Source organism: Neolamprologus brichardi, chromosome 14 (assembly GCF_056152115.1).
Source record: "Neolamprologus brichardi isolate AB-2024 chromosome 14, ASM5615211v1, whole genome shotgun sequence".
NCBI lineage: Eukaryota > Metazoa > Chordata > Actinopteri > Cichliformes > Cichlidae > Neolamprologus > Neolamprologus brichardi.
Genome location: NC_142117.1, coordinates 23,196,397 through 23,267,556, shown reverse-complemented (window position 1 = coordinate 23,267,556; position 71,160 = coordinate 23,196,397). Strand labels below are relative to the sequence as shown.

General features: G+C 39.8%; 5 protein-coding genes across 6 annotated transcripts in view; 3 read left to right on the top strand and 2 right to left on the bottom strand.

The window, feature by feature from the left end:
• Positions 1-10,581, top strand: part of calm3a (calmodulin 3a (phosphorylase kinase, delta)) — an 11,091-nt gene extending 510 nt beyond the window's left edge. Inside the window, exons 2-6 of the mRNA XM_006795388.3 lie at positions 6,480-6,510; positions 6,936-7,079; positions 8,044-8,150; positions 8,505-8,640; positions 8,807-10,581. Of these exons, the coding sequence (XP_006795451.1) occupies positions 6,480-6,510; positions 6,936-7,079; positions 8,044-8,150; positions 8,505-8,640; positions 8,807-8,835 (447 nt within the window). The 3' untranslated portion in view covers positions 8,836-10,581. The remainder of the gene's footprint in view (positions 1-6,479; positions 6,511-6,935; positions 7,080-8,043; positions 8,151-8,504; positions 8,641-8,806) is intronic.
• Positions 10,582-19,164: 8,583 nt separating this feature from the next.
• On the top strand, positions 19,165-43,943 carry ptgir (prostaglandin I2 receptor). Its single transcript, XM_006795389.3, has 3 exons — positions 19,165-19,358; positions 19,557-20,600; positions 40,793-43,943. The coding sequence occupies exons 2-3, from the start codon at positions 19,770-19,772 to the stop codon at positions 41,078-41,080; spliced, it is 1,119 nt and encodes a 372-aa protein (XP_006795452.2). The 5' UTR covers positions 19,165-19,358; positions 19,557-19,769; the 3' UTR covers positions 41,081-43,943.
• A 181-nt stretch (positions 43,944-44,124) lies between these two features.
• Positions 44,125-49,993, bottom strand: LOC102798841 (amino acid transporter heavy chain SLC3A2). Its single transcript, XM_087850990.1, has 8 exons — positions 49,393-49,993; positions 48,102-48,266; positions 47,912-47,994; positions 47,763-47,840; positions 47,621-47,676; positions 47,340-47,535; positions 46,105-46,212; positions 44,125-45,796 (listed from the first exon to the last, which is right to left on the bottom strand). The coding sequence occupies exons 1-8, from the start codon at positions 49,727-49,729 to the stop codon at positions 45,407-45,409; spliced, it is 1,413 nt and encodes a 470-aa protein (XP_087707116.1). The 5' UTR covers positions 49,730-49,993; the 3' UTR covers positions 44,125-45,406.
• A 4,385-nt stretch (positions 49,994-54,378) lies between these two features.
• ppm1na (protein phosphatase, Mg2+/Mn2+ dependent, 1Na (putative)) lies at positions 54,379-59,976 on the bottom strand. The gene is made up of 6 exons (XM_006795391.3): positions 59,280-59,976; positions 57,979-58,550; positions 56,679-56,796; positions 56,471-56,585; positions 56,313-56,376; positions 54,379-54,585 (listed from the first exon to the last, which is right to left on the bottom strand). The coding sequence occupies exons 1-6, from the start codon at positions 59,683-59,685 to the stop codon at positions 54,553-54,555; spliced, it is 1,308 nt and encodes a 435-aa protein (XP_006795454.1). The 5' UTR covers positions 59,686-59,976; the 3' UTR covers positions 54,379-54,552.
• A 4,058-nt stretch (positions 59,977-64,034) lies between these two features.
• rtn2a (reticulon 2a) overlaps positions 64,035-71,160 on the top strand; it is a 14,394-nt gene continuing 7,268 nt past the window's right edge. The window contains exons 1-4 of one of the 2 annotated variants that reach the window (XM_087850989.1): positions 64,035-64,167; positions 65,072-65,125; positions 65,603-66,196; positions 67,254-67,442. In XM_087850989.1, the coding sequence (XP_087707115.1) occupies positions 64,137-64,167; positions 65,072-65,125; positions 65,603-66,196; positions 67,254-67,442 (868 nt within the window). In that variant the 5' untranslated portion in view covers positions 64,035-64,136. Of the gene's footprint in view, positions 64,168-65,071; positions 65,126-65,602; positions 66,197-67,250; positions 67,443-71,160 lie in introns of both variants that reach the window. The other variant, XM_006795392.3, reaches the window with a different exon arrangement.

The following is a 71,160-nucleotide window of genomic DNA, read 5'->3' as shown; positions in this document are numbered from 1 at the left end:
AGAGAAGAGAAACGTTTTATTTATTAGTGTCTGCCAAATGCGCAGCACATACGCCGTATTGTGAGAGGACACAAACGGCCTGTTTAATGCTCAAATGTAACACCATTCATTCGGTTGATTAGCAGAGTTGTTGATGATGTGGTGGCAGTCTCCGTGCTTGGACAGATATTTGTGGCATTTGTTTTTTGGGTTGTTGTTTTTTTGGGGGTTTTTGCCCACTTATTCATTTATTTATTGGTTCGCTTGGACTCGAGAGTGGGCGTGGTGCCGGTGAAGGTGCTGTGTAAAAATAGACCGTCCAGTGTGAATGTGATCTTTACCCATCTCGTTAATCTTGCGAGAAAGACATCGGGACTCTGGGTAACTGTCATTTTCGACATGCCACATAAGGTGCTGCAGCACGGACAGTATCTGTGTTAGCCACATCAGCAGGGTGTTTTGAACGGACTCGGACATGCGCAACAAGCAAGAAAAGGGGTCGTATTCAACCACCGATTGGGGTTACATAAGAATACGGCTCACAGGTAGCAACACTTGTTTGTCATATTGCAAAGCTTTCAGCAAGGCGCTGCAACAATTTGGGAATAGATTCAATACCACCATGACACCATGTCCTGCGTTACGTATTGCGCCATAACGTTGAACCGCATTCTGCTTCTGCTGAATGATCCTCTTTTCCACCCCTCCTTTCTCGCCTCCCTTCCCCCCGCATTGAACCAAGCATCCCTGGTGCAGTCGGCTGTCAGGACCCGCAGTGCACCCTCCAAGATGGGATCTAACTATTTTAAATACTTCTAATATAGACTTGCATGTGAATATCTGTATCTTTGTCTTATCATGTATCGTCTGTTGTTCATCTGCATACTGTAAGAGAGCAGACGAATGGAGTCCCTTGCGGTCTTTGCCAAGTAAGGAAACTTGGACAGCTACAAAATCCAATTTATTCACATGCTGCTCAAACACCATTTGCAAATATGATTAACTGGCTGCACTTCAGAAAAATATTGTCAACATAAGAATATATGACATGCTCTGTGGGGTACTGATGAGTTGAAAGCAAGCAGTACTTTTTACAGCAACTGTATAAATCCCCCAGCTGTGCTCTGATCCAGACACTGCTTGCTTCAGCAACACTGAATTGGTTGGCAGTGAGCAGACTGGATACTCTGCAGTCTGCCATGCTCCCTTCTGCCTACCCCCCTTCCCCTTAAATGGGTGACTCATTGAAATTGACTTGAATGCATGGCATTACCACCACCACCGCAGAAATTTTGCTACAGAAATGTTGGCTTTAATCTGTTTGGTTTTGAAAAAGCAAGTTCATTTGTCCATTATCTGTGGTGCAAGAGCATGTGGATACAGTGAAAACATGTTTATTCGAGGCATTAGCTCAACAGCAAATGCACAGTGAGTCCTTAGGCAGTATTACATATAGCATTATCAGCTTATCCCCATCAACGAATTAGTGTCAGTGCTAAATTGTTGCAACTCTAATGGTCTGTTTTATGCAGCAGGTATTTCCCAGTTTTCCAACAAACACCCTGAAGGAGTATGCAAAGCAGAAGGCACATTCAAAGGGTTTAATCAGTTTTTTGTTTTGTTTTGTTTTTTTAACCAAGCCTTAACATAATGTATTTTTTTTATTTTATTTTAATTTATTTTTATTTTTTTTAAAGACTCAAGGAGGTGGTTAGTTGCGGTGATATTCAGTGTGCTACATTGGCGACCCTGTTCGTGTCTCACTAATTATAGCAGGCGTGTGTATTTCGGGCTGTGGAGTATTTATACCAGTCCCTCATCGCACTTTCTCAGCCTGAAGTGAGCATGTTGACTGACTTGGACAGGCCTGATAAGGCTTCACATGGAGCGCACAATTATGTCTCAGATGAACTTGAAGAATGAATTTGTGTTACATGAGTTTAAATTCCTTGTTAGATTAATTAATTTATTGTGTGTGTGTGTGTGTGTGTGTGTGTGTGTGTGTGTGTGTGTGTGAATGTGAATGTGGTAAAAAAAAATATTGAACACTGTATGAATCAGCAGACACCCCACAATAAGAAATCACAATAATTCAGTCATGATACAATATTATTGTGATTTTTAACCATTTGCAACTTTGCATTACTGCAATTTTTCTTCTTTTTTCAAATTAGTATTTTTTCCTCAAAGTTATTATTATTTTTTTTTTTTATCCAATAAAAAAGTTATCTCACTTCAGTTTTTTTTTTCTGTTGGGGGTGGGGGCACTGTTATAGTTAGACATTCCTATTTAACTATTAAATGTACTCTCAGTAACCTTCTTGTTCTGTTGGAATATAACTAGAATACAGCCGGCAGGCAGCCAGTCGAGTCCCCTCGAGTTGTGCTCGTTGACAAAGGCTCATTCAGACTGATAGCAACTTGTTGGCAATCTGTCTTCATTTACAAATTAAATAAGTCATTTACAAACCTTAAGTAATTTTTATGAGTACTGAATACTGGCCAAGTCAGACTGAGACTGCAGAAACTCCAGTGTTGGATTTTAGGTTGAGCTGATTTAATGCAAGTTTGCTCGGCTAACAATATCTCAAGATGGTGGAGCTCTCTTGTTTCTAGTATTCCCAGAATATTTTCATTTAGTTATTAACAATTATTATTACATGAGTTCAAACAATGTGTGTAAAATAATCATGTGTATTTCTTTAATTTACATACATTTGTATGTGAAAATGTGAACACATCTACAGTTTAAGTTTATTGTAAAGCTTTTTATGCTGTATTAACATAGTTGTATCTAGGTCATAGGTAATGGCTGGGTCCAGCTGCCAGAAAATACTGCAGTCTGTTTTGAATTAGTTTGTCTAAATTGCATTTGCATTGGAAGAGCCTGTGTACACAGTGGAGCCTGATGCACGTGTTCCCCATTTTGCCTGCTGGAAATTCTTTGTAATTATTGTTTTCAGGGTTTTTATATCAATCCAGAAGTGATTTAATTTGTTACTGCTTAGTCATTTCTTTTCCAAAAAATATGAGAAACTGCTGTTTCATTTGTCTTTCTTTTCGTTTCTTGTTTATGAAATTTTGCTATTTTCCCCATCAAGTTTAAGACTAGTTGAAAAATGGCAAAAAAAATCATATTTTGCATGGTTGGATCTTAACAAGGTTCCAAGTAGAGTTTCAGTGTGCAACAAGAAGAAATAGGAGTGAGACAAAACAATTTTTTGAGCATGCAATTTATTGAAAACCACGCTTAAACTGAAACAGGCTGTTTTACAGCTCATCAAAAGTTTAGCCTTAAAAAGGCCAAATCTGTGCAAAAATGTGGATTCAATGTCATTTTCTGTCAGGTAGAAAATGTCACACCACCCTTCCAAAAGAACCCCAAAACTACCCCAAAACAGAAATCGAAGTTCCAGACATGAACTCCGTAATGAGTAGGTCCACCATTATTGTTGATCTCTTCAAAAATTCTTTGTGGCATGCTTAATGCAAGCGTTTCCATGAGTTGAGTGGGAACATTTCTTCAAGTGGTGAAGACAGCCTTATGACGGGCATCTACTGTCTGGAACTGTTGTCCATTTTTGTACATTTCCTTTGCCATCCGTCCCCAAAGGTTCTCAATTGAATTTAGATCAGGGGAACACGCAGGATGGTCCAACAGAGTGATGTTATTGTCCTGGAAGAAGTCCCTTGTCCTGCAGGCATTGTGTGCTATAGCGTTGTCCTGTTTAAAAACCCAGTCGTTACCACACAGATGTGTTCCCTCAGTCATGAGGGAAGCTCTCTGTAACATCTGGACATAGGCGGCAGCCATTTGATGCCCCTGCACCTCCTGTGCTCTAGGGCTGTGCGATAGGACCAAAATCTCATATCCCAATATAAAACATCTATCGTCCGATAACGATATAAATCACAAAAAATGTAATATTTTCTGTAAATTCTGTGAATCTTGGGTAGGTGAAGTGTTTCCAGCTGGGCGTCTTGTACCTGTAGTTGAGTGTTTTAACCGATGCATGAAACTACACATTTTTAGACATAGGTTGTAACGGCCGCCGTTTTCTTTGAGAGTATTTATTACACGGCGTGCTGCGGGGAAAGCCTGTTCTAACGTTTGAGTCTAAGGTTTATTTTTTTAGCACCTGACGACTCTTTTTTTGCTTCTCATCCGTCAATACTCTGCATACTTTTTCACGTGATTCCGTTTATTTTGAAAATTCTCAACAGGATCTTGAGCTTTATTGTGAAAGGTTTATGTGGAAAATAAACAAGCGGACATGCGATGGGTTTACCGACAACCCATAAAAACAGGTGCTTGTCCGTCCGTAGTGTGGTTATATTAAATATAAGAGAAAGAGAGAACTTTAAGAAATTAATATAGCCACTACAGTCACCATCAAACGATGAAGAAAATATTTTCGTAAACAGTTTTATTTTGCGACACCACGAAACAAACAATAGCGTAAAATGAAACGATAGACGTTTTTATATTGTCATCCAATATATATCGTTATATCGAATAGCCCTACTGTGCTCCATATTTCCACTGAAGGAAAAAGCACCCCAGACCATTATGGCCCCCCCCCTCCACTGTGGCGTGTAGAAAACATCTCAGGTGGGATCTGCTTGTCATGCCAGTAATGTTGGAAACCATCAGGACCATCAAGGTTAACTTTTTTCTCATCAAAGAAGAAAACTTTCTTCCACCTTTCAATGTCCCATGTTTGGTGCTTTCTTGCAAAGTCCAAACGGTCAGTTTTGTGGCATTCAAGGAGTAGGGATGGGTATCGTTTAGGTTTTATCCGATACCAGTACCAAACCGGTACTTTTGAAACGGTGCCGGTGCTTAAACGGTGCTCGAACCAGTGCTTAAAGAATCAAGAACACAGACTTTGTCCAAAAACCTCTCATGTTTAGCTGTTTTTTGTAAAAAGATAACCATGTTAGCCTTTTCTGCAGCTATGGGGCATATATGGTGTCACTCTTGGCTGGAAGCAGTGCTTAAACAATGGGAAAAAAACACCAACTTTGTCCAAAAACCTCTCATGTTTAGCTGTTTCCCACTTTTTTTTTGGTCATTTTAGCCTTTTTGGCCAGGGTATAGGGAGTATCTGCCATCAAACAAGAAGACAGCCGCATGTAACTACGACGGTGTTTGCTAGTTCACCTTACATGCATTAATTTAATAACGTGGTTAGCCTACTCAACGTAAATTACACACGAACAACATTAAGCTACTCACCCAGAGAAGAACGGCTGCTGCTGCCATCATCATCCGTCATCATTTCTGCTACACTGGCAGGGCTAGGGGCCAGGACTCTCCTCTTCGGGTTCATGTTGCTGACTCCGGGTTGATAACAGGCACCACACCCGCAGTAGATGTGCTCTGTGTGAGGTCTCGCAGCAAGCTATCAAATAGGGTGCATTTCTCGGCTTTTAAAAAAACGCTATGCGCCACCATGTGTTTCATCAGATTTGAGGAGTTACCTCCTTTGCACAGTATCACAGTATCAGCATAATAGCACTTGTTGCAGGCTGCTGAGTTTGCAACCTTTGCTGTGAAGTACAGCCAGACTTTTGACCGTTTCGCCTTGGGCATTTTTAATCTGTAGCCATAATGGCACTGGATACCGGTACCCATCCCTATCAAGGAGACGAGGCCTTTGAAGACATTTTTTGTTTTTGTGGCCCTTCAGTCTCAGATGCTGTCTGATGGCTATGGGGCTGCAGTCAGCACCAGCATTGGCCTTAATTTGGATCGTCCAGTGTCTTGACAGACAGCCAGTTGGGTCCTCCGGCTCAGTGCTGGTGAAATTCTTTTGGGTCCTTTCACTTGACTTTTTTGTTTCATAACCATCAGGATCATTTAAGAAATTCCAAATGACTGTCTTACTGCGTCCCAGCTCAGCAGCAATGATGTGTTGCGAGAGATGCTGTTTATGCAGTTCAACAACCTGACCAGGGTTATTTGCATTGCCATTAGAACGTCATGACAGTGTGACATTTTCTACCTGACAGAAAATGACAATGAATCCACATGTTGAAGCTCTACTTGAAACCTTGTTAAGATGCCAAATATGATTTTTATTTTTATTTTTTATTATTATTTTTTTTGCCATTTTTCAAGTGGTCTTAAACTTTTGACCAGGACTGTATATGTACATATATTTATGTCTAAAGTATATTTCCTCTACCTTGTATAATGTATATTTTCTTCAGTTTTTTGCATAGTATTGTTGTTCTTAGGCATGACGCAGCTATGTATTTATAACTGCCCTCTCTACTGTGCTGTTGTAACAATGTGAATTTCCCGTCTCTGGGATTTAAATGCTATCTTATCTTATTTGCCTAGTCCTATTATAAGTTGAACTTGCCATTAAAAACTGTATTTCTTGAATACAATGCATGATTTAATAATTGTAAATGGTGGCAGGGTTGATAAAGAGGTTATTTCCACGCTGAAGCATCAGTGTTTTATCAGTGTCTTTTTCCCTTTTCAACAGGCTGATCAGCTGACTGAGGAGCAGATTGCTGGTGAGTGCATACCTTAACCAAGCCTTTTTGGCTTGTTTTAGGTTTAGCAACACCTGATTTCTCCAACAAACCTTAGAAACTAGGCTCTTAGAGATTATGCAAGATGTGCAGGTCTATGGGATTGTATGCTAATTATGGTCCCATACTATTAACTAGATAATTGCATTCAATTTGTTTTCCCTAGGTATAAAATCAGACCCTGAGTAATGAGAAGCAGCAGGGTTTTGAGTCAGGTGTCCTAGAAATGCTTGCATGTCTACATTAAAGCTGCAGTGCTTTGTATTCAGCCTGTGCTCTTCTTATCAGGGATTGTCTGTTCAGTGTCCCAGTTATTGCAAATGCACTGACTATTGTGTATAGTCAGTGAATGTTCATTCGATTCAGTCTTCATTACAACTCACAGTTCTCTTTCTGCAAACGTACAGAGTTCAAGGAGGCATTCTCACTGTTTGATAAGGATGGCGATGGTACAATTACTACCAAAGAGCTCGGGACTGTCATGCGCTCTTTGGGACAGAATCCTACAGAGGCTGAGCTGCAGGACATGATCAATGAAGTAGATGCTGATGGTGAGATCAAACTAACATGCACAAGAGCTTGAAGTTGCATTACTTTTGAGAAAGCTCTTCATGAAGAGAATTCTTTAGTCATTCAAGAATTTAGTGACTGGCATAAATGCAGATACTGATATCTGAGATGGCATAACTTGTTTCTCTTCTCTCTGTGTAGATGTGTGTAGATTGAGGCTACGTACACGGGTATTTTTGAAAACTGAGATTTTCCATTTTCGTTTTAAAAAATAATCCCGTCCACACATAAAGGCAGAAATGAAGGAAAACACTGCTAAGAACATGCCAAAGCAACAGGTGGCGATATATTCCTAACCATGCAGAAAGGTTGGCCAATCAGAAGTCTAGAAGCCTCGGTGGGAAAAGTAAACAAAGCTGGGGCATAGAAGCAGAACCGAGTCGTATGTGTGGAGGGACAGTAACTGTGTGTGTATATGTAAGCATTTAAACACTGCAGAGAGTACAATTAACAGTAATAGTATTGTAGAAATTCATTTCACCGAAGCAATAACGTGGCGCACAGTGTGACGTCAAAAAATGCGCACACCTTTGACGCTGCCTTTTCTGCGTTTTCTCCGTTTTTCTCGTCCACACGTAAATGCAAAAACTGAGTTTTCAAAAATATCCACCTTGGCCGGAGTTTTTAAAAATCTACGTTTTCAGTGACCAAAAACGGCGTTTAGGTGTGGACGAAAGGTGCAAACCCATAGATAAATCTGCGTTTTCAAAAATACCCGTGTACGTGTGGACGTAGCCTGAATCTAGTCTTTGTTGTTTTTGTTGCCTTGTCTGTTGTAATTAATAAAAATGGTGTGTATTTCCTTTTATACTTTGAACTACCTTGCATTGTCATGAGCTAATTTTCCTGATCTGATTTTGAGTTTTTCTGGTAAATTACCCGGTGATAACACTTTTTTTTTCTGGTTTTTCATTTGTTTTTGTTTTATTTATTTATTTTATTAAGGTAATGGTACAATTGACTTTCCTGAGTTTCTGACAATGATGGCCAGGAAGATGAAAGATACAGACAGTGAGGAGGAGATCAGAGAAGCCTTCAGAGTCTTTGACAAGGTAAAGTAGGAGTAAAGTGGAAATATTTAATTAGACTATTCAGCAAAAGGAGAGCCTCTGTATTTGTTAGAAATGACTTTGATCCATGATGATGGCTAGACAAAAGAGTGAAAAATGTCTGCATAAGCAATATTCTGGAGCGTTTGTCTTTCTGCTAGCTGGACTATTATATTAAGCGTCCCAAACACACAAATATTGAGCATTTAGTTCAATAGACTTCCTAAATCAGGATCTCGACATCACAGGTGAAGGGAATAGCCTTGTCTCTGGCGTTATGGTATCTGTAGACTCACACCTGCCTGTAAACATAGAAGACACAAAGCTAATTTTCTGCTTTTGTTTTGCCACCTGTAGGATGGTAACGGGTACATCAGTGCAGCAGAGCTTCGGCACGTCATGACCAACCTGGGTGAGAAGCTCACTGATGAGGAGGTGGACGAGATGATACGCGAGGCCGACATTGATGGAGATGGTCAGGTCAACTACGAGGGTGAGATTTTGTTTATTAACCTCCAGTCTGCAAATGTGAAAATCTACAAGTTTGTGTGTATGCACTTATTTTTTTTCCATCTGGTAACGGTACTGTTACAGTTAGTTATTTGTTCATTATTTAACGTAACTTTAAATGTTGCTTTCTGTTCTTTTGTTTTCCACAGAGTTTGTCCAGATGATGACAGCCAAGTGAAGAGAAATTTGAAATTTCTTTTAACGTTGCTTGTCCTCTAAGATCACTGTCAAATATACCAAAAAAATAACAATTCTCAAATGATAAATTTACCCTCCCCTCCAAAAAAAAATCATTTATCTAAACCGTTTGCAAATTGTGCTTTAGTGCATCCAGCTACTTCTAAGGTATCTGTTTCATCACCACCAGAACAGAATAATCCCTAGAGAAGTTAATGGACCAAGCTTTAAGAGGGCCAAAGCCCCTGGTACTTCAGACCAAGATTCTGCTGAGTCACCCTGCTCCTGATTAATTTAGAGGAAAGCGCAACATCGTAAAAGGCAGAGGGATAGGAACCTATGCCACGGTTCATGTAGAGAAGTTGGCTTTTCAATTCTTACCTGATAGTCTTGAACAAAGAAAATCGACTCTCTTGCACCAGTGGTGACTCTCCAAATACTGAATTGAGTACTCTTCTTGCATGCACCCTTTCTGTGACTGTCTCTCGTGACAACAAGAAAGCTCTGATCTTGTCAGAGGTAGTGTTCAGGTTGTGTACACACTGGAGGTATATACATAAATATATAGCTATATATCTGTAAAAAATTTGTGTCACTATTGATTATTGCAAGAGCAAATAGTTGCAATGTAGGGTGTTTATTGGTGCTCTGCTGGAGATGAGCATTCTTATAACCTTGAAGAGTTCGAACGAAAACAAGGGACTGAAAATTGCTGGATGGTTTTTTTTTGTTTGTTTGTTTGTTTTCCTCAGTTGGATGTTATTTTGTATTGTTTTGAGTCGTGGGTTTTACGTTGCACTGATTGAAGACGGGAGTGTGTTGAATTGCTTCAGGATGATTATTGGGAAAACACTTGAGGACTGCAGTTGATACATTTGTTCTGCAAACAGATATCCTGATGATGCAATATTGATGTAACGCTTTATAAATGTGTTCTCAAATATTAATGTATTGCTGACGAACTTTGGTCACAAATTATATCTATATAAGTGTATCGTTAAATTTGCAATGCCTATTGTTGTAGTAAATGATCTGTGACATGTTTTCTCTTCGGTTTTGAAATGTGCCATAATACTCTTTAAAAAAAAAACAAAAAAAAAAACTCAACCTTCTTGCAAGACCTGTAGTTCTTTAGAATAGAAAAACTCTACTTAATATAATAATATAAAAATACATGCAGTTCATCATATTTGCACTTTGGTATAAACCATGTGGTTGTTTAAAAAAATGGAGGACAAAAAAAGTTTTGTTTTAAAAGAAGAAAAAGAAACCAAATGTCACTGTTGCTGCTGCTATAACAACACGTTTCACTCATTTATTGTCCTTGTTGTTGTCTGATCTTCAATTTATAGTCCGGTGATTCAACCTCCAGTCGGCTTGCTGTTTTACTAAACAGAATACATTCAGTGTATACTGACACATACTGCTTGTGGTGGGGGGTGATGTGTTTCATTGAGGCTTTCATATGGGGAATGAAATGGGTTTGTAGCAACGACTTCAGCTTTAGATGTGCAGTTGGTTTCAGTGTTAGGTTTTTGAACAGTTGGCTAAATTTAAGCTGGGGAATCTTGTGATTTCCTCAATGTGTGAAACTTAATATACTGCTCTGTTTGAGGCGTACTAATTGGTTACATTTGAGTCAGATGTTTGGAAGTAAATGGTTATTGGACTGTTAATTTCTCAAGGTGTGTCCAGTATGGAAAGATGTGATATATTTTCCATAAATCAATAAATTGACTGAGCTTTACTTCACCTGCATTTCCTTGACATGTTTATTCTAAAATTAGTAATTATTGAAACAGACATCCTTTTGTTTCTTATTTTTTGTAACTGTTCACAAATTCCCATAATGTTGCAATACACTCCCCCGTCCAGTGCTTCTGTGTTAGAAAGGAGTCTCTTCCAGATAGCCTCAGACTGGGTCAGGACAGGTCAGCCTAGGCCTTCACTCTAGAAACTATCCTGGGCAGAGGCTATATTTGGCAGCTCATGAGATTGCTGCAGGAGCCTGTGCTAATCCAGGTCAGCAAGGGTCACGACCCCTCACACAGTCTAAATGCAAAAAGCCTTTCTTGTTGAGAGGCAAGATCAAGCGCCAATAGAACAGCGTTTTATCTGGGCCAGGTGAATGTGATTGGATGTGTGTCCACATGCTAATCGTGCAAGTGTAAGTAGATAATATAAATGAATTAGGAAACAGGAGCACACTCAGCAGTACAATAAGAACCGTAGCACTACAGACAGGCAGGTGTGGTAATCCCTCTGCGGTTGTATAACAGGCTTGAAAGGCTAGCTGGTTTACACTGAGAATCAACAATGCACTGCCTCTTTTGCAGTGAGGGTTGTAGACATTCATTATAAATAATTGAATTACAAGTTTTACTTTGGATCTGCCGTATCAAGTGGAGAAAAGAAAGAGAGGCAATCACTTACAGATTACAACTGTACCAGCAAAACAGATTACAAAATCTGATAAATATCAATGACACAGTACACTGAAAAACAGCAGCGCCCCCAGCACACACCAGCCATTTAATGTGCTGCTCAAATGACAATGCCTCAATGATTATGATCCAATAATCAAATAACACAAGGCTGTATAATCTATCATAATGCAGCTCTATCTATCTATCTATCTATCTATCTATCTATCTATCTATCTGTCATTCTATACCTAATACCTTTGACATATTACATTGTAGGTAAAGAATATTTCTGTCGAGCGCACGCACTGTAAATAATCAAACACTGTCACCAGAATAAAACAACATGAAACATTTTACACGTCCACACGGTGGCAGTGTTTCATCACGTTCCAACTGGACTCAAGATGCGCTGTGCAAGACAGGAAGGAGATGAGACAGCCTAACTGGAAACAGATGAATGAAATCATTTTTTGAGAAAACATGTTTTCTGTTGAAGAACATTAAAGGGTAGCATATTCTTAGTCACAGAAATCTTTAGTTGGAGGGTGAAATGGTCTGTTTGTGCACATGAAGAAACATGCGCGTGCGTGTTGTGAGTGTGAATTGTAGGTGCATGGGTTTGCTTGGGTGCACCACACCCACTACCCATGCTTGTGTACGCTGTAACCTAACCACCCCTTTGCTTTAGAAACATATTATATTTCTTTCCACTATCATTGTGTCTGAGGGAGGTGGGGTAGTGGGCATTATATAAATTTCACGGTGTAAAGCACACTCCTAAATAATGTATCTATTTTAGGGTTGTGTTTGGACAGTTGTTCTAACTTATTACTTTTTTATTACTCTTACTTTTTTTCACACAACACCTTCCTTTCCAAGACCTCCCAAGAATCCCCTTCTTTCTCCTCATATCTACTGTTTTGACATAATTCAACACTGTGCAAAGCCTGGCACACTATCTCGCTTTGCATGAAGCTGAACACATTTAGTTTCTCCTGCACGTTGTATATATTCTTCACTTTTGTATCTTAATGTTATCCACCAACTATCAGTGCTTTGGCTTAAAATATAAAGTGTCTCAAAATAGAAGAAAGAAGTGAAAATATCTAGCTGTTGCATAATCCTCTTGCTGAGACAATATACACCTGACTAGCCAACAGTTCCCAAGTTGTGCAAAGGTGACCTGGAGGCTATCTACCACACAGTAGCAGAATTTGAGATGCAAGTTGGGACAGATACACTAAAAGGTACAAAAAAGTGCCTGGGGGAATGTACAAGAACATCTGTGCCACAAATGGATTAGAAGTTCTGAGGCACCGCCAAAGCTCATTGAGAACAACAGGGCTCAGGTCCCGTGGGACCAACCAACATCGTGGTGACTGACAAGGACCAGAAGACCACAATCCCAGCAGATAACAACATCAGGAAGAAGGTCCATGAGAATTATCAGTGGGTGAAAGAACAACTAGAACTGAGAAAAAAAAAAGGTCCAAAGTGGTCCAAGTGTTAATTGGAGCACTTAGGAGCTGGAACCCTAAAACTTGAAGAGTGGCTCCAGCAAATTCCAGGCACAACATCAGAGCTCTCTGTCCAGAAGAGTGCAGGATTAGGAACAGCTGAGATACTGCAGAGAACCAACTTGGACCTTCTGCTCAAAGTTCCAATGCATGTTGTGTTTGTCCCCTAAAACTTCTGAATGTTTATTTTGAAATAGCCTGTCAAAATAATAGTTAGCTTTGTCTTAACATTTAATAAAGACTTTGCATAAATTTCAGATTATGATACTGTTAAGCTAAAGAGAATAAACAAGAAATGAAAACTTCTCACGGTTAAAGTACTAGATATGGAAACTAAAGTTTCAGTATCCCTTTCCCATCTTCAAGAGAAGGGCTATGTGACATTTCACTTCAGGTTGAGTGCTTTCTCTGGCTTTGTGGTTCCTGGAGCGGTTTCCATCTAATGCTGCTAAATACTTCAGCCAAATAGCCTAGATTTTTCTAAGTATGATCTCTGGTATTTAATTTCCTTCTTTCTCCGAACTTACAACCACAATGGTCTCACTATGCTTAAAAAAAAGAAACCATGACATCATTTTTAATGCAAGTCCTGTAAGTCTCCACACTCAAGATGCAAAACCTGACACTATAAAGTCTTTCGGGCTGGATCTACTTGATTAAGGAGAAGGTCTGTTTTGCAAAGCATAAAATAAAAATAGTTTTGTGGAGTCTCTGCCCAAAGGAAATCATTTATCCATACATGTGGAATTGGTTGTGGTGGAGAAGAAAAATCTTCAAACTCTGTGTTATTTGAAAAGCTTTTAATTTGATGGACAGGAAGTAAAGCCAAGTTCTGCAAATAGATAAGACAAAGCAGTAGGGACTTCTTGAAAAAAGAAAAAACAACCAATAAACAGCTTGCATCAGCAGTGAAGACGTCTTCATATGCTATTATGATTTGAATTGCATTAACCAAAGTAAGCCAGTGCAGGCCTGTCTTATTATTTTTGAATTGTAGCTGCATGTCTATCGTCAGGGAAGCCTTTTCCGTTTCTGTGTACACAACTGCTAACAATATAATTCTGGGTGTAGCTAAATGGCAGGAAAATGTTGTTGACTGTGATTTTCTTAAAATAGTTCAATAAAAAGTGATTGAATTTAAAAATGGAAAGAATACAAAAAAGAAAGTTCTAAGTTTTTACTTCTTGTTTCCTCTTTTGCATTTGTGGTCAGATGTTTTCATACATTCGTCACTGGCATGAATGTCACATTAATTTTGGGCTGAACCATTCGTTTTCCAGGTTGGAATGACTTTACAGCATACGTATTTAATGATATATATTTTTTAAAACAAATAATTGGGTGCACAAGTTGGATTTCCTCTACACCACACAGAGTCAACAGTATACATAACCCCCCTAATATTTAGTTTACCTTGACCAGATGCCGAAAACAAGCTTCAGACATAATTCTAGCTTTTCTCTCTCATCTTGGCAGTATTAGTAGCGTTCATATAAGTTGGCTGTTGGAATTCACAATTGATGATTCACTAAAAGCAGCTTTGCTGAGGACTAAAGATGAATGATGTGCTCAAACAGAGTGGTCAGTTTATAGAACAGAAATATGCAGTACATCTTTGTGTAAAGTAAGTGAGCATGAAAAATACAAACGTGAACGGAATTGGCATGAATTGTGAGCTCAAATTCTTTCAAAGTATTTTGGGATTTTGCACATGGGTTTGTATCTGTATTAGATCAGCAGCATCTTCTCCACAATCTTGAGCTTACATCTTTATGGTCTGCGTCAGCATCTGGCTCATAATTAGAGTGTGTTTTGCGTCACCGGTCTTTCGAATGTAAAAACACAAATGAAGGGTGAATTTGAAAGGAGAAAGAAACAAAGCCCACCGTGACATGGGAAGCTGAAAACACGTGGTGGCTAATTTAATAATTTAGTGATTATTATTTCCATGACTTCAGTACCTGAATCACTCAGTTAAAATAAAACAAGAACCAGCAGGAAGGAAGTGCCATACAAATATGGAAAATCTGTGTAGGCACAGAAATCTTTTTTTTTTTCCCCCAATCTATTGCATTTTTTATCTTCTCTTACTTGGCCCTTTGAAACATGTCAACAGACACAAGTGCACAGCATTCATCCATATGCTAAATATGACCTTTTTCATAATCGAATTCAGCTTTGGGAGCTTTTCCAAGATCTCTTGAGATCTGATTTGACCTCTACTTTAAACTCAGATCTTTTACCGCTAACATCTGCTTCCAATTAGGAAGACAAAGAAAGATGAAAACAACCAAGTTCAAACATCTTTGAACTTCACATGTTTCGTAATTCTGGTGAAGACAAAGTAATGTCATTATTCAGCCACTCTGAAGGGAAACATGAGGTTTGTTTTTTTTATGCTCTCTTCCTGAAAATGAATTTTTACATCAGTAAATTCCTTTGTCCTAAATCTAAAATGACATTTTCTGAGCAGAAAACAAAGCACAAGCTGATGTGAGATGTGCCATTTGTTTTACAGGAAAACTGCTTTGACATTCAACTGAAAGTAAAAAGATGCTCATCAGGTAAGACGGTTTATATTCATGTCCACTCACTGCCTCTACTGTACTTAAAAACAGCTGGCTCATAGGCTATTATTCTCACTAGAAAAGAAAAGGAAAAATACTGTTCAAGCAACATTTAGCTAGACTTTGTTTTCATAGCAGCCTTTTTTTAAAAATCAATTCACAGACCAATGTAAGCAATATATTTTGATACTTCACTTAATGGCACACCATTTCTAAATAGGAGTGTTTCTTGTATTTTTAAACTTGCCAACCAGCCAAGTCAAGAAAAATGCAATCGTGGGGTTCGCACATCTGTTTCATAGTCCATCTTTTTTTACTTCCATTTTTAATTTGGACTATGCGCACAGTCAGGGACCATTCCAGGAAAAAAACAGTTGAAATGAACTCTACCAATTCTCCCATGAGGAGTGATCAAATATCCAGCCAGAGTCATGCCAGAAGCTTGTTGATGGTTACCAAAAGTGTCTGGTCGAGGTACACTTTCCTAAGGGACATTTAACTAAATGGAAGTAGGAATGATTATGTGGATTTCAGACAATCCAACATAGATTAAAAGTGGTGCATCCAATTCTTGATTTTAAAAGTCATTAAAGATGTTTTAAATATTAAAGATATTGTAGACTTATTTCACCCTGAAATAGAACAGTTCAAAGCAATCAGGATGCGTGTATGCAAACCTCTGACCCCAGCTGTAGGTGGTTTGGACATTTTAATCAGACGAACAAACTACCCCTATTTGCCACTTTTGATGAGGAGCAGTGCCTCTACTCTGTGCCTCTCTGGAATGACTCTCAGTGCTCTTGAGAGAAAATTAATGAATGTGACAGTGGGTTTGCGTGCTTGAGTGATCCCTGGAGCTATGTTGTTTGACAGCTAGTGTCGCTCAGTGAAACTTTGTCTGACGTGCGGGTCTACATGTCATGTTTAAGGTCCCTATAACCTCTAACAGCACAAAAACAGCAGAAAGATGCAGAAGTGGAGGTACTAGTTCCAACTACCTGTGTCAGGACACCTATTAGTCAATGCAACACCTCTAGCTCCAGCAGCCAGGTGGATAAATTATATAAAATGTTAGCACTCCTCACTCTTGCTATGAGGGGTTAAGCTAACCATAGATTCAAAACAATTTGGGGCATTTTAACGTAAAACTCTGTGTGGAATTACTCAGTTTTTGGCACTAACCTCAAGCAGCCAGATTGGCTTAATTTATCCGTTTCCAGAGTTTTGTGAGTGTGTTCACTTGAAAAGAGTTACATAGCACTCGTCTTTCTTCGGGTCCACCACTTGCTGGTGATGCACCAATACTTGCGTCAGATGACAGTCAAAGGTTAGTTGGAAAAGCAAGTAGAAACAGGATTTGCTTTTCTTCTTGGAAAAGTTGAGCCATTCACTCATCAGTGGCAGTACAGCACAATTTTTTAGGGGTTTTCTTACATTTAAAAACACTGTTGTGTCACCGTAATGGATGGAGTCTGCTCAGTGCACTACATATGGCTTATTTAACTAGTCAAAAATACACAACAGTAGTTGTTATAGTTCTACTAATATTTACATGCACTGCCAGAACCTTAGACTGTTAAGTCAAGGTTAGTGGGGCCGCTTCGACTTTCCAAGTTGCAAATCTGACTTGAGGGCATGTTCCAGTTGAAAATTACCACTGGGAATTCAAAAATTCTGGATTGCAACTTCAAATCAAACAGACTCCGAGGTCTTGGTGGTTTGATCCCAAGGTCTCCTGTCAATCAGTGTTAATAATCTGTTTGTCCATCCAGCTGTCCATAATTTTTCCTGTCATTACACATCTAATCATTTCATCCAGCTATTCTCCCACTCATAATCATTATCAGCCTTCTAGTATCCATTCTGTCTACCAGTTATCTATCCATTCACCCACTCACTCATTTATTATCCAAAATATCATCCCCTACTCTACTTATCTATTCATCTACCAATCACCCACCTACAGTCCTCTCACTAATCTGTCCGTCATACAGCATTCTTCATTTTTCCAGTATTTTGCCATCCATTATTTCTTATTTTGAGTACATATTTCATCTGAACTGTAGTTGCCAGATCCATCTAGTCATTAATTAAGATCATACAAGCAAACACCTACAGCTTTGATTGTAAACCAAAGCTTTGCTAAACCTATTATAAACTGCTTATGTATCTAAATAAGCAGTTGTTTAAATTTACCAAGTGTTATGATCTTGGCGCCTCGGTTGCTATGTTCACAAACTCATCTGATGGTTTGAGGAATGTTTGCAAGTATGTCTGCATTTGTTTTTAGCTTCTTTGTGTGTTGTTTATTTAAAGTTGCTAGCCTGGTTTGCTTTATGGGCAAAGCAACTGTAAACAACTCAAGTGCTATCCAGATCTCAAGTTGGTAGTTAACAGTAAACTTTGTGAGGGAGGGAGGGAGTGCTTGAATACTGGAGAGATGAAGTGAAACTGAGAAGACTGAAACTGCATGTCTGTATTAGCTGTGTAACTCTGCAAAACTTGACAAAGTATAACACAAGGAGAAATCTGATCTGCATTACTCTATCCATAATTGAAGCTCGGCACTTTGCTGTTATGAATATGACTGGTCAGCTACAGAAACAGCAACAGGAAGCAAGCGTGAATAGGATTACTCTGAGAGGAAAGTGAGCAGTGAAATGTAATTACTATGTTGCAATTTGTATGCATGGCTATTGTTTGTGATGACTCTGCTGTTAGTATCCTTTGTAGGTGTCACTGAAACAAACCATTAAGGACTAAAGTAATAGCACATGAGGATTTTTATGTTCTTCAGCAAACATCTCATCCCAGCTATTTTCCTTTGATTTGCTGATGAAAACAGCATGGCAAAATGAAATAACAGCGTCTAGTGTTATATGTATTGCTCTCCGATCATTTCTCCTCAGTGGAATCCAAGCGCAGCCTGCACATACATCAGTCAAGAGAATGGCCAGTTAAGGAAGATATAATAATAACATATGACTGTGTAAACCCTTTTATATGTTTCAGTGTGTCTAGGCGTCATGTAAGAAACAATACATGTAGTAATACGTGGCCAACATGACATGGACAAATCAAAGTGAAGCACTGTTTCCAGAGCAAACACACTTGAAGGATTAACCTCTGTATTGACCCACCGCCCTCTCCTAATCAGTATTTTACAGACTGTACAAATAAAACAGAAACTACAGCTTTCACAAATTAAGCATAAACCAGTTTGGAAGAGGTGAGGCTGCACCCATCACAAAATGCTCAGCCAGTGTGAATGAATGTCAGACTCTGCCAAACCAAATACTTACACAAAAGACTGATTAAACATTTTGTTCTTAGCTCACATCAAGACGAAGTCTGTGTGTCAATCTAAGTGTGTGTGTGTGTGTGGTGGGGGCGTGGTCCACAAATACATATGCAGTCAGTATCTTGTTCCTATTTCTTATATATAGACCAACCACAGTTAAGTTTACTTTAGCTTACTGCAGCCTAGACTCCAGGTATTATTTAAATGGTTCACAATGGATAAGTTAAGTTATACCCCCATCTTTATTAGTGATTTATGATATGTCAATCACTAAATATTTCGGTGCAAATGCACACTATCTTGAAATCTACACCATCTTAGAACGGGAAGGGTTAATAGTCACTAGAAAGCACCGAAATTCTATTGGATTTAAATACGGTTTTGCATCGGCTTTAAAGTGTCCTGTTGCTCTAGATGTCATCTGAGTCACAAGTGCAGTGGGAGGGACTATAGCCTAGACTGCATCGATCCGAAACCGGTTAGGAGGCACAACGACAACAGAGAGATAAAGTTTGAAGGAGAAGCGCCGCGCCAGCAGTCCTCCTCTCCGTCCGTGAATTCATTCTGTTTTTCCGACACTTCCAGCAGCGGTACATTTAAACCCAGCACACCAGAACAGACTCGTGCTACCTGTAATGATTTACCGAAAGGGGAAGAAATAACTTTCAAGTACTTTTTATGTGTTGGGGGCTTTCTGTCAGATCCAGTAAAAGGTGAGTCAGTATTTCTTAGTAAGATTTGATATATTTTAAGAGTTTCAATGTGATGACGTAAGAAGAATCAGAAAAGTGTGGCTGTTTTGTATTTTGTGAAGGAAAACGTGGTTAGGGTTTCCCATAGATTATAGTTTTATGTTTATGAGAACTAAAGATATGTATTCGTTGTTTTCTTTGTTTGTTTTTGTTCCACAGAAAGATTTGAAAACTGTCTACAAGAAACAACCAGAGGAGGAAAAAGAGGCTTCTGATATTTTAAGTCAAAACAGGACTATGAGTCTCACCACACGTCTCCTCTGTCTTACGTCTTGCCAAATGTTGCTGTCAAGAGGACAAGATTTTCTATTGATGTCTGGGAATTCCTTATTAATTCCACACTGAGGGGGTTATTATTTTCTTCTCAACAAGATGAACAATAGCATTGTTTCAAATGAACCATGTAACCATACCTGCATTGTGGGCCGTGATGGCAAACCGGCCGCAAGTATCATCATGTTTCTGCTTGGTGTTGTCGGAAACCTCCTGGCTCTGTTTATCCTGGGAGTGCATCAGAAGGAGCATCGCTCCAGATCCTCTGTGTTCTGCATCTTGGTAACCGGCCTGGCTCTCACAGATCTTCTGGGCACCTCCCTTCTAAGCCCACCTGTATTCATCTGTTATGCCCGCAATATGTCCCTTACAGACCTGGGCGGTAAAGGACTGTGTAACCTCTTCGGCTTTGCCATGAGTTTCTTCGGCCTTGCACCCACGCTCATCCTGTGCGCCATGGCTGTGGAACGCTGCCTGGCCATCAGCCACCCTTACTTCTACTCTGTACACATCCGCCGCAACTTTGCTAAATTTACCCTTCTCTTCATCTACCTATTTTCTGTGGCCTTCTGCCTACTGCCCTTCGTTGGTTACGGTAAATTCAGGCAGTACTGCCCTGGGACATGGTGCTTCATTGACATGGATGCGACTGAGGATGAACAGGCCAACTTGGTTTTGGCTTTCTCTCTGTCCTACTCCTCCCTCACGGCACTGCTGATCTTTGCAGTGTTCGTGTGCAACGGTTCAGTGATTATCACCCTTTGCAAGATGCACAAGAGCCATAGACTGCGCCGTGGCTCGGTCGGGTCAACGGGCAGAAAGAGGAGGCTGAGCCTGGCCTGGTTTGGGCAGGGAGAAGAGGAGATGGATCACCTGGTGCTGCTGGCGCTCATCACTGTCATCTTTGTGGTCTGCTCACTTCCGCTCACTGTGAGTCTATATTTGACCTTCCCTCTGTGCAAGCTACTGATATTATGTTGTTTTTCCTTTTAGTTTTACTACACAGTCACATTTGAAGAAGAGGTGACACACTGATTGCTTTTATGCAGTTTGCTGAAACATGACCACAGCTCCACAGTGAAATGAAAAGAGGTTACAGCAGTTTACAGACAAAAAGGGGAATGTTAAAGAAGGTTTAGTTATTGTTATCATCATTACTGGCCTGTAGTGGATGTTTTTGTGCACTATCTGCAGTGATGATAGACAAGTCTGAAGTAATCTGTAAATAAGATGGATGGAGCCACCTGACTTCATCCATTGGTGAGTACTTTTTAAGGCTTTTAGCATTGTGGTCTTTGCTTTGTTCCTTTTTTGGTGCAGGAAATGAAAACATTCAGCCAAGAGGGTGAAGTGTGTCAGGCTGCAAAAATGCTTATGTCTGCGGAAGTCCAGGCATTCTGCATTGTAGTCTGAGATTGGACTCACTTTTTGATCCTCAAGTGCCAATTTAAGGAACTGGAGATTTTGGCACCTCAGTGTTGGTAGGTGGTAGGTGCTCAGTAGGTGCTGTTTGGTGGAAGGCAAAGTTTACAGGAGTAAGGTCATTTTAGCCTCAGGGTTTCCTGACTTTGTGTGCATCTAATAAAGTGAATTCCTTTCCCTCCTTCTGTAATTATTATGGACATAGCAAGCGTTTGGTGGCATGGCGACGGTTGATGTTTTTGTAAGTTGTGGTATGTGTTTGTCTGCCCTGTTGAAGTCTCCTTAACGGTTGTGCTTTGCTAATGAAAGGTGTGTCCCTAATGGCAGCCTTTGCCACACAAAGCACACTGTCGCTGCTTGTGTGTTTGTGTTATGCATTTTTCTTCACAGCTCGGTATCTGCCTCTGTTTAAGAGGAGTGTGCCGACAACCTGACAACCCTGGCAGACTGGTCTGGCCCTGCCTTTCACAGAGGATGTGTGAATTGTGTTATAAAGGCATTCATGTGCTGTCATATGTATATTAGCCTTGTTTTTCATTCTTAAACAGACGGTTTCATGATAAATTAGTTTACAGGAAGCTGAAAATGCATTTTGTCACGCTTGTGCTATTCACCGTCTACTCACCGTCTGCTTCTTGGTGGTTTGTGGTAACATTTGCCCTAAAGCTTTGACTAACCTAGGGTGCATGTGATTGTACTTGCCCTGAGTTATGGTTAAGAGTGACAGGGATGACGATACATACTCGTTCACACTCTGAGTAAGAATCCAGGAAACTCCAACTTCACCGCTTGCAAGCACACGGTCCTCCTTTTGCGAAGTAATGCAGACAGTTTGTGTTTCAGTTTCAAAGTTAAAAATAGAAAATTGTTTTACTTTTGAGCTTTCCTTTTGTATTTCTATAATTGAGCTTTGTTTTCGAAAAAGTCAAATTTAGCCTAACGTTAAGTTTTGCTATCAACGTGCTTAAATTATAAGCTTGATATCCGTTGTATATATAATGAAAGACAACGTTGCAGCAGCGTCTCAGCAGACGTGTGTGGATGTATGGTTGTTCACATTGTGGTTTTGATTGTCGTGTCAGAGCTTCCAGACAGATGTAGGCTCATGATTAATAATGGTCGGTCTGCCTGAGGCACAGCAGATGTGGGCAGAGAAGTCTGAATCTGTTCATTGCAATGAAAACAATGTAGAGTTCAAGTGTAATTTATATTCTCAATTTCTCTGCTTCACTTAAGAGGTATACAGTCTTCATTTGGTCATTAATTCTTGCACTTCTACAACAACAATGTCCAAAAAGAAAAAAGAAGAAATAAAAACATTGAGCATGTGTTTCCGGTTAGTGTTTGTTGTCTCAGATCACTTTTGAGGAACTGAATATACTTTAAAGAATTAGGTTTTCTTCTGTGGCTCTGCACTCCACTTGGGTTGATGTAGGCGAGATGAAAAGCAGGCACTGGAAAATGAACACTTACATTTTTAAATTCAAGTTTGGCAGGGAATATCAATATTTATCGAATCACGACACATTCATTATTTTCAATGGTCTTTGGCTCACAGGTATAAATAATGTCTGTGGACTTTGTATTTACAGATCACATTTCACAATCTTGCATCTGCTGAATGGCTTTTGGACACTAATAAATGAAGCGGTGTTTTCTCTGCATTTTTCTGAGGTCTGGTTCTGAGTACGGCAAGATTAACTATTAGTGTTGCAGACAGAGAGGTGGTAAAACACGATCTATGAGACAAAGAAGGAAAGGCGATGTATGTCTAGTTTACTGTTGCCTGGCTCGCATAAGCATTATTTAGCAAGTTTGTCAAACTATGACCCTGATCTTAATGTTATCTATTACCTCCCACTGACACTTTTCATACCGTGCAATTGATGCAGACAGCTGGAAACTATTAGGTTCAGTTATCCAATTAGAGCTAATCTCAGGCAGATACTGACACATTGTTACAGATTTATTGTCAAATTTATTGCCGGTATGCTCTCTGTTGGTTGTAAAATGTTTAAAAATACAGCTATGAAAAACAAAAATCATCTCCTGCAGCTGGACAGGTTTTAAAGCGCTCTCTCAGGATTATGCAAGTTGATACTGCTGAATTAACAGTAACATGACTGTTACATACTGGCATTGAAGTTTATAAGCATTAATTGACAGCTCAATAAGAATCATGTGAGTATTTAACCTATTGTAATCTCTATTTTAAAGGCTGTTTCCTCCAGCCTACCAATCGATGCCCTTCGTAGTGTCACCATGGGAACTCCTGAAGCTACCCATCTGGTCAATACCTGGCTCAATAAAGTTGTTTTCGCTAGAAATGTTCCCAATTATCCCATTTGTGAATAATGAAAAACATGGCAGGCCTTTGCTTTTTCCTGTTTTTTAGGTTTTTTTTTTTAAGTGAGCAACTGTATCAGCAGCAGCATGGGCTCGATTTAATCACTAATGTTTTAACTTATTCATAAAAGGTTTCCATTAGGGCAGATGCCATATGCCCATCTTAGTCATCAGATCTGTATTGATTCCTGTGTGTGTGGTTAGGGAGTGCAAAAAAATCCATGATAAATTCCAGCTAGCTGCTTTTGAAAATGTTATTTGTATCTAAAAAATAAATAAATAACAGCTCGAATGGGGTCATACTAATTCTTCAGTCATTGATCTTCTGAGTAGTTTTACCCACCATGTGGCCGTCTAAGTAAGGTGGAAGGCTAGAGGCTGGGAAGTTGGAAATTGAATGACAGTAAATGTCACCCTGTGAAAGTTGTTTCCTTCTTTTCTGTTATTTAAATAATAAAGTTATTTGTTTTAATCGTTTTCAAACCATCAGCGTTCTGATATATGACGTAGGGATTCAAAATAATTTGCTAGACTAAAAGAAGGAAAAGCGTCAGGAAACATTTACAATGAGCACACTTTCAATGGACAAAGTTAACCATTGTCCAATGAGCTCCATGAAATATGAGTCAAGTTTCTTGATAACCAAACATGTTTTAAATGTAGCTGAAATGTGCGTCATGTATGACATTAGCACACACAACGATTAAATTACAGTGTTTGGCGAGCTTTAACAGTGCTAGCAGCAAGAACCTCAGTTTCTGCTAGCATCATTATGCGGTTACACATTGCTTTGGCTGCGTGGTTAGATTCCAGTTTATTCTGACAAAGCCGACATATAAGCTGCTCATTTTTTTAATATCTGAGTACTGCAAAACAGCGCTGCTATCGTCTGTTTACTTTCCCCCTTGCTTGTGTGCATCTTCCATTTACAGAGAATAATACTTTTACCCAAATATTATTTCTAGTACGGACCATCAAGACAAGCAACGTTTAAACATCTAGTCGACTAGTCGCCCACAGCCGTAGTATAAAGTTTGGCATCTCCTTTGCACATTTGTCAAATGTAGACCAAAGATTAAACACTGCTTAGTGGCAGTAGCAGTGAAATAGCAAATAAAAATAAAATTTCCATTTTTATTGTGTTTAAAAAACGAACCTTTTTCTTTTTGATTCCGCTCACAGTAGATACGTCATGTTACCGTTGATTTAAGAGCCTCAATTACTTTAATGTTAAGTCTTTGGACTTCATATAACTCCTGTTGAACCCTGTCTCTCTTTCACTCTGCTGGGGCTAGTGATATACAAATCTGACGGGAGCACAGTGTGTTCTGTGATTTGGAAAAAAGAAAAATGGAAATATCAATTTGCATCCAATAGCTGTGAGCTAACTGGGCAAGAGGGCTGATTGCTGGGAAGATGATGAACAGCAGGCAGCTTTAACACATTTACAGGGCATCATTCCTCCAAGAATCATCACAGCGCTTCATAAATCTGGATTGTTTGACAGGCCTGGGCAAGAGAAATCACACAGAGTGAAGTTTTCAAAATGCTATGTGGAACAGTATGCAGCACACAGTTCTTCTGTTAAAAGACACAAAAATTTCATTGGTAAACTATTTGTCAGGTCATAGATTTAAGAAAGATTGAGGTATTAGTTAACAAAATGTTATGAAGACAAATTTCACAGGATATTCTGCTTTTAGTTCAAGAACATTTAGATGAATGTTCGTTGTTCCCCTGCAGGACTTAAACAAGCATACAACTAAATATTATAACAATAGTTTCCAAACCGCCTGGAGTTCCTACATGCATTAACATGCCCAGTCATAGCCAAAGCCTGAATGCCATTGAAAATATGCAGAATAACAGGCTTTTCAGGGACACTCCTATTTGCATCCAACTGGATCTAGATTGAGAAAATTAGTGTGGATGAAGAGGGGAATTTCCCAAATCCAGACATATCCAGAAGATTCAAGTTAAAATGCCTTCCAGAGGTTGTCTAAAATTAAACCAAAAGTTGGAAATCTCAGTTGAATTCTTTAATTCTGCTAAACTGCCAACTTGAGTGACAAGCTGGAGAAAGAACAAGAGCTAAGCATCCAGAAAGATCTCACACAAACACGGGGTGAACATGCAAACCCCACACAGAAAAAACAGATGGCAGACTTGAACTCAGGTCGTTCTTGCTGTGAGGCAACCGTGCTAACCACTGTGCCACCTCTATAAGCAATGCACTTGTGTTTTCTTGTTAAAACCTCCTGCACGACCCTTCTCGCTCCCCATCTTCTCTATGGGAAAACTGTTTCCACACCACGTAGGAGCGAGGACAGGAGGAAGCATAAACTAGAATGGAAAGCACTCTGTGTGACATCAGCATAGGATACCATACCACAGTCCACGCAGCATGGGCGTCGTACTTACATGTGTAAAAGTACTTATGCTATGACAGAGTTGAAAATAAGAACCTTTTTTGTTTCTGTGGTATTTTCACCCTGTTGTGAGGTTTAGTGTTGTCTCTAAAAGGAAAGATTATGCTTTGCAATCAGCAGCTGACTTTGTGAAAAGAACAAAGAGGATTCCTTTCCTTTGTGCCTATAAGCAGATACACACATGCAAACATCTAAACAGTGTTGGGGAGTTTCCTTAAGAGATTATTAGTTGTCCTGTTAAAACTATATCGAGTCAATTGTAATTGCTTCATCAGAGTAAAATGTGTAATTAATTACTTTGGATTGCTTTTGTAAAAGTGGGCACTGGGGCATCTTCTTTTTGCTGCTGGTAAACACGCTCTATGTTGTACACTTAAGGCTTTTTCTGATTACAGAATGGAAACATTGTTAAAGTTTAACCACCCACAAGAAAAAAAGGGCACCAATAAAATTAAAAATTAAAAATTAAGCACATATTGCCTGATCAATCAAGTAATTCGTTCACAAAAAATATGTAATACAATTTAATCAATGTTCGTTCCTATTTCTACCCAAACAGTTTTATTTTTAACATAAGTAACATACTCAAATGTAACTCAATAAAAACAATAATTGCTATAAAATAAGCATTTATTTTGTGCACATTACAAATGCGCATGCATGTGCGTATTTATTTGTATTTCAGTAGTCAGATGGCTGCAGGCTTGTTGATCTTGTTTTTCTTCGTACTACCTGTAGTTTTATCCTGTTTGCCTTTTCTTTGAACTCATTTTGAAATCGGACAACATATGATGCCAACGAATCTCCTGAAGAAACCTTTTGATGTGCCAGTTAAGTGTGGGAGCTGGAGAACATGGCTTTGGGCTCCAGTACAATAGGAAGTGAGCAGCTGTGGAAGAGGTCTTTAATGGCTGAGGAATAGAATGAATGGAAGAGGCTAAAGACAGATGTGGAGCAGATGGGGGCAGCTGCAGCAGTCATCATCTGTTCATGTGTTTTTGGTTCCCCGAATGAAAAATTATTTGTGACTGATGATGATTATGTGATTAACTGAACCTTGTACTGTACTCTGCATGCTTGATTGAGCTCGAAATGCTTTGGAGTGGAGTGAGCCGTAACTATAGCTGCTTATTTGCACATCCAACAAGTATGAAGCAGCCTAAGCACTTATTTAATGTTGTGTTTCTGAAGGTGTCCCTCAGTTGTATCTGTGACCAACTCCTGAAGTAAAAATAAATCTGTTCCTTTAGCTGCTATATGTTCTGTTTACCATCTAGTTTCTGACATTTTTGGTCTGCTGTTTGGTGCAGGGTAGGGGACTTGCAGGGGATCTTCTTTTGTGCTGAAAACAGCTGTCTTGAGTCTGGCTGATAATTCACTGTGGATTTGTGGCTATGAGAGACTCTTCTATACAAGTCATTTTTTGTCTCAAATCTAAATGTCAAAACAGTGATTGTTGCGCTTTTGCGCGTCATTTATTTCCTGTATATGGCACTACACTTTTTTTTTCTCTGTCCTTTGAATGATCTCTCTACTTCCAGCCAGATTGTCTACCACACATTTCTCTGTAGTTACATATTGAATACTTCAGTGGTAAAACTGGAAGGACAAGACATTATGAAATGTAACAGTTTCACACTACCGCTGCACTCTGGCTAATGCTTGAGATTACAGGCCCCTTAATTCTGCAGCATTTTAAGATAATTGATGGTAATACAGCTGGAGTCTATCCCACCTACCACAGGGCGAGAAGTGGGAGTACACCCTGGACAGGTCAGTCTAACCAAGGCCAATACAGAGAGGCTGGCAACCAGTTGCACTCACAGCTGGATTACCCAGCAAGAATTATTTGCGATTATTTATGGTAGATACAGTAAAATGTCTTGTAGAGAAACCAGTGATCCAGTGTATGATTCTATATGTGTTTAGTCTGTTAGTATTGCATATACATTTGTTGATAAATTTTCTTTCTACTGATCTTACTGTGCATGGTCACTAAACCTATGTGGCTGAGGCCTTGACAATCAAAGCAAAAGATCAGCAACTCTATGAAGGATTCAGTTTTTTTCCACTTGCTAATTCTTATCGGGAACATAGGCATTTGGTCCAAACAGATGTAAGGTGTCATGCTTTGGTGTGCATACAAGAGAAAGGACCAGCACCCCTTTTTTCATTTAGCCATTTGCTGCATATACACTTACTTTGAGAGCTCTGGGTAGTTGGCTTTTTTTTTTTTTTTTTGCCACATGTGTGCACAGTTATTTGCCTTTCTGTCAACAGTGTCATTATTCACACGCTGTTGTGTGAAATGTGCTCCACACCCAAGTTTAGAGTTTCTCAACCTTAGGGCTTGTGTAGTTGCTTCGGATTGTGAGGAAAGTCACAAGACGAGGCAAAACTTTATATAGAACAAATGATATAAAATGATATGTTGGTACATACAGTAATCACATTTCCCCCAGGCATACATTGTGTAATTAAAAATGTATTTTTGATTTGAAAAACACAGGTGTGACTTTTTCATAATGGCTCCACAGTGTAGTGGTTTACACGTTCACCTAACAAGCAAAAGCCCCTTGGTTTTATACCCAGGTGGAGACACAAATCTCCGCCTGGGCATCCAGAGTTAATTCAAATCCATTTTCATATCCACTTATCAAAACACAACCACATATCTGTGTTTTGCAATTGATGATTAGCTTAAGTAAATACAGCTAAGTCTAGTCTCCTTATGTTAGCAGCTCCAGAGAACAATAGGATTCTTGTTTTATACTCCGCCTTGTCTGCAGCATCAGGAGATAAACAACCTGGCACAATGGCACAGCAGCGAAATACAACACCCTCATATCAAACAGACGATAACAATGGCAGAATACGCAGAGCATCTGTTGATGTGCTGAAGGACACTTGAAAAGGGAAGCAGTTGACACTCGAGTTCAATAATGTGGTGAAACCGTTGCTGCAGTTAAAAACCATTATCATAGCAAGGCTGGTTTTTAGCGTGGCCAACTAAATGACTGCTTAGGGTGATCCCTGAGTTGGCCACGCTGCCCGCTGGAGGGGCCCCAAAAGAGGAAGGAAGAAAAAAACTTTGTGAACTGTAAAAACTGTTAATAGTTCGGTCAACAGTCTACAACTGACTGACTCTCACATAACCTGCTTTTAATTTAATCGTCCAGCTGAGTAAGAATCATGTATGACTAACCAGGTTACTGATATTTCTTGTAAAGACCTTTCTCATCTCAATAAATCCTATTAATGTGTGTATTTTATGTGCTCAGATGTGCCCTCAGCTTGGGTCATGAGGAAGTCTTTTGAAGTCCTTTAAAGAGAAAAGAAAATCTCCATGAGAAAGCAAAATAATTTTGCTAGTGTCACAGTGAAAAATGTAATACTAATTTCCTGTTACAGAGACTGCTGGCTCGGTAGTGCAGTGGTTAACATGTTTGCTCAGCATGTGGAAACTTGCTGGTTTGATTCCAGCTGGAGAAACAAGGGCATCTGGTGCAGAGCTCTGCTAACCCAAACATGTTAACCTGCTGTAGTGATGCCTTATCACAAAGGAGCGGCTGAAGGTTTCTTCTTCTATTAATGAAATCAGAGCATTGTTCTAACTATTCAACACGGAGACAGGATACGTCAGCACCAGCATCTGTACTTTCCACACATCACATAAAGTTATAGAATTACAATGAAGTCATTGATCTAGGATATCAATAAATTAAAAAAATCTTTGTGGGTGGAGCTGATGGATGAGGGGTGGGGGGGGACACGTCAATGAATCCTCTTTGTGATTCTTTCCAAAATGCATTTCAGCTGTGCGTGGATTGACTTCTGCCTTCAAACACATCTAAGACAGAGTATGTAGACAACAGGGACTAAACAAACGAAACAACATAATTGCAACCAGACAGTAGTGACGAATTGGTGGTTTGAAATTTTGGGGGTCACTGCGCCCTGGCTAATGTTTACTTCTGCAGCGAACTTGAGAATATGATGGGAAGTTTTCCTCTGCTCTCATCTTCTCCCAGAGAGTCCTAAAAATACATCATGTTGGCAAATAGCCAGTCCACATAGGGTGTATTTGTATAGTTTTATTTGTATAGTTTTAGATGTGTGCCCCTCACTGATGGAAATGAGACTTAACTTCCTAAGTAGAGGAACTGGGTTTTTTTTATTACAGACAAGTTGCTGTTGATAAAAATTGTGCACAGGTAACATGGCAAGGTACTTTTTTAATTGTGTTTTTTTTTTCTGTAACACTCAAACTGAAATGAATGCATGTAGTTTAAAAAGCTGTGATACAAAATATCTAACTTTCTTCTTCCTGTCATGTTTCTTCTACACAGAACAGAACTAGAAACCGAGACAGAATCATTCAAAACTTTTATTCAACAGTTATTAATCGATAGTTAATGAATAACATGTGTGTGCGTGTGTGTGAGCACGAGCCTGTTATCTGGGAATAAAGACTGAAAACATAAGGAATCAACTAGCTGGCTTCACTTCTCACTCTTTGTGTACATTATGTCTCATTTGGTTAATCTGTCTCACAGTTGTGTAACAGTTAGCTTTGCTTTAGAGTCTGTTCTGTGTGCTTCGATAGTGCCGTAATCCAGACTTCAATCCTTGTTATTATCTTCTGTTTGAGAGGTTTCCTTTGATGCTGCTATGCTGCTGATCCCCAGCTGACACACACCCAGCACACAGCCTGGCACGTAGATTCTTGGTCCCAGCAGCTCAGTGGGAAAAACCAAGAGATGGACAATGACAATGAATCATGCTGAATTGCAGCTGTTCTGATCAGGATGCCAGTTAGAAATTTAATCAAAGATCCAAATAAACATGCAAACAAAGCTCTTAGCAATAGTCACTTACAGACCTCATAAAGGAAGCGCTTTGTGGTTATTTGGAGCTCGCATTAGCAGAATAAATGAATTATGCAAACCGTTTTAATAACCTTTAAAACTGCACCATACAGGGGGTGAAAACCACATAGCGATGCAGTTGTAACTTTCTTGGCTGTGTTTAACCAGAATAGTTGCTAATATGCTGCGCTTTTAGTTTAATGAGATTTATATTACAGTGTTTTTACTTTAATAATGAAGCTAATCCCAAAAATATAACATCTAAAGACGGTGAGGGATTTATTTGGCTTTGGTTTGCTGTTAGAACCAGTTTGGAAAAGCCCAAAATAAAGGCCTGCTGTGCGTGTTAAGACCTGGAATTCTTCTTTGTATGTCACACGCTCCTCATTGTGGACAGCATCCATTCATTTAGTAGTGCTAAAAAATATCCAAAATATAGGACGAGAAAGTAGGCCTACGATTTACAGAATTATAATATGGTAGCTCAAAAGACAGGCTTAATGAAAGTAATGTATTCTTTCTTTTATGGTTGCGTCTTCAGAACGTTTAAAGTATTTGGAAACAAACTGATGTTTGTATTGTATGTACGGTCGGCAAGGTCTGTCATCTCGGTTGTTGGCAAAAGACCTGCAACTGACAAATAAAGGCTATCTCATCATCTCATCATCATCATCATCATCATAATTTAAATGTAAAAAATGCATATTTTACTTTCACTCTCCTGTCACTGTTGTGCAATAAAGGTGATGAGCTGGATCAAAATGACCTCAGTTAAAAAAGGTCGACTTTACCTTGTGCGAAAGTGATAAAAACACACAGTCGCTTCCAGTGATGTTCGTCTAATAAATATAGTCAACACAAAAGCAACAGTTGTCAGCTGAACAGACTTTATTGGAATTGCAGTAAAGTGAGGAAATCAGCTGTCACCTGCTGTGGGTGGAAACACAGTGTGCTAATCATAACCTCCTGGGATCTTGACCACTGTTTTTATTTTACTGCTGTATAGATTCATAACTATATGAAAGTTAGTCTGGGATGGCAAGCAATAAAATAATTGAAATAACTGAATCGTGGCTTTATCAGCTACAAAGTGCTTAAAACATAGAGCGCTCACCGGCTACCTCCACCCCAGCTGGTTGTGTCACCCGTTGACTACGTGACCATGTCACATATCATCACATCACCAGAGTTAATATAATGCCATAACAGGGATGAAAGATCAATGAATCAAACAAAAAAATAGGACTGATGTTTTAAAGCAACAGCAAATTAGTTCCAGTGGATGTTTTTCACTGCTAACAGCAACAAGGGATTTAGTTCATAGTCCTCGGTTATGTGCGGTTAATTTACATGGATGACGTCCAGATGGCTCTCTGTGAAAGAATGTCGCAACCAGGATTAAATTCATCTGGCTCCACTAGTGGCATTAAACACAGCCTCAGTCAACAACAGTTACACTTTACTGTGAGCAATTCTGTTCGATTTGAAGTTATTTCAAAAGATACACTCCTGCTGTTTTCAAAGGGCATATATGACCCTGTCAACAATACACAAAAGCACAGTAGGATCATGTCTGTGAAGGTTCTCAGTCATCCAGGTCACCGTAGTCTAAGGAGCTTGGAAAGAAAAGCGCCTGGACTTCTTTAAGTTTCTTGAAACGTAAAACTTCAAGAAACTTAAAGAAGTCCAGGCGCTTTTCTTTCCAAGCTCTTTAGACCACAGCAGCATCAGATACAGCAGAGAAAATTAGCATTTTTATCTCCAATGAAGAGGAAGTGTCAGTCTACAGCTTTTTCTGTTGTAACACTCTCAAGGTTTTGTAATTTGCCCAGCTAAAACACTGTGTCTCATATTTTACACTGTACAGTTTGAAAAGTGGAGTTTTATGGTTTCACGGTTTCTTCCACTTCCTCTTTTGGGGAGTTTGAGAAGTGTAGTTCTGACACCAGCCTCTGTTTTTCAGTTGTTAAGCAAACGACAACTCCTACACATTTGGCACATCCTGCTCCGTAGACAGGATTTAATTGTGAGAGAGTTCAGAGTGACAGCTTTATTTGGCCCTGAATTCTAAAGAGATAATAAAGGTTTGTCTTAAAACTTTTATGTGTTTTCCACGAACTTAGAAAGCATGTAATGTATAAGACATTGTGTACTATTTAAAACAGGAGTCAGTTTTTTTGCGATACCAAGGCATGCGTGTTAAATGTAATATTACTTTGCCCTGTGGTCTTTGCAGACAGTTGAATTGATGCATGAGTGTTCAGGGAGTCCATTATTCTCAGAAGTCATTTATAGATAATGATCGTAAAAGGTTTAATGTTTTCAGGTGCAGTAGTTCACTGTGTTGGGCACATCTTAGAGAGGAAGCTCACTAATGGACCATAAGTGTAGACAGTGTAATTCCCCTGATGAAGTATGTCTGATTATAGCAATATAGACTGACTATACTACCGTCACTTATTGCAGCATATAGTTTTTTGTCTTCTGGAAATGTCTTTCGTGGAAATGAACAGCTTAACAATAATCTCTAAAGACTGGGATGTGTTTTCTGTGAAAAAGTCAGTAAGCAAAACAAATGTTACCATTGAGCCATTGTACACGCACCAGAGATGTATATCCTGCAGACGGTGTCGGCAGGAAACACCCACTCATTTTTCCTCTCTGTACGTTCTCCTTAACCTCAAATGTCAGAAAACATGCAACAACAAAAAAACTGTCTACCCTTGCATTATAGTGCCACACTGAATGATTCACCAACTACAAAAACAAAACAACTTCAGGATCTCAGGAGATAATCATCCTCAGAGATAATCATCCTCAGACAGCCTTTATGTCACTAAGTCTCGTGCTGCTCTGTTTAAGGCGTTCAGGAGAAATAACACAGAAAACACTCCTGCATAGCTGTTCGTGGAAATCCTATAATCTCCAATGATCAATGGATCAATGAACTTTAAAACTTGCAGTGTGCTGTGGTGAACCTTTCGCTGACCTTCCAGCGGAGTTACGAGAAAATAAATCTGCTGTCATGTTTTGAACGAATCTTTTGATAAATACACACGGGCAGAAAACAGAGATAAGGTTCGTTGATGTGTGAAGTTGAAGAGAAGTGACAACTCAGAAAACTAAACAGGGAAAAAAAACACTTGGGTGAACTCACATTTCCACCAATTTACTGCATGTGGAAAAATGTCACTAAAAGTAAAAGATTACTTTCAAAAATAAAGCCACGAATATGTACACAGTTCAGCCACAATATAAATAAAGAAAACACTGAAAGGTGAAGCGAAACATAGTACGGTCCTGGCGTTTATATGGACGTTATTTTAACATGTGCCACCCAAACCAAGTGTATCCTGTGTTAATGGCACCTTACATGAACATGTGCCCCCCTTTCCCTACCAGGACACGGCGTACATGCAAGCTTTACTAAACAAACTGGCCAAGAACAGTTCGAGGAGCACAGAGTCCTTGCTGTGCATCCCACAGGACCCAGAAGCCCTTCTCCCAGTGTTGTATGTTAGGCATGGAAAAACACCACTAAAGGGAGTTGCACAATAAAAAGGCCGTTCATTTTTCTGTCATGGCTCATCTGTGTGTAGTTAGTAGTTTTTATGATTCACCTCATTTAAAGTGCTGAATGAATCAGATGCCTCCATGCTATGCCATGGTTATAGATCTTTGTACGATTATCTTTGTCGCTGCACTAATGCAACCTTTTGGCTAAAAAACAGAAATACAGCAAAGCTTCACGCACCTTTGGTAAATTGTGCTCTCGTGCTGTTGCCAACTCTACAGCCCAAAATGATTCATTTGTTTCCAAAAAAGCAAGATGAGAGCATTAATCAAGCTCAAGCCTATAAATGTATTCCATGGAGGATGGGTGTGTTAGATTTCTCATAAAGACTTAAATAAAGTGAACCAAAAAGTCTGCAAATGACTCACTATTGCTTGTAAAGGCTAACAGCTGTAAGCAAGTTATGAAGCTGAAGGAAACAGAATATCATCAGTGAGAGCATCACTGAATCACTTCAGAGCAAAATGTAAGTGAATGAATCAACCTGAGGCAATAAGGTTGCATGTGTTGTGTTACTGCTAGCTTACCCTTGAAGGGGATGGCTACGGTGAAAGGTCAGGTCAGGTTCAGATCAAATGTTAGGATTCGGCTTCATGAAATGACTGTAAGTGTGAAGTCCTCTGAAATGATGATAACACAAAACTGTAAGTGCAGAAATTTGTTAAACAATAATGTCTGTGGCAAACGTCAGTACACATTAAGCCACTTCCATACTTAAACCTGTTAAAATCAGTGCTTTTGTATTAAGAACAGATCAAATGAGTTCGTGTATTGTAAATTGTGGGAGTCATAGCTTTAGACTCATGCAGATCTAGCTCAAGCTATGATCAGTGTTACTGACACAGGCTGTGTTTTTAACGGAAACACTCTGAGCAACCTCACACTACACAACACGCTTTCCAATTCCTGAAAAGCAAGCAACCGGGCGGCGAACACTGCGGTGCATTAGGTAACTAAAGAAGCAGCTGTTTTCTGTAGAAGTTAAAGAAGCACAAATATTGAATACAAACATGAAAGAAGCTGCACATACGATGTCAGTTTTGTATTAATAGTTCATTTTCTCCAACTAAAAAAAACCCAAAACAAATATTGCAGGTTTAACAGGCGCCAATGAGATTGATATTGAGCTTCTCTTCTTACTCTAGGAAGGAAAGTAATTACGCATATTTTCCAAAAATTTTAATTCCTTCAGAGACTGTAATCGATCTGTAAATGATCTCTGAAAGCCCCGTTTTCTCTGCACTGTCTGCTCTAAAGTTTCAGAATAATCTGCAGTGAAACAGGATCAGGAAGACAGAGTTAGGGGAGTCCACTAGGACAACACGATAGGCAGTAATGGGTTGTAGAGTGTAGAAATCCATTATGTGGTCTGTTTCCTGAATGAAGCAGCCATCATCAACCATCTTACATGCAACCTATGTGTGTCTTACATGCCTTATTTACAACAGATGGCCTGGATCCAGGTACATGAAGACTGTCAGAACAAAGAAGCGAGATCCACAAAAAACAATTTGAGCAAAATAAAACCAAAGAAAATCTCCAAAACAAAATACGGGTGGCCTAAATAAAGGATAACTGCATCTCCGGTCAAACCAGAGCAAATGATGCCATGTGCCTCCTCATCTCCTCTGTCTTTCATCACTACCATGACCCAGAAATCAATCTAAATATGCCATGCTGAAGGATGTCTCAATTCCTAAAATGCATCTGGCAGAGAGGAGAGAGGAGGCTTGTCGGACAAGTTATATTCGAGGGTGAACAGGTGTTTCATCCTCTGCTAAAGTGCTTTTACCCATGACGCATGAAAGACGTGCGTGACACGGCTGGAATATACAAACCATGGCATTGGTGGTGGTGGTGGGGGTGGGGGAAGGGGGGTGTGTGTGTGTGTCTGTAAATAAAGGAGTCTCTGCATTCATTCAGATTGTCTAAGCGTCTAAGCAAAAATACCTCATTTTGTTATATGCCTGTTGCCTTGGCTCCACTCTCTTTGCATCTCTGCTGGGTAGGATTAAGACTTGAGGAGAGGTGGTTAGGGAAGGAACTGAGGATTGAGAAAGCTGCATGCAGGCAAGCTAAAACCATACTGAGAAGTCCGAGGGCTGTCAAAATATCAAAGTAAAATAGGCTGGATGTGAAACCATCAGCTGAAATATAATAATAATAGTCTGGTACTTGTCTGGTAACAGTGCCCTCCAAAGCTTTCTGCGTATAATTGTGAAATGTTTAAAATCCATCGATTTTTTTACCTGCTTTAAAAGATGCAGTATTTGGTTAAAAGGTAAATATCTCCATGGCTAAAAAAGAGACGAGGTTCTGTTTCATTCAGTATTTGTCATTACAATTTGCAAGGCTGTGGGTGGTGATAGGTGAATGCAACTGCACATGTACGGCACTTTGGTGGCTAGATTTATATACAGTACATATATGATACATTATATGTCTTTATCACGCCTTCCCTGCAGCTCCCAGGTTCTCTGTTCTCCTAAATAATCCCCCATGATGCTTTCCCTCTATGTCTGGCCTGCTCTTTAAGCACAGACAGATCCATTAATATGCTCCTGTTTAAGGAGAGCCTGACATGTCATCAGTTTTGGCCCCACAGCCTGTAGTGCTTTGAGTGGACGGCTCGTGATTTGTGTTTGTCTCTGCGGGGCTTAAAGCCTGCCGAGAGCACCATAAGAGGCAGGGTGGCATGCAGGGACCAGAAGCATGAGCGAGGGTGGTAATGTGGCGTGAGACAACAATAGCGAGGAAGGTAGCAGAGCACACGAGTCTGTTTGAAATGTTTCTGGCAGTGCCGCGTGATGAATTAAGGGTACCATAACTTTGCATTGAGCACAAGAAGCATTTGTCATTGTGTTTGTTAGTGTGTTTAATGCCAAGATTCATTTTTGTTTGAAACATTAAATCAAATAAGAAATTACTGCCAGCATGAGACCTTTTCCTAGGTCAGAAGCCAAAATAGTTAAAGGTGTTGTTGTATTTTCTTTATCGTTCCTACAAACATCTTTCTCTATGATTCTCCAGAGCTTTTAAAATGTATCTGCCACCAAATTGTGCTGACATCTGTACACCCGGGCCCTTTTCCACACGCACACATGATACATAAATCTTGAGTTTACTAAATTCAAACTGTTTGTTTGAATTTAGTAATCTTCAATTTTTCAGTGTGTATTTCAGTGTAACCTTTGATGTCTAGGTAACAAAAGCCAATTTTAAGACTAGTAATGTACGTGATCTACGCTGGCAATCACAAAGCAGTTAACAGCCGCTTCACGCAGTGATGAATTAAAACAAATTAATTCTCAACTAACAAAGCAAACATTCAAAACTCTGTGAATACTTCCAGATGAGTTTATTAAATAACCGCTCCCCAATTTTTCAAAGTTTTATTACCGCTCTTGATGCTGCAGTAACTTCCTGCTTACATGCTTTGGGTGACTATTTTTCAAGTTTGCTGGCATTTCATTTACACACAGTCGACATTGATAATTTTATTGAGTTCCAACTCCATCTTGGAAGCTACTGTTTTTTACTAAAGCTGGAGTTTTTTAAATTTTTTATTTTACTACCCGTTGCTACTAATGTAGTAACAAGGAGGAGAGAAACTTACTAATAAAGTGGTGGCAGCAGGTAAATTGTGAAATTTTGCAGTCTACGCCTGCAAAAAAGGAAACGTGTTGTTGTGTGAAAGGAAGTTGAGGACACACTAGCTCAGATGTGTTTTCGTAAAATCCCTCCGTGTCTTATCTGCCATTTATTAAGCCTGTGAAATCCGCTAGAATCTGCCAGCATCAGTTGTGCAATTCAAGAAAGTTTAGACGACTTCAAATTGCATGCTTACTTCCTAAAAAGTCAAAAACATCTGGAGAGTATTTCATTCCACGCTCAACTGTAACTGCTACTGACACATGCAGGATGACGGCTCTCTTCCAGGATTTTGATTTTGTTATACGGTTGAGCTCAACGCCTTCGGTAAAATCACATGATAAGTGCTGTTATTTTGGGTGTGGTTGTTCTCTTATTCTCTGTTGTCTTTTTTTTAATTGTTTGTCATCGGCATACCCAGACATCTTTAGGTGAAATATCATGTTTGGTTGATTTTAGCCAGCTGATAAGTGTGCGAAGCATGCAGCCATGCTTGTGACTGGTCCCTGCACTGGGTCTGGACTCTCCCTCAGGCCTCTCTCATGTTTCTTGCTTATTAGTTTTCAGTCCAGTCCCTAGCAACATGGAAACATTTACACCAATGTAGAAAAGCAGTCAATCAGCAGAAGCCATTAATTAAGAGAATGTTTGTTGGATATTTCGTGGAGGAAATGGAGAATTGTTGATAGAGAATGGGAGTGAGGTGACAAAGATGCTTTGCCAGCTGCTGCTTCTCTCTCTGCCCTGGCTTTGTAAGCAGCCAGCTGCTGCTGTTGTCTGGCCTGCTTTTCTCCAGTCTGTCATACCATAAAGGTCGATACAGGAAAAAGATGTGGTTTTAACATGCTGCCTTATGTGGGTCTGTTTTCGGAACACTTTGTAAATTTGAAACTTAAAGATGCGCTTACACCGAGTGTGATGATGCTGACATTTGTTAAAGCCTTGCACAGCAAGATAAACTGCCATCTCCTTTGACACTGATGCTGAACACGCAGTTGAGTTTTCATCTGGCTTTAGCAACAAAGTGCCGACGACTCTGCTCTATTTGCTGGAGGAAGCTTCGAATGGTCTCCATCCAGTTGAGACAACGTTTATTCTTTAATATCTTTAATCGTGTGCCAAAAACTTTCCGCTGTCAAGAAGTTTCCTCTCAAAAATTCGTATTAATATTTTTAAAAGTACATTGTTACCATTTAATAACTTATTACTGTTTGTCTTCTTCTCCATACCTTTGTCTTCATCATTCTGGTACAAGCTCATCTTGGTTTCATCCGTTCAAAGATTATTTTAGAGAACTGTGTCGGCTCTTTTAGATGTTTTCTGGCAAAGTCTAATCTGAGCTTCCTGGTGTTGAGTGTAACCCAGGGGTGGGCAATCTCAGTCCACATGTCCTCCTCAACATGTCCTGAAGTTCTCCAGAGGCCTGGTAACGAACTAATCATGTGATTCAGGTGTGTTGACCCAAGGTGAGATCTAAAACCTGCAGGGACACCGGCCCTCGTGGACTGAGATTGCCCACCCCTGGTGTAACCAGTGGTTTGCACCTTGTTGTAAACTCTCTGTATTTCCATTCATGAAGGCTCTCTTTATAATAAAGTTTGACAATGATACATCTGCCTCCTCAAGAGAGTTCTTGGCTCGGTTAGATGCTATGAAGTTGTTTTTCTTAACCTTGGAAATAATTCTGTCATCACGCACTTCAGTTGTCTTCTGTGGTCTTTCAGGTCTTTTGGTGTTGGTGAGCTGATCGGTGTAAAATTTTAACAATACACCAGACTATTTGGGGTTGTCAGCCTAATGATGACCTCCCGCACAACAGTGAACAGCTATGACATACAAATTCAGTACTTTGAAGGGAACAGGTCTTACCTGGCCATAAAACTGCTTTGATTGTCTCATTAATTCTGAACTTCTGAGAATGCAGAACTAGATATAAAAATGCCAGATTTCTTTTTTTTTTTTTTCTTTTCCGCCTGTCCCATTTGGTTCTTTAGCCGTCAGAATTGTTGTCTGAAGACCAACAAGGATACCCAATGGATTTATTTTGCCAAATGGATCATCATGGCATTGCCGTATTGGTCCATTTGATCGACCTTTGTTTTTATTATTTATTTTATTTTCAGTTGTTACAGACGGGACAGACATGAGTGAGGGATAGGAAAGGGAGAAAGAAAGAGGAAGGAAAAGAAAAACAAAAGGGGAGAGGGACAGTGAGAAAGGGGGGAAGAAAAAATATCTCCGGGATCACCTGTTGAGAGAAAAAGAATAGAAAACAAGCAAAAAAACAAAACAAAGCAACATACTATACACAACACCATCGCATTAATCTAGCTAAGTGTAAACAGCAGTAAATACTAAATATTGAATGTTGTTGTGCAGCACGCAGGACAGACAGCGCACAATGTGCTTTGAAGTAGCAGCCAAGAAAGGTGTGATTTAAGTCTACGAACAGTGAACACCCATGTGCACACCTGTGTGGATCGGCGCGCTTGTATTCAAATGGTTTCCCCATGTAATGGTCTGCTAGAGGATGTAGAGAGCCATAGCCCTGTCCCTCAGGGCATGAAGCAGGCATGGAGGAGATCCAGGCCCCAGACATCCAGAGGCCCCAGAGTGCAAGAGCCCAAGGAGGACCACCGGAGGGGCAGATTTCTATTTGAATTAAGTTGAAATTTTGCACTTCAAACACATCTTGATTGTTTAATTTACAATTCTCTCTAACTCTTGACCTTGGCCTTGTGGAAGAGACGGTACAGAAACGTTTACACTTGTAAGCTGGAAATCACAGGAATTGCATCTAACCTTGACGCTCTCTCTGTCTTTTCTTTACAGATTGCAGGCTTTATCAATGCGATCCATCCATTTTGCGGTGACAAAGAGAACCTGATAGCTTTCAGATTCTATGCGGTCAACCCCATCGTTGATCCTTGGGTCTTTATCATCTGCCGCAAGTCCGTGTTTCGCCACCTTTGCTCTCTGCTGAGCTTCCGCTTCAGTAAAGGAGCCGTAAAGACGACAGCACACTGCGCTCTGTCTTTACCCCTTGACAATGTCATACAACGCAATCCACCAGACACGTCAGTTCCACCAACCAACATGTATTCCAATTTACCTCGATGACCCACAAAAACCCATGGCAGTGCAAGGTAATGGCCTGGAGGCTGGAGGACATTTCTATATGGAAAAAAACATTTAAGGAAAACTCTAAAATGAAATGAATGTATGAATCCAAAATTCCTGCACCTAGTATTTGAAGGCACAAAGACAAGACTGTCACAATTTAAATCTACGCGCTGCCGTTAAAATTTCTCCCTTAACTTTGGAAAAAATGACTGCACTAACTGTTAACTTTCCACTGATGGACGGAAGTTATTTGAACATTGCAAGGGGAGTTGTGCCATTAAAACAGCACTGTGACTTGGGACTAAGGAACACTTACAGTCATGTCAGGCCCAAGGATGACATACTGTAAAATCTGAATATATGCAGTTGAGGAAAGCTGTATGGAAATGTATGAATGTATAGTTTGTTTGTTTTTTTATCTCGATCAGTCGGCCCTTTCTTTAAGGCACAGTAAGTCAGTAAGTCTGTTAATGCATTATCTGTGTCTAAAGCATGGATGACATGAGATTTAGCTCACGCAACGGGCCTGCTTACACAGTTTATTTGGATGACATATGTGTGTAACAGATATACATGATTATTATTGAACTGTCCACTGCCCATAACCCAGAATAGCCTTAACAAGTCTGCCACCATGGATATCCCCATATGGAAATTGAATTAACTTACAGGAAATGTTTATATTTTGTATGTCTTGAAAGACTTGTGTGTCTCATACTACAACTTATGTACTGAAAATGTATTTGCGTGTCATGAAACATGAATTAAAAAACATATGAATTAAAATTTAATCAAGTAAAATTTATTATGCATAAGAATAAATATAGAACTAAATCACAGTGTGATAGAACTTTCTGTATATTAGGAAACATTTACTAATGGAGACAATGGGGCTGGAAATTTATTTTCCATATGGGGTGATCCAAGCTAAATGCTAATGATGTCAATGTTTGTTGTATGTGCAACATATGCTAATGTGTAGCAGATCCAGTGCAATGCTAATTACTAATGTGTCAGTGGTTATTATGAACGAGCATGAGTGAATCCAGTGAAGAACCCAAATTTGGTACATCAAGCACTTGATATGGACACAAGTACTGGGCCACCTAAAGGAGCTGCTCAGGAATGGAAACACATACCATGAAGCTCCCAGGGCACTGTTCTCAAGCTGATGTTAACTCTGAAGTTACTGAGTCAGCAGAGAGTTACAGAGAATTACCGACCTCGCTCGGTACCTTTACGTGGCCTGCTTCTTCATGACTGAGTTGCTGCGGTTACTTAATGTTTCCACTTGCAGTAAAATCACTTGCAGTTGATTTTTTGGAATATCTAAGAAGGAAGAATTCTACAAACTTAATTGCTGCAGTGATGGTGTCCTATTACAGTACCTTTACTTGAATTCAGTGAGCTCTTTAGGACAACCTGCTTTCTCACAAGTGTTTGCAAAGGCAGACTTCGTGGCTAGGTGATTGATTTTGTAAACTTGTGGCAATGGAATAGAAAGCACCTGAATTTGAAGATTAACAAATGAAGCCTATTTTGTTTTTTTTGTCTATATAGTGTATTTTTATTTAAGACCAAAAATCTCAAACACGGGTTGGCACTAGACCAAAAGGTCAGTAGGTTTTTCTCAATTTTACAGAAAGGTCCCAAGGGGTCAAGCCTACATTTTTCTGCTCTGCATTGTGTTGACCAGACTCTGCTGGTGGCTTCAGAGACTTTCTCAGGCATCGCCCACGTTGTATTTACTTTCATATAAAGAAGCAGTAGGCAACAAAGTAGAGAGCACCTTATCTCGACTGAGGGATAAACATAGACTGTCCGTCTCAAGCATAACAACTTCCTGCGGAGGGGAGCCCTCAGTATGGGAGTAACAATAAAATCTGTAAACACGTGTAATGTCCCTTTTCTCCAAGAAAGTGTAAATGCTTCTACAGTTTATATCAGAGTCCCCTGAAATATCCTTTCTGCATTTAAAAAAAATCACATTGTTGTCAATACTTATGTATCAACTGTTCCAAGAGCAAAACCACTGTGACTGAAAAAATGGATTTCAGAAACGTAAACCTTTTACTTCTTCAGGAGTTAAGATTGCTTGACTCATAACACTGACTATTTTGTGTTTCATGTGTTTGTGGTTGTATGTGTGTGTTTTCTAAAAGACATCCTCTTCCTTTTACACCCATAAGGTTTAAGTGAATGTGAAAAAGTAATACATAAATGTTTATGTATATATGTTGGTACAGTAGAAGCTTTTCATAATTGTGCTCTGTTGGGGGGAAATTGTCGTAAAAATGGCCTATTCCTTTTACCACTTACTTTAGCATTTAAACAGTAATGTGAAGGTAAACCTGCTTTTTTTTGCAAGTCTAATAATAATGTTTTATGTTGAGAAACGAAAGGGATTAGTATAAGTTGTTGCTATTCCAAACCATCTCTGAGAGTTGGGTTACTTCTTTTTCAGAGAGGGTTTCATTCCTGTGGGAGTCCTGTTCATAATGTCACTGTATTGCTTGAACATTGCATTCTCCTTTTCTTCCTCCTTTTCATGGATCTCTAAACTACCTATGATGATTGTGAATGTCATTTTAAGAGCTTTTTGCTTTTAAAAATTCTGTGCTGCTGCAAAATGCACTGTGAGAATTAGACTTTTAACTTTAAAGCTGTAACTGTATCCCTGTGCTGTAAAGCTGTGTGTTTTAATGATTATGTAAGTTTGATTTATGCAAGTGCAAATGTATGAGTACGACAAAAATTCAGATTTTTTTTTTCTTCAAAACATTTTGTTTTCAATCCATATTCACGTTTTGATTTCACTTATGCTCAGTCATGCATGTCTCGATGTTAGACACATTACCACCCACACATTTTGCTTTGAGGATGTAGTGTTTAATCATCAAGCTGTAAATCTGTTGAATTGAATGAAAGAATATCATTCATTCTATCATTAACATTTCATTCATATAAAATAAAATCTCATTACAGTTACAATCTTGTCAAAAACTCTTTTGTCCATGTAAAAACAAAGCAAAAGTGAACATCCTTACTTGCACTGTTTGTCTTCTATGAGACCCGATGTTTGAAGAACATGACATGACATTTAAGCCCTCATGCAGTATATATATATATGTGTGTGTTTATGTTCATTTATCTTTTTTTTTTTGTGGCAAGTAAAAGTTGTCATAAAAGTGTTGCAACAGTACAACGCACTTTTTGATTTTTATGTTAACCATATTAGAGGGAATATAACATGGAGGTCTTTGAGAAAGATGTGATCTTAATTTTTTTTTTTTTTAAAGTATGAATGCTTTATAGGTTTATTCAGATGCATCACACATCACACTTGCTGATTTGAAATTTCAGTGAGATCACTCCAGATGCCGATGATGTGGTAAGAAAGTTTCTTAAAAAGTGAAATGCTGCACAAATTTCTGAAATAACAAGTAATCTGACATGATTCAGAGTGAAAGAGATGAAAATGAGGAACGTTTAAGAAAAAAAGAAAAGAAAGTGCCATATTAGCAGTGAATGACTCAGCAGTCGCATGATGGCAGCTGATTTTGTAAGTGTCATGTATTAATACTGGTTTACTGTTTTTAGAAACTCTTTATTTGTAGTTGATGAGTTTTTACTGTCATACTTTAAGAGTTGGGGGAGCAGCTGAACAGTTACTGGTACTGCAGCTTCACCTTGTGGTTACTTAGTGTAAACATCCCAAGATGGACAGATTATATTCCCAAGTGTTTCTTGTTTTCTCAGGCAGCCACACTTCACCACTAATTGAGTGTGGCAGAAAAGGGTTGTGTTGCAAGTCACGTTCATTCTTTTCTTTGATTGGCATCTTTTATGCTGTCCTTATATCCAGCATTTATTGTATCATTTTGTTAGCATATACTTAGTCACACGCCTAAGTGACAGTTTCAAAAATTCAGGAAATTCAAAATACAAGAGAACTTCCGTTACAGTAATAACACTCGGGATAGTGCCAAATTTGTTGTAAAAAGGATTTTTTCACTTCTGATATAAACACACTTATAATAGGTTATCTAAACCCAATGTGAACTGAGTATCATTTTAACTTTTTAAACACACACAAAACAAAGTTTGTGATGTGAAATCAAGATTTACTTGTTATCTCAGTTCATACAGTCATGCTATATTATAGATATTTTACAGATCCCAGTGGTTGAAGGGGAACCACTCAAATGTTGCTACACAAAACAGTGACTTTATTTTCAGTGACTTCTGAGCATAAATGAGAATTTTTTAAAAACAGCTGCATCACTGTGGTTTGAGATATACTGAAACCCGACCACAGAAACTCTATGAATAATTTTGTGCTTCAAAAAGTTTGATTACGATGGCTTCGTGGGGCTGCAGTCTGAGACTGTAGAGAGATGTGGACCCAAAACGATCCATCCCTGTGCTGGCTACAAACAGCCCGGCATCAGGCAAGCTCGAGGCCCAGGCAGGATCCAGGCTTTGAGGCTGAAACCCGAAGTTGAGCAGAACAAGGAAGTGGACACAACCCCAGGAGCGCAGAAAGGCAAGAATTGGGGGAGATAAAGGAGAGGAAAGAGAGGAGTTTGAGGATGACGAGGTGTTGAAAGGGAGGAAGGTGAAACTGCCATACTGAAGCGCTTCTTCTCTGGCTTTGGAGAAGCTGAGGGAGGAGAAGAGCTGAAGGGCTGCACGGTTCATTTTGCCCTTTTCCTGAGGAAGAGGGGAGGATAGCGACAAATGTGAGAAAAATAAATACAATATACCCCAAATACTGCAACAGCTTTGCAAGAGTTCCAACTTCATTTGTGAAAAAAAAGTCAAAGAACAAATCTTATTGAGACATTTTTAGAGCACAAGCTAGCTTCATACTGAGTGTTTGGTATCTAGTAGCTCGTCCATCTCTCTGTGAGACATGCACATTTTCAGTGACGTATAATACAAGCTGCAATGTTTCAGATGACATCGTTAGCGGTTAAAATCATTCAACAATCAATTTAAAGTCTCAAACAAGGCTTTACCTTTGTTTTCTCCATGTCTTTATCATACTGGATTGCTGGTGATCCTGGCAGAGTCATAATCAACACCAGGAGTAACTTCTTCAGTTCCTGAGATGCGTTGCCTCCAACCTGTTAAAACAATGGAGAGAGTGACCATATAACAACTAACTTTCCAAACCAAAGCTGAAAAAATAAATATGTAATGAAAAGTAGTGCATAAGAGCTGCGGTTTTTAGTATCTTTGTCGCATCTTTGCCGTCTGATGCTTGTAAACTGTCACATAGAAAGTTGACTAAGGCTACGTTCACACTGCAGGTCTCAATGCTCAACTGCGATTTTTTGATCAAATCCGATTTTTTGTCTGCTTGTTCACACTACAAATAAAATGTGACAGCAAATGCCCTCTAGTGTGAAACCTCAAAGCGGCCCGCATGCGCAAAAGAAGACATCACACACACAACGCACTGTTTCGATCCAGACCAAACAGTATTGTTTGACTGATGGCCCTTAATATAAAGACTTGTTTTGGTCTTTACGTTTCCCAATTTTGCTTTAAGTTATAAAGTTATTTTGTTATTTACATATGGCCTAATAATGATCCTTATTGCTGTTTTAGAGGAGCGGTGCTTCAAAGGATAGTTGCAGACTCCTGTCAGAATCTGCAGATTATACAGTACAAATAAAATGTTCACGTTTCTCCAACATTGTCTTCCCAACAGTTTCACTGGATGGCCAGGAAGCGTTCGCGATGTCTTCTCCGGCGCTGATAATTGGCGTCTGTCTTGTGTCAGTGACGTAAAAGACGGATTTAATGCGACATGACCATTCAAACAGCAGTCGCTTTCTAAAACATCAGATATGTATCGGATTCAGTACCACATATGAAAGTGACCCAGATTGGATTTGAAAATATTGGATTTGTGCCGTTCACACTGTCATACCAAGATCGGATATGGGTCGCATAGGGTCAAAAAAGTCGGATTTGATGCGCTTTCGCCTGCAGTGTGAACATAGCCTAAAAGAACGTTAGGGTTGAGCTGTTCAGTCAGAAACAGATAATACCACTAGATTGAGCAATATGCACATTAGCTTTTCTGACATTTAATAACACAAATAACAGGTTTGCTTATAATGGAAAAAATGACTTGATGCAGTCAATTAAAATAACTATACAAGGATTTTAGGAAAATTTGCAAAATCTGTAAAATAAGCATTTTTCTATCAAAATATACAAGAATCTTATAGAGAAATCTTACCATCCAGCTGGGCCATATATTATCTCCTCTTGTTTGTAGGTGTCTCTCTACAGCACCAGCCACTTCCTGTGCAAACAGTGGGTGATGTGAACGAGGGAGAATGGACCTCATGACCACATCCACCAGTGTAACGTTGACCTGACCGGAGCCATTTAATGGACGCAGAACATCTGCCGTCTGTCTTACCACGACAATCCTGAAATTAAACATTTTTTTTCCAGCAATCCTTGAGCTTCCTTTATAACATAAAAAAAACTCTGTATTTACATGCATAACAACACCTTTCCTCTTCCGGACTACTGAATTCCCCAAAGACACGTCTCCACTCCAGCAGAGTCTGAAAAGTACACATTTAATTGGGAAAACTGAGCCTATGGTAACACGACTTGTAGCTAAATTCAAAACTAGTCAATATCATTTTACCTTTTCTGAATATGCTGCATCAGTGTCACAGATAACAAAACCTGCCACACCTTTTTCCAACCAGAAGTGGAGTGCACGCTGTGGAAAGAATATCCATTTCATATTTTATGAACTCCTGACTGAGTGCATGATCAGAAAGCAGGTTTTACCTGTGTGGTAGCTGAGAGGTTTCCAGTTACATCCTGAAGTGCCAACAGATCCCGTTTACACAAGTCAAGCACAATTTTGAGACCTACAGGACCAGCATGAAGCCTGTTAATCAGTAATAAAAGGCCCATAAAACCACGTCTGAATGCCATTTGCAAATAAAGAAAAAAAAAAAAAAAGTTCTTTACTCACCTGCTTTGTGGCTCTCACTGAGCAGATGTTGCATCCAAGCCAGTGGAGCAAAGTTTTTATCAGCGGCAGTGAGGTTTAAAGGAAAGACCTCAACATCAAACACACCCTTCAGGATTAGAGCCCCTATACTCAAAGACCTGAGGTAGGGAAGCTGCTCATGCATTGCTTAAGAAAATACATATCAGAAAGGGTTACTTATTTTTAATCAGAATGCCATGATATTCAGTTTCCTCATGTGATGGGTTTGCATTCATGTTTATGTCAGTAGAGCTGTTATTTATCATTTATATTGAAGAACATGTTGCACACAGATGCTCATGTGGGATTAGAAAAATTCTATTTTCAAAGCAAAAGCAACAGCACTTTCTCTGACTCTCATAACTTGATACAATCATGTGGTAGCTAACAGTATTAATCACACAGTCAGATTAAGTAGTTATCAGCACAGAGAAGAACCCAGTGCAGCTTTTGGCCTCACAGTAATAGTGAAACTGTTTAACTAAAAGCAATAAGTGGTGCAAATACAGCCACACTTGCACATTGCATTTTTGGGTACACTAACATTTGTGTGGTTTTAAAAGCCGTTATTGGCCCTACCAACATACATGCGATGGACAAAATAATGGAAAAAATGGTTTTAATGAAAACTGATGACTGCAGCGTGTTGTGTTCGTGTTGTCGTGACTGCCAGGAAGCAGGTAGTTAAGTGATGGTGAATGAGGTTCATCTAAGGCTGTGCACGCTGCAAATTTTGATATAGATCAGATACCATGTAATTACGGGGCCAATGCCTTTAACTTATAAAGGCAGCTTGTGCATCATGACTGAGATGAATCATCAATTTGTAAATTCTGAACTAATTTTGATCAGTCACTGTGGTTTTCACTTTCCAAAATAATCAGTCAAAGCAAAACATTTTTCAGTTTCTCATGTATTTTGAAAATGGGGAACTGGAATGTAAATGTGTCCGTCTTTAAAGCACTTTGGGCCAGGCTATACAAAGATTCAGACATTTTTGTAGTGCATGTTTGAAGTCCCCCCCCCCCCTTCATTTTCAAAAAACAAACATAAATAAATAATTGACCACAATTTAGTGGTCTAAAATTGAACTAAAAGGATCGAAACAAAGTATCTATCTTATCGTGCTAATATCGATCCAATATTAGCGTCGGAATAGAATCTATCGATATTTGAATTGATCCGCCCACCTCTAAATTCTCCATCATGTCAATTTTTTAAGCATAGAAATATTAAACCCAAATTTCAGCATTTTATTTTATTGTCCTACCGCACATGCCCTCTGAACCCTCGGTCTGCGCCTCCGTCCACTGGTCGGCCTGCAGCTGATAGAACACAGACTCCTGCCACCATTTCAAGGGCGTCGCAACCGGCCGGGGGCTCTTTATTATGATGGCGATAGAAGTGGCAAGTATGGTGACCCAGGCGAGCCAGAACAGCAGCACCAGGTAACAGCGCACTTTCCTCCAGCCAGGCCCATCAGCTGCCTCTAGCTCCTCTCTCGTCATTGGCCTCCACAGAGAGTCGGACTCCGGAATGAGCAGAAGGCATGTCTCTGAGGCTCCCGACGGCACACTGCCATAACACACATGCCCTGCGTTCACGGGCATCTCACGCTGCTGCAGGTGGGTGACAACCCGTTAGATTAAGGGGATTATTTTAACTTTAAATGAACATTTAGACACTCAAGCCGAAGCACGCAAAAGCTGTCCAACTGTCGCTTAAGTTTTCTTTGGACTCGCTAAGTTCGTCTCTTTCAGTAACTCGCTGTTTCAACGCGACACTGAGCACAATCACAAGGCAGCTTTGTAATGAGCTGCACCTACCTGCCTGACTCAGGTTCAACAATTAACCTGACACGCAGTCCTGTTGTCCCACTTTCTTACAGTGGTGGCGCAGTGAGGGACAACGAGTGTCCTTGTTCTCTTAAACAAGATTAAGCGTTTGGAGAGGGGGGCAGCACAGGAAGGACTATTCAAGATTTAATTTACTGATTATTTCACATCATTCTAGTTTGTCTTTTTTCAACACTTTTATTCCCTCGTGTACTCTGTGCTACTAATTGCTCGTGGGCATGTTTCCTCTTGTCCTTAGCTGCCCCTTAAATTAATTTCACTGGCAGTGATGGAAGGCAGAATTAACAGCTCTGAGTCAGCGCATGCAGCTCTGATGAGCTAAAACTAAAATTAGTTGAATTCTGGAAAATTGTATTCTTGCAGCACAAATTCACAACAATGGTCACTTAAAGGCACTTTACTATAGTCAGTGTTGGGGAGTAACGGAATACATGTACCGCCGTTACGTATTTAAAATACAAGATATGAGTAACTGTATTCCGTTACAGTTACCGTTTAAAAAAGTGGTATTTAGAATACAGTTACTTTGTTGAAATAAATGGATTACACGGCGGTACTTCCCTATTTCATATTGTGGCTGGTCAGGACTGTTTGGGTTTTGTTTGACATCTACGTTCTGTTGTTCCAGGTGGCAGGGTTACGGTTGCCATGGTTACAGGGTGACGCTCTCTTTCTGCGTGTTTCCTGGGTGAGAGAGCCCTTTTTGTTGTTGTTGTGCTAAGCTAATAGGCAGAATGCTACAGGTATAGCTCTAAAGAATGTAGCCTGATGGGCAGTGTAGTCCGTGCTGCAGGGAGAATGGACTGCCATACTCGTTATGTGTCTGTGAGCCAGGGAGGGAGAAAAAGGAAAAGCACGAGCTGTCATTGAGCAGAAACGGGAGCTGGAAGCATGTAAATATAATAATAACCACTGCAGCCAAGAAGAGAGCCTGACGAGCCCAGTTGTAAGTAAGCTATTAAGAATCGACTGTACACCGTGTTCGTGTTTTCCTCCAAAAACAATAAGTTCGGTTGGAGCAGCTTTTCAACGCCTCTCTCTGTCTCTCGCTAGCAAAGTTGACCCAGACAACAAAGTAAAGCTAGTTTTCGGCTACGAGCCCGACACAAAACCCACCGTATTAGCCAGAGGTCCCTTTACTACGGTTCGGAGCCGCGGACCTTCAGTAACAGTAATAAATCACAGCAATAGTACATTCACGTAGTTGTAAACAGCATGATAATATATTAAGTAATCCAAAGTATTCAGAATACGTTACTCTCATTGAGTAACGTAACGGAATACATTACAGAATACATTTTGGGGCATGTATTCTGTAATGGAATACATTTTAAAAGTAACCTTCCCAACACTGACTATAGTAAGGTAAAGACCCTGCATGTAATAGAGAGACAGCTCTTGGTGGCAGTGACATATTAGGGGGTTTTGGGGGCATTTTACCATTCCTCTGTTGCAGCTCAGACAGGAAACTAGTAAAAACAGAACTGATTTTCTGAACAGAAGTCTCTGCCTTTAAAATATGCTCAGATGATTTCTTTTATTTATAAGATCATATGTATAAGCCAATCCTCTTTGTTTATAGCTTCTCTGCACTAGAGGCTGTGGCCATCCCAGCCAAGCAAACACTTCTGTAAAAAGTGATATTTCTAAAAATTCCAGTGTTGCCTGTAAAAATGACAAAATCCACTGAAATTGGAAACAATTGCAGCACCTGAAGGAAACAGCTGGTGAAAGTTTCCAGCCATTGGTTCATACCCAAAGCTGCTTAACTTCCTGTCATGAGGCAACAGAGTCCTTTTAAATCAGTTTAAATGAACTTAAATGCCACAAAACTCAGTTATTACTCACATTTTATATATGGTAGTTTCTTTGTGCCTTCCTCTCAGGTGCTTTTCTTCTTCTTCTTCTGTACCTCTTCTTGTTTTTTGTTCTCTCTTGTTATGTTTGTCCAAACAAGTGTTCAAAGCTGAGGGATGCTTCCCTGAGCTGAAAATTTCCAGTGATTCGACTTGTCAGGAGTGAGGAGATGTGAAGGAGGAACAGTCCAATAAAAGCTCTGCTCTCGGAGTTAATAAAGAGGTGCCGGGCCACATCACACCCTCGCAAAATATTCTGATGAACCCGTGAATGTCAGAAGGAGACCCCTAAAGTGCCCCATTGTTAGTTTTAGAGGGGTTTTTATTTGGTTTTGGATGATGAAAACAAGAGGGGTGAAAGGAGTCTAGTTTTTGGTCTTTGCTCAAATTGAAGCTGAAGGTGGAAAATTTAACAGTTGTTTTTTTTGAAAGCCTAAGTTAGGATAACACTTATATTTTAGACTCTATATGTGAGAGATAAAATATTAAGTGTTAAAGTAAAATAATTGTGACTGTCTATAATTTGAAAGCTGTACACATGGAGCAAACTGAGCTAACTGTGCAACAGAGATCCACTGGCTAAAACTCCACTGCAATTTGAAATTCACATTGACGTAACACATCACACCCGCCCTCTAAAATGCTGTAGATCTTAGAAGTAATGAGGCAGATGTGCTAATTCCCAGAAACCTCGCATCCTCTTCATCCAGTTTGGTCCTCTAACCCCACCCCCCACCCACCCACCCACCCCCCGTCTTTCTCCTAACCTCTCCTTCATTCTTTATCCTTTTGTGTCTCTCGCTCTGGCTTTCTTCTCTGTGGCATACGCTTATGTTGATGTAACAAGTTATTGCCATCTGTGCGACCTTTGCTCCATGACAGCACCATGCAAACTGATTGTTTACCGAGAGATACTGTGGTCCATCACAAATGTCAGATCATTTGTTTTCCTCATATGCAGCTTGTATACAATATCACATGGCAATGTAAATGAGCTGCATTACACAGACGCTTCCATGATGAGCAGATAACTATCAGCGTCTGACCAGGCACTGTGTGGTTAAATAATATTAAATACTCCCTGGATAAGCAATAGAAAATTGATGGGCAGACCCACTGTCATAAAGTACAGTACTGTACACAAGTCATGAGTCACTACTCACATCTTAGCATTTTGCTAGTAAAATGCGAAGCTGGTGCAACAATTTATTGAGACACGCAAATATACAAATATTGATATAAGGCAAAAACACAGTTCATTCTAACAAGCTTGATAGTCAACATTTGCTATGACCCTCTTTTACACATTTCTTTAAGTCGTGTTCAGAAATAGTTCTGCAGACCTGAAGGACATTCAAAGCTCTTCTTTGGACCTCGACTGCCTTTTTGTTTTGTCCCGTGTCAAGATGATTTCACACTGCTTCAATAATCTTGGAGTCCATGAGGCCAGTCTATGACTGACACTCATCCACTGTGTGTTCTTCTGTCCACTGGCCATTGGCAGTGTGTTTGGGATCATTGTTGAGCTAAAAGAAAACGTTGCCAATCATACACTTTCCAGATGGTATTTCAGGGTGAATCATTATCTGATGGTAATTTTCTGTGTTCATAATTCCATCAATTTTGAAACAATCCCCAGAGCCTCCACTGTGGTTTACTAATGGTTGACAGTCACTGTTGTATCTCTCTCCTGACCCATTCTAAGCATACTGTTGTAATTTGAACCAGAAATTTCAAATTTGGATTCATCACTCTGTAAGAGCTGATTCCTTCCAGTTCTTGTGTCATTTGGCACACCTCAGCCTTTTCCTATAAATGGCTTCTTCAGGGCCAAACTTCCACTGAGGCCATTTCTGATGAGTCTTTGGCGACAGTAGATGGATTAACCCAAGTACCAAATGTGTCTCTCAGATCCTATTTCTTAAGGACGTAACTTCCAGATACTGTTCATCTGCTGTAGGTAGTTTTTCTTAGAAAGTTTTTCCATCAAATCTTTACAGAAACAGAGATCTCTATGCTAAGATATGCCAGCAAGTCTTTATGAATCACATCGTTGCTGCAAAAATACTATTTTGCCAGTCAAACTGTGGTATCTTTGTTATTTTCTATAGATTCAATTAAAGAAATACGAAGAAATTATGTGGAGTGATTTTTGTTGTTGTTTTTTTTTTTTGCCTAATGACACAATTTTAAAATTGTTTTTTGCTAAGTTCTTGTGTGTAGTGACAACACTGTTTCCCTAGGTTAGGCAACCTTTTTTATGCTTGAATGATTCATAGGTCAGTGTTAAGTGGCTTAACAAACAGCCATGAAAGAGCTGGACTGAAAAACCATGAAAATCTGCCAATGTTCAAATAAAAGCTTTGAAAGATCTCCAGAAAGCCCAGAGGACTATTGCTAAAGACCACGGAGGTGCTCAAGACGTTTGCTCAAGACGTTATCACATTAATATAAATTTTTTAGATAAAAAGTGTCACCCAGCCACCCACCCTCCCACCCCAAGTGAATTAAATACAAATAAATAAATAAAAACACATGCAGTGGATGTATCATTTTGTTCCTCCATATTTAATATGATTTGACCAGAAAGCAAATTTGTGTGGCTATAGCCAAAAAGAACAATGCGCTATACCCAAAAACGTTACTTAAAGAATTGTGCTTAGTGTGGTCCACATCTAAGAAGTGTCTAAGCTTTCTTCATGATGTTGATTCTTCATGGCTTTAGTTTGAATCTTCCTCTGATCCTTCAATGTCCTGAAATGTCACAAGACAAAGACAGTTATTTCAGACCCGGTAATGCTATAAAATAGAAATTCTATTAAGTTGTTTTGTAATTATTATTATTTCCTCCTGAGACTCAGATGAAAAACAAATGTTTTGATTATTCTGTTTCAAGGAAACACATTTTAAACTTGTTATTTATTTATTTTTCATCTTCTGTTCCTGGAAGTGGACAATAAGTCTTGTTTGATCACAGAATGCTATGATGTCTGAGCGAGGCCTAAAGATATTTTACTCGGAACTGTGGAAGTGGGGTCGTGCTCAGAGCTGTCAAGTGATGAGGGGGAGGAGAACCAGACATAAAAATTACGATGGAGGACATACCGACTTTTGGGGCGCCTGAGAAGGGGTAACATGACAACACTTCTTCTTCATTATGGATAAGAAATGTTGCACAAGCTAGACCTCTGAAGTGGTGGGATTTGAATCACTGTCTGTCTCCAAGGGGATCATCATGTGAAGGGAATCATCTTTCCATGGCAGCCTTGTTACATTCTGTTTAAGAGAGTTGTCACTTCAGAGACTCCTCAGCTCATGTATTAGTTTGATGAACTCCCTAATCTTGAAAAAGTTGTCTCAACTTATTGAATTCGTTAAAACTAGGAAACGGGAAATTCGGGTCATAGGTTATGTATGAAGTCATGTGGTGACCACAGATATACTGAAGAAGTTTTAATGCCACCTTTAGAAATGACCATCTCTCTCTTGTTTGTGTGCTCCTTTTTTATAAATAATGCCGGGTTGGCTGTTTCCTGTTTGATGTAATCAGAGGAGCTCCTGTTTCATGGTTGTGGGCAGCATTATTCTGTTTTCTTGTTTCATCCTAAAAATAAAATTTCAACCCAATTTCTGTATAGTTGAAATCGAATTGATCCTCAAAAGCTGTTATTTCCTCCTCTGAGATTTTAACCTTCCTGCTCTGATGTCTGGCTTTCCTCCACCTAATCCCCTGACAGAAATAATTCTGACTCCCCTTTCACAGTTCTGACTTCATTTAATTCTCTGCTTCCTGTAGTAATGACTTAGGTCAGACACTGAAGACACTGAATCAAAGTTTTGTTTTGCAAGAGGTAAAATTACTGTGCATTGCTGAAATCCTGCTAAATGTTTCAAACGAATATGAAAACTGCAATTTCCATCATTTTAAAGAGAAAGTCTGTGTGCTCTGTTAGCTCAAACCCCACAATGTTGTATAGAATAGAAAGCTCGGGATTTCCCCTTGACAGTACAGAGGGAGTCATATAGATTGCATAAATGGGCTTGATGTAATAGTCTCAGACTTATGTAACAGACAGAGGACAAAAAATGATTGCTGGGTTTTAGGAGGAAAGGTTGTACTAAATAAAACTGGGATTTGAGCAAAAAAAAAAAAACCATTAAACATACTGTCACAGAAAGTAAACCTGCAAGTCTTCATACTTCAAACTTAAACTAGAAAGTTGATCAGTCACAACAACAGCTAGTTGCAACCATATGTGTTTAATTTTAAAATCCATATTCCAAAATTTCATTCTGTTCATCTGGATGTGGCGTTCTCAGTGGGAGAAATCCACAACTTGTGGTTTGGTTAATGTCAAGAGAAATCCTGCCCTCAGATTGTCCTGCTCTCTAGAGCCTGTTATCCCTACTTATCCCTATCCCTACATCCATAGATCTACCAGCTTTTGTGACATTTCTAATGCGTGTCTTCTATGCATTACCATAGGCTCCTGAGTCCTTAGAGCCATGATGTGTTTCTGGTATGCTGAGATGATACAGTCTCGCCTGCAAAGGTAGAAGCACTGAGAGTAGGTATTTGATTCTCCAAAATTAATTTCACTTCAAATAGATCAGTGTTTGCGGCGATTCATTTGCTCACTTGCTGGTGATTCCTCCTCCTGGGGGCAGTCCCGGAATCTCTTCTGCTGCTAGGAATTTGATCACATATATAAGGTCAGGGTCCTCATCTCTGCACCTCATCATCTGGATAATTTCTGTGGAGGTCAATGAGTAAAACAGCCTGCTTATAAAAATGGAAATTAAGAGCGATCTATTTTAGCATGCAGCAGGAAAGTTATCAGCAGTACCTTCCACTTTCATATCAATTTGTTGCTCAAGCTCTGCCTCTTGTTGCAGTGCCTCCTGTGACACCTGGGGGGCGCCAGGGAAGCAGACAATGATGATGCTGATGTTATCCAAGCTGCCCTGCAGAGGGAGACAGAGCACTTTGATGCAGATTGAAATAAGAGTAGAAAGTTACATGTACTTAAATGCTATCTGAGGTTCTTGTATTTTTTCCATGTCATGGGGAAAAACCTGGTTTGTTGGCTTTTTTTTTTTTGTGATGTCACATTGTAAACTACATATTATAGCTTGTAACTCTGGAAAAATGCATCCTGGAAAGTTATTGCAGTGCTATTGCCATCATCCTGTTGCCTATGAAATGAGGCTCAGTGTGTACTGGAACATGCAGTTATTCAGCAGGTACAGTAAGCCTTTTTAGGTGAAATAAATAGCACCCCATCGTAGCCAGGATAAAATGTCTGAGCCAACGTCAACAGCCTCACATTCAGGCCTAATCCCGACCATGTGCGGCTTTTCTTCCCTCCAATCTTGTCCCCAGGATTCCTTAATACAGCTATTTATAGAGCATGGATAGTAACTAAAAGCATTAAGAAGACCAGCAGGAGTAATCTACTTATGTAACAAGTCGTTAGCATAAAACCTCCTCACACAGACTCTCCCCACCACCACCCCCCTCTTGACGTAAAGCTTGCCATTCACAAATCCACCTGTGGTAACTCTGAGTCTTACTGAAAGGTCCAGTGTGCTGAGTTTGAAGTAAACAGAAGGACTGCTAAGATAAGACCTCGCAATAATACACATGTGTTTGGGAATTAAGCAGTTCAGTTTAAATTTTATATATATATATATGTATGTGTGTGTGTGTGTGTGTGCGTGTATATATGTGTGTATGTGTGTGTGTGTGTGTGTGTGTGTGTGTATATATGTGTATGTGTGTGTGTGTGTGTGTGTATATATGTATATATATGTGTGTGTGTGTGTGTGTATATGTATATGTGTGTGTGTATATATGTATATATATACATATATGTGTGTGTATATGTATGTGTGTGTGTGTGTATATATGTATATATGTGTGTGTGTGTGTGTGTATATATGTATGTGTGTGTGTGTGTATATGTATGTGTGTGTGTGTATATATGTATATATATGTGTGTGTGTGTATATACATATATGTGTGTGTGTATATATGTATATATATACATATATGTGTGTGTATTCTTTTAGAACATTGCAAGTCTGAGTGCTTCTATTCACAAAGTGCTTCACTGTCACTGTGGATCTTGTGGCCTGATTTCTCACCTTATAGAGGCAGAGATCAATGACTTGGGTACAAATCTCTCTCAGGTCATCGCACACCTGCAGACGGTTGCGTACAAAAGCACACAGTTCTTCATTTCCAATGGCATCCCACACACCATCGCAAGCTAGAATTAGGAACTCGTCTTCAGGCGTCCTCTCCAGCTCGTACACCTCTGGCTCCGGAGACACGAGTTGCTCCGTCTGCGACCTCCAGTCCACCTCCTTGAAGTCAAAGTCACCCAGTGCCCTGGAAACAGCCAGCGAGCCATTGATTCTCTGCAGGGTCACCGAGCCTCCGGCGTTCTGGATCCGCTCCTTTTCTCTGGGGTTGAACGGCTTGTGGTCTTCGGTGTAGAAGACCACCTGGCTGTCATGGCAGAGCAGAGTGCGGGAGTCTCCGCAGTTGATAAAGTAAATGTGGCGCGGAGAAATCAGCACCCCTGCTGCAGTGGAGCCACTTCTGTCCCAGTTGTCCTGACGAGCCAGTTTGTGCATATGACGATCAATGTCTAGGAAGCCTTCGCGTATCCCTTCCTTTACTTGCTCAGGATCCTCGTTTGTTTGAATCCCACCTGTTGGAAAAGAGGGACAATCAAAGATAAATGTTTGACTTGTGACATTTTACATTTAACTTTTAATGACACAGAACAAGTTTAGAGTACTGAAAGTGCACTGGAGAGACAAACATTACTGAGCAGTACTGTAGCTGTGAGCAAACGTGAAAAACTCAATGTAGTTTTGTTTTTTCTCCCTGTAGAACTGCTGGATTGAAATTAAATGTTTAAATTCAGTCCCTGCGATGTTTCAAGTGTTTCTAAAAGCATCTAGAATTTTTGATTTGAAAAACAAAATGCATACTGTAGTGTAGTGTGGTGTTTTGTTTTGTTTTTAATCCACAGTGTGCTGTAACCCTTAAGTCTCAATCTTTTATAGCCTTTATTAATCAGCTCTTAATTAGCTATTTTGTATTCCTAAAGTAATTTAATTGACCTGTTTAGCAAAGGATTCGTTTTGGGACTGAAAATACACATGTTCTGTTAAAGCATTTAACTTGCCAGACCACTTCTCCTTTGCATGATGTTGCTTATTTTATTCTTTAAGAGGCTTTGGTCCTAAGCAAACTACAACGAGTGCATTTCAAGTCTGAATGTTAATTATTAAAGCCACAAAAGACTGGAAGCGTTTTCCTGTCAAAGAAGTAAAGTAAGAACATGTTTGGGGCTACGTTGAAGGTGTTTAGATATAAATATAAGTTTCTAAAAATCTTAAATTTTGATTCAGAGTCGGTGGTTAACACGTACCTGCAGCCAGGATGTGATCCAGCAGGTGTCTGGCACAGTACTGTGCCACTGTGGTGCCTGCGTGTCCATCAAAAACAGAAAAGTAACCCCAGTCTCGCAACTCTGCTCTCAGCTGGGGCATACAGGCGTGGGCATCCTCCATCTGAGCCCTCCACCCCTGCATGCTTGCCACAGCATAGTTCAACCCCACATGAGATCCCCCCTCAGACACATACTTTTCCAAAATGGGATGCTCCAGGTACGGGCTGGGTATTCCGTCATCTTCATCCAAGTTGTCCTCCTCCCCAGGCCCTGTCTCCCTGGATCCTCCTTTGAAGAAGAAGGTGACCATCTTCTCTGTCTCTTTCACCAGCTGTCGGAGGAAGGAGGGAACCTCCACGTTGCTCGCCCGGCGTGCTGTCCTCATCACTCCACGGAGTCTGTGCTCAAGCTTCCTGCTCGACTTGGCGGCACCTCGTCTCCTCCGGGTGCCCCTCCTCCGCCCCTGTGTTTTTCTCAACAGGTCCAGTGCAACAGGTAGGTTATAACCCTCTTCCCCCCAAAGCAGGGGAAGCAGGTAAACTAAAATTGTTTTTACAGTGAAATCCGGTTAAATGAAACACTGCGTTAGTTTTCTATTTAAAAACATCAGGGGCATATTTTTTTAAAAATCCTGTGACTTTCTTGTAGAGAATCCTCCCTCGTCAAGACCTGGTTCTCACTGTCTGTGGGGTTTTTTGTTTTGTGTTTTTTTTTTGTCTCCCTCTCTCTCTTCTTTTCCTCTCACTTTATCAACCTGGCACTTCTATTGGCTCATCTATTTCCATGGATTTATCTCCTCAATTGGCCCCACCCATTTCCTGTCCTTCTTCCTCTACCTCTGACTGTGTAGTATTGGCTCTGTAGGTAATGCTGGATTATCACATGCCAGCACAAGAGTCCTGTGTCTGCACACATGCATGGATTATAATTGGGACATTTAGCAAAACACTGACAGAGCCCATGATCAGTCTTGCACGTCTGTGGGAGATTAACATCTCTGACGATCTTTAGAGAGAATTTTTGAGTGACTCATCAATCCTATTGTTTATTTGTTTAGGGATCATCACAATACCATGTGAGGTTGCCAGTGTTGTCCATAAGTCAGTCTATAAATGTTCTTAATTTGCTTGAAATTTGATTATTAGAAAAAAAAATCATCCTAGTCATCTGTATACGTCATAATCTAGCTAGCACATTTTATTTGATAATCTAATCGTGTGAATGAAACACAAGTTAATTTCAAGTGTCGCTATATCGCTTAACAACACTAGGTTCAACGTGCCTCATCATAAAGACCAGTGAGCTCTCCTGTTAAACAAGGGAGATCTGCAACCACTTACTCTCTGTTTAGGGTCAAATAAAACTTAAGTAGAACTTATTTTGGCATGCAGTTATTTCTTTTAAAATGTCAGGAGGCTAATTGGTGGATTTAAAAAAGTGCAACAAAACAAAATCACTGGCAAATATCATTGTGCTAAAGTCTTGAGCCACCCTTCATACCCTTATATTTTGCTTCCAGGGACCCAGACTTTGTTGACATGAAGTGGTCTTGAGAAGTAGTTCTCCAGGCTTGAAGGTCATTTCTTTGGGCTGCTTTTCACAGTTTTTCAGCCCAGCCCTTATACTTGGCCATTTTCAGGGGAATGTGTTTGTTTGTCAACCCACTTAAATGGGTTATGAGTCATTCAAGTGTAAACAAGGTATCTTACCAGGGATGAAACAGACAACTTAGAACCATTGTAAAATTGTAGTTTGAGGCAATTTGCTACTAGCAGCCTGTAAATACATCATTTCTCCTCTTCTCTTTTGTTAAATGTATTTAAAAAATTCCCAAAGAAAACACAGTTTGACAGGCGATTTACCATGTCAACAAGGTGATTCCCAAATAGATCCATAATAGCTAAAAACCTAATGTCTCATCATGGTGTGCAGTGTGGCCTTAAAATTGGAAAAGGTAAAAAAAAAAGTAGCAGACCTTAAAAAATTAACTAAGGAGATTAAACAGTATTTGAAAGTCATATCCTTACAAAATGGGTATAAACCCAGCAAATACCTGACAAATAAATTTGGTCCTTAGTGAAAGAGAGGCTGTCAAGAAGTTATTCTTAAGGAAGAGAAATGGGAAGAAAAGCTGAAGCATGTCACTTGACACAAGAACTGGAATGAAAATATGTGACAACAGGTGTTTTAGAGTGATGAATATGATGTTTTTATTTCAAAAGTAAAATAAATTGTTGCTTATCAACATTTTTGTTTCAGTCATATGTAAAGCATGGTGCAGGGTCTGTTCAGCCAGTGGTGTTGGAGAAAAGTATCATCATATTTTTAATTCAACATGCATTCCTCTCTGGAAAGTGTCAGCTGGGCAGTGGCGTAATCTTTCAGGATAGCAACATATTACCCATGCAGCAAAAGCATACCAGGATAGAAAAGCACACAGTAGAACATTAGCAGTCATGCATGGGCTTTCACCAGTTCCCAAGCTTGAACTTGCCAGAGAATGGAACAACTGACTAAAGAAGAGCTTTGAATGTCCTGTGAAAAGCCTGGAAAATTATTTCTTGAGACTACTTGAAGACCGCTTGCCTAAGAGAGTTCAAGCTGTTCAAGCGGAATAAAGGCAATCATAATAAATATCGTCTTTCACGCTCATTAAATTTATACAAAATCAGTATCTGCTTTATATACTTTACTTCCATGTATTTTTGCACATGCTTTAATAAGTCATCGCACATATTTCCCATTTCCTAGCGAAATTTTAACAAAGTGTGTGTTGGCTCAAGACTTTTGGACATAGCTGTATGTTCAGATATTGACTCCGAGTGAGTTAATCATGAGTTATATTCACTCTGAAGTTGAATTCTATTTGTTCAAACTGGACTTTTGAAACTTTTGAACCACTGGCCACCATTCTGCCTTAAATGTTGAGAATGGTAAATGGTACCAGCTCCTTTTGGCTGTGTACCATCATCTCTGATGTATGACAGAAATCTAAAAGAGGTGCTTTAATGTTCATATGAAACAGAAAGATATGCTGTTTAAGGCTAAAATGGAGGATATAAATAAGCTAAAGTAAAAGTGGAAGTTGTTCACATGAAGAGACAGATGATATGCAGTAAACTGGCCCTCGAACTTGTAACCTGCTGATTGTGTGTCAGATGACACCTCTGCGTCTTAATCTAATTAGTTTGTGTATTTGCGATTTCTGACCTGGTTTAGAGGTTAAGAGCGTTAAGGTCTATATGTGTGTATCTTTGTTGTCATCAACCTAAAAGTAGCACTAAACCTTTTATAAACGGACACTGGTCCTTGTGTTTGTCTGATCATGGAAACTGCCAGGTGTATAACTCAGGATGCGACTGTTTGTTTTAACATAAATAAATGTAGAACTGTTCAATTACATATGACGCTAACAGTGGATAATAATGACTGTTTCAGCTGCAGGTGTAATGTGCTGTTGTCTCTCAAATCATTTCGTGTTTAAAGCAGTCCGTCAGTTTTCTACCCCGGTTATGGAAATCATTCAAGACATCTCTCAAACATTTGGACATCAATCGTCATGTGAATACAATATATGGCTTAAGTAATTTGGTCTATTCTCAGATAAAACCCATTTAAGCTGTTACACAACACTGATCACCTAAAAATTAGGTTTTAAAAAAGGTTTACGTTTAGCTTTAGTAAATATGTGAAATTTTATATAAACTATGAAAAGGAAAATATATTTGTCTTTGTTGAGGCACAGCTTTGACCTAGTGGCAGCTGTGTAACTGCCATGACATCATTCAGCTTGCACTTCAATTCAGTGTTTTTGTTTCCTTTTTTTACTTACAAAAATCCAGTTTAAATCTATATTCTCCCTTTTTAAATTTCTGCTTTTAGTTACTTTACGAATGATTAAAAAATGACTCAAACATCTCAGTAAAAGAGCTGCGGTTTGGATACATTAGCAGTGTAGTTTTATCAACTGAAATGAAGGGTCTATGTTGTAGTTCAAATGCTGAATTTTACATGAATAAAAAGCATTATGAAGACGTCATACTGCACATATTTTTTCCAGCAGTAATCAAAAACAAAACTATCACAGTTTTTATAGCTGCACAACACTGCCTCCTGGTGTGTGTTGTTTCCCAGGCCTCGTTTCCAATCTAATTACAAGCTTTTACTTGAATTTTTATGTTACAGTATATTATATACTGCATCTTTTATGACTGTGGTTTTAGTTGTGTGTTTTTAATATGAGAAAACAGAATCTGATCGGTATTACTAAAACAAACTAAAGCTGACGAACCTTACATGTTAGTAATGGGATGTAATTGAGGATTCAGCTCATCGTACCCAACCTGAAATGATTCCTTCTCTGCGTATGCTTTGCTTTATGTTCATGTTTCATATTATTAATGTCTTCATTCTCTGACAACCTGATTCGATCAGATCCTGAGATGGGATCACATGATGACAGAGAGAGTGAGAGGGGCTAGATGGGTGTAGAGTAGCTGTGAATGGGAGATGACAACAAGCTGAGGCAGACAGACACTCGTGCCTTCCCCCCCTTTGCTGTTGCGTACACTACTACTACAGCTGCAGCCTTAGCGATGGAAGAGGAGATGTAGAGGGGAGGATGGTGGAGTGAGGCAGGGCGGGGCTGTTGAGTGTCTGAGCGAGAGGCAGGAGAGGGAGGAAGCCTCTCAGTAGATGACTGAGACACAGAGGGAGGAGGAGGAGAGAGAGAGAGAGAGAGTCCACAGGACGTGAGTGCCGGCAGCAGAGGAGGAGGAGGAGGGGGGAGCTTCCAGACTGGATGACTGGATGGGCCCAGCAATGCCTTGATGGAGCATGGGCCAGGTTTTAGGATTCTCCCACTGCCGTGAGTCTGCTTTGGTCCTTCAGTTTGTGTTTCAGTGTTGGGGGCGTCTGCATTTGCTTATCTCACCTTTCCATCATCTCTTATATTCCAGCTCAGTATCTTTTCCTGCTAACTGCTATGAGCATCGTATGTGTTAGCTCTCCCCCTCCCTCCTCTCCTGCATGCTCTCTGTTCCTCTCTACTGCTCATACCTTTCATAAACACATGGCTTAATGGAGCGGATGCAGTGCAGAAGGAGATTGTTTGGTTGTTGTTATCTAGCGCTGCATAGCAGATGTTTATTTGGTTGTGTTTGAGAGGGCTTTTCAGCCAGGCATGTTAGGCATGCAAGTTATTTCAAGCTGCCACAAGCTTCTGTTGTGCTTTCATATCTGCCTTTTATTTCAGCTTTCTGACAGAATATGGGCACGATCCTCTCTACATTTAAATTAAAGTGGCTGCTTATTTGCATGTGCAGACGAGAGTATGCTGCTTCGTTCCACTCCCTGGTTTATTTATTAGCTAAAGTCATGCTGGCTGCCTAATGTAGTGAAGGCCTTTACTGCTGCCTGCACAACTCTGCAAGGAAATGAATCAATATGCAACAAAATGGTTGATATGCACACAGTTTTATGCTTTGTTGTTTTACATAGAGGTTGAAATTGCTGAGTAGGGTACCTCCCAGTCTTTTTCAATGTGTACAGTGACAGTTCACTTATAACCCTTAAAACAGTGACTCATAGCGAGTTACTGCAATGCTTATTTTGTGCTTTTTAATCATTGGAAGAAACACCTACGTTCAGTGTTTGCCAGGCTGTGAGCTCAGTGTGAGATGGTGGAAAGAATGGATTTACAGCAGCTTGCCTTAAACATTCCTGTTTTACCTGTGGGTTCATGCAAAAGTTTCACTGTTTTGTCCTTTCAGAGGAATATGGCTCCGTGGCATCCACTCCAGACTCAACTCCTCCCTGCACTGATGGTAAGAAGCAGACACTTAACATCCTCAGAGATATTCGGTGGCAGAATGTCTACTCATTGATGCGCCGTCGTCATTGATGCAAGTTCACCTAAATGCACCTGTCATGCAACTTCTCTAACGCTAGCATTGAAGATCCACAGGTTAGACTAAAGGAACGCTGATTTGTTCCTTTTCTGTAAGGAGAGCTGTTTTTGCACTTATCAAAGAAGGCTTCATCTTTCGACTCCGAACTCTTTCTTCTCCCTGACATCAAATAGGATGCCTTGGAGCTTTCATCTGACGTTTCCATTTAATAAAACTAAAATCTCTCTCCTTGCATAACACTGCAATAACACTAGTAGCCCCAGTGTCTTTAGATTATTTGTAAACTGGTTGTTTTCCCAGCTTGTATCCTGTTTCTTTGTCTCTCTCTGTTTTGTTACTGTGCATCAGTCTGTACGTTGAGCTCACATCCATCTTGTTTTTCTGTTCGTTCAGGTGGAAATGAGGAGTCAGAGATGTATGAGCTGCACACGGCCAGGGAGTGGTCCGACGATGATGAGGGGGCCGATGGAGATCCAGATGATGATGATGATGAGGGACTGGCTTCATCCCCGTCTATTTGGGGCACACCGCGTCAGAACTCCTTCGAGCAGACTTTCTCCTACATCGCTATTGCCGAGGCTGAAGCAGTGGGCGCCTCTAGACTCCTCCGCGATCGACGCAGGGCTGGTTCTCGAGGCAGTCGCACTCCTCTGATGCGCACGGACACCCTGGAAACACTGTTGGACTCCCCTGATGCAGACTGGGATCCTCAACTGTTCCTCGGTAGAGAGGAAGAAGAGGAAACGTCAGAAAGCAGAGAGCATGAGAGAGTTGAGACGAGGACAGAAAGTGCTGGAGAAAGATGGGAAAGGGAGCAACAAAGACAAACTGAAACTATTACAATTCAGCCCTCTCCCCAAAACCTGGACCCAGAACCTCAAGAGAGAGATGAAGGAGTTCAAAGAGAGGAGAGTGTTGACGAGAGTGTGGAGAATTCCCCTTCCATCCCGTCATCCCTGCAACAGAGCCCCTCACAGATACTTCAGAGTGAGAAATATGTGATGAGGTTGCTTCATTCTGTGTTGTGTGAAACTCTAAAATATGTAGTGTCTGAGAGTCTCAGGATGCCCCAGTACAGAGATGACTAGCTTGGTTGACTGAGCAGTAGGTTTTCAACCAAAAAAATGTAATGAGCTCTTTGCACAACTGGCTTGTAATTTTAAGCATACTGAGCGTTAGAGTAGATATTTTATAAGTGTAGCCTGTATCCAAAAATCACTATGAATTCTTATGATCAACTAAAGATTAGAATACAAAAAACTGGGTTTAGGACTGGGTTATTGATTCTGTCAGTCAGCATAATGATCTTGTCAAAGGTTTTTTGAAGTCCTCATGTGATCTACAAAAAGATTATGTAGTAGCTGTTTTACCTTCATTTTATATTATTTTTACACTGAATTTAAACATCTTGTAAAGGAGTCTTTCCAAATTTTATATTTATTGAGTATGAGAGACTTTTTTTTTACCACTGTTAGTTCTCAATTCCTCCTAACTGTCTCCAGCTGACACTTTAAAATCTTTATGTTCTGAGAGCTTAAGTGATGACCTTGCCTTGAGTCATGCTTCACGTTAGGTGGGTCTGAGGCAGAAGTGATGACAAATCAAAATGATTCGACAATTGTAGCATTGAAAGGCTGCACAAAGCCATAAAATATTTTGTAGACCCACTGGAAAGTGGGTTTTTATGAATACATTTCATTACATATAAATTTATTGTGCTTAAAAATTAAAAAGTGAGAAAAAATAGCATGTATAAATAGAAGAGCAGTGGAACCCCAGATGTAATTTTTATTTCTAAAGACTGTAAAATACCCAATTAACAACTCTAATCTAAACAACATTCAATAGTCTAATAGCCTCATATTAGACTATTGTCAGTGTCAGTGTAAAAGAGATTTTGTTTGTGGTGAATGTTATAAAGAAAAATAGTGGTCAAATCAAACAAATCAGCATTTTTGTGCAAAATATAGTTTGCTGCTGTTTAGTTAAGCACATTCAACGTGATGTCATTACCATAGTGACACATTCTTCCTTTTCCCAGCAGCTGAGCCAGTATCTCCTGTTGCCAGGGAAACCATTTCAGTCAAGCTTCTCACAACTGTGCGACCGGGAGACCCAGCATCATCTGCGCCGCCTGCCATTGGCCTAAACACTCAGGAACAACTGGTCAGAGATCACTGGTTTTCAGCACTTAACCTAACAGAGGACTGGGCAGCATGCACACACATAGCAGGTAGGGGAATAAAAAACGTCTGTCTTCTCCTGACCTCTGCCTCTTCTCTCGTTCAGCAAGATTCTTTCACTGAGCTCAATCAATAATTTAAAGAAGGAGAATATCAGATTTCACTTTCTGCATGGACCTTCAGGAGCAGGCAGACAAAGATAACTGACCCTGTCCCCACCCCCGTGGAAGTGCTGGCTGTTCATTGTGTCTCCGTAATAACCCTCTTTTGAGATTTAAGGAGTGATTGGCTCATTGTGAGCAAACCATAGCTGGCACTGGTTGACTTTTCAGATTCATGCTGTTGTCAGCAACACAACAGAAAGAAAGATGCACATAGTATATGGGAGGAGTTTCTATGTATGCAGATTTGTGGCAGTTTGCTAGCACTGTAGTAGTGAATTGACCCTTGAAGTGGATCCTCCATCAGAGTGGAGCTCGGTCTTATTTTAGACGACTGTTTGAGCGTTAATAAATGTGCGGGCAGGCTGATGACAGAGATTAGGGTCCCCTGAATAAGTACTGCAAATATATCTATTGGAATATCATGTTTCTTTTGGTTTTATGACTGCTTTTAGTAGCATTGTATCAAATTTCAAATATTGAAACTGGCAATGATAAATGACTGGGTTCTCTCGAACGTTTCTAAATCATTCAGCTACTTTTAGTCAGTCATTTTAGGCCTTGTACTGCTAGTTGTTTTTAGACATTTGATAGCTTAAGCATTTTATCTTGTTTGTTTTGTCACATTAAATCATAAGCAGAATTTATAACTCTAGAAAAGGTGAAAAAGAATGCAGCTTTTCAGTTGCTCTCCTGTTTGTTTGTCAGCAGTGGAAACAGAAAGATGGGACCTGGTGACATAACAGAAAAAAGACACCCATTCTCCTGTTTCATGCGATTTAAAATATGAACACAGCTCTATAAAACAAATTCCCAGTTTAAAGGAATGGATTCATTCATCTGACTTTAGAGTCAGAAGATCTAGTGTAATGGTTGCGAATCATCTCTTTATGGGTGAAGCTCTTGTATTTTCTAAGAGTGCTGGGCGGTGCTGCACATGAGATTATTTTGGGCTGTCAGGCCTTTGCACTGCTGAGCGAGCAGTGGGTGGCCAAAAACAGCTCACAGGGGTGAGGGGTACACACAGAGAGAGGGGCAGAGGGTGCGAGGGGAAACGCTGGAGCAGCAACCAAAATGGCCAGTAAAGGTGAGATGCTCTGGATGTGGAAATAGAATTTTCTACACCTTTATAGGTGAGCTGTAGGTCTAAGCTTAGTGTGATGAGCTGAGGGACAACTCCCGCAAAGAGCTGTGTTTCATTTCAGTTAAATTGATGGCAGAGAAAGCTGCAGATTCAAGTGGTGGACTGTTTAGCTTTCTGACTGGCTTAGAGAAGGCTGGTCTGTCAGAGTCCTGAAGGTTTAAACTGAGTGGATTTCCTGCTGCTCGCTGGGGACGGGTGTTTCCATCAGCTGCAGGTGTGTTTGGAACTAAACTAATCAGTTGTTCAAATATAGCCACATTTATCAGTACCCTGGATTTAAATGAGCACCGGCCATTCAAATGACTATAAACTTTCAGTCATGGGTTGTAATATATTTGCCAGCTGGGTTCTCTTACTCTTTGATGTTTCCTCTTTAGACTGAAGAGCTGGCACAGATGGAGATACTTCATTCTAAAGTAGTACGAGGTTTGTGGTGACATGATTGAGCTGACATGACCAGGCACAAGTGAAATGGATTTGGGGGGCTGAAATGAAATTATGTCAAGCCAAGGTGGCATAAAGGACGAGTCGGCCCTATTACTTTTGTTTGACTGGTTAATTGATAATTGATTGACTGTTTGTTTGATTAATTATAATCAAGAATACAGTAACATCCTGTATATTGTAGTTAAAGCACTGCAGTTCAGCTAATGTGAATTGCACCATGTTTTAGCTTAGTACTTGATATGTTGTGAACTGTGGATGTGCCTGGGTAATAAATAAAAAAGACCAAAGCCCTTTTGTACCTTTTTTTGTATATCTTTATTTGTACTTTTAATGTGGTCATTTTAACCCGGGTGTTTATGGGGTTTACTCACTTTTGGAGCCAGGCTCAGTTGTCCATAAGGTGCTGCAGTTCTTCATCTTAGTGAACTATAGTGGACTGAAGAATTAAGCTACCTTGTAACCAGTGAAATACTTCCTGTCATGTGGAGATTAAATATTTAATGCATGGGTGGGCAATTCATTTTGCAAAGCGGCCAATGGGACTCTTGTGGAGAGCCATACCAACAACTCTGAACTCAATTCTGGTTAACATGATTTTTATCTATTTATAAGCTTATTGTTGTAGCCCTTCACAACAGTCCCAGTTTCGCATGTGGCCCTTTGGAAAATTTAATCCATTAGTTAATGTCTTAAGTAAAGTGACTGAAAGTGGAGCCCAACTGATATAGGATTCTAAGACCGATACTGTTACCGATAGTTGATTTAAAAATTCGAGATTCCGATATATGTGCAAATTTTTTCTTTCTCTCTTTATGTATAGTTATCTATTTATTCGTTTACTCTCTGACTGTTGTGTTTGTGGCATGTGTTGCCAACAGGGAACACATGTCACAGAGTACCCTCTGCTGGACAAACTATGCAATGTCAACACTCATAACATGGTTGAAGGGTGTTTCTCCAATTTCCTGTTTGCTTTTGAAGTTTTGATTTATCAGCCCTCATACATGCCAATGCAAATCGATCAACAAATAGCTAATATTATTTGTCTGATAAATTGTTCACGTTCTGTTTGGAAGGAAATTGCTACAAGTACAAGGTATGTGAAGATGAGCCAAATACAATGTGTCTTCCATGGCCAGTTTTGATGTCATACTGCTGTTTATGTGTTATTACACTAAACACGTATCCTGCTGTGTCTCCATGTGAGTGTCACTGTCCCGGAATGGCAGCAGCACAAACAAACACAATGAACAGGTGTGTTCCAGGGGCATCATGGGTATTAATTGTGTGCAGTGATGTTTATAAATAACCCACCTGCTGTCAGTACACTCCATTGAAAGAGGCTTCCCTTTATTCTAATGCTGAGGCTTAGCATTTCGCTGAACGACGAGTACAAAGTACCAGGCCTCTCTCTGACAATAATTACACAGCACAGGGACACTGCATTTACAGTGAGCTGTGTGATGGAATTTTAATTACTGTTAATTGCTTAATCATTTTCTGTAACATTAAAATTGTTAAGAGAAAAAAGATACATCAAAGTTGTTCACTGTAGTACTGCATGACTCTGCAGACGCCTCAGTCTCCAGGGCAGCTGTTGCTGGGTGACAGAGAGGGAAACTAACAGGGTGTGGAGAAGGGGCTGCTGATGTCCTGACGACTGACAGCAGGTGCTGTGAAAGGCTGCATTTAAATTCCCCTCAACTGCTTGTTTCCCTCTTTCATCTGAGGGCTAAATTTAACTGGACCTAGACCCTGATGTGTCCTCGGAGCCTGTGTGCTTTCATGCCTGAGGCTTAAAATCCCTCCTTGCCTCATGTCTTCAACCTCTCTGGCCACCCTTTCCATCTCTTTTCCTATGCTCCAGGTGCTCTTTCAATGGTGCTTCTTCAAAAATAAAAAAGGTATTATTCAGCCGAATGTTGAGGAGTTTAAATGATACAGCAGCTTTGTCAAAATCGAATATATTGTCAACAGTTGCCTGGACTTTTCAGCCACTGTTTTTGGTTTGGTTTT

Bases quoted from the DNA above. Each gene is read 5' to 3' on its own strand.
- ptgir (XM_006795389.3), top strand. From the start codon at position 19,770: ATGAACAATAGCATTGTTTCAAATGAACCATGTAACCATACCTGCATT. The intron at 20,601-40,792 runs GTGAGTCTATAT...TTTTCTTTACAG, and splicing joins TCTGCTCACTTCCGCTCACT to ATTGCAGGCTTTATCAATGC.
- ppm1na (XM_006795391.3), bottom strand. From the start codon at position 59,685: ATGAGGACAGCACGCCGGGCGAGCAACGTGGAGGTTCCCTCCTTCCTC. The intron at 58,551-59,279 runs GTACGTGTTAAC...CTTTTCCAACAG, and splicing joins GGATCACATCCTGGCTGCAG to GTGGGATTCAAACAAACGAG. The intron at 54,586-56,312 runs GTAATGCATAGA...GTGACATTTCAG, and splicing joins TAAGGACTCAGGAGCCTATG to GACATTGAAGGATCAGAGGA.
- LOC102798841 (XM_087850990.1), bottom strand. From the start codon at position 49,729: ATGCCCGTGAACGCAGGGCATGTGTGTTATGGCAGTGTGCCGTCGGGA. The intron at 48,267-49,392 runs GCGGTAGGACAA...TATTTTCTTAAG, and splicing joins CGAGGGTTCAGAGGGCATGT to CAATGCATGAGCAGCTTCCC. The intron at 47,536-47,620 runs GTGTTGTTATGC...GTTTAATTTCAG, and splicing joins AGTAGTCCGGAAGAGGAAAG to GATTGTCGTGGTAAGACAGA.